The following is a 70,866-nucleotide window of genomic DNA, read 5'->3' on the forward strand; positions in this document are numbered from 1 at the left end:
AATCTTTTGCATTCTTGTCAATACATTTCTAATTCTTAGTCTCGTTTCAAGACTTTTTAGCCTTCTTTTTTTTTGACAATAGCCATTTTAAATTGATTTTGTACCATCTTTGAGTGATTTTTTAGTCTTTTTAGGTGATACAAGAATCTATTGATATTTTAATTCTTTAAAATTCATGTCTTTAAGAATTTGATGAAAGTACTAGTTTTTTATTTTTTTTATTTTAGAAATGAGTGGAATATTTTACTTCTAATATTGTGATTTAAAGGTTGTAAACTATCTACCTTTGAATTAATTTTTAATTTTCTAAATACCGATTTTTTTTCCTAAAAAGAATAGACTATCTCTCTTTCTAGAAATTTTCATTTGATATTAGGAATTTTCAATTATCTTCTTCTAATTTGATTTTTTTATGAAAGAAAAAATTATGGATGATTTTCATGTTTGAAGTGAAAATAGATTTGTAATTATTGCAAATCTTCACAAGTTTATCAACACTCTTAGGATCAAAATTTCATATATTTCTAATGTGAACTATGGAGATATTATTTCTACACCTATGAAAGAAGTCAATAATAAGATTCAAACTCAAGTCCAAAAATTTGTGCAATTGAAAAAAGTAAGTAGATCAAATTCACAATTGAATATGAGAATTTTTGTTTCTATTAGTATGAGGGAGGCAAAGATATGTATATTGGAGAGTTTTAATAGAATAAGATCAATGATTCAAGAATTTTTATAATGGGTGAAGCTTTTTTTAAAGTTACATTCTTTTTAATATCTTGAGGGATTTATTCAAGTTGGATTCATAGATGCACTTTTATTAGGAAGTATTTTCCCTTAGTTTTTTCTTTTGATAAAAATTGATTCATAAGTCTTTCATAATCTATATTCATTCTTACAAGTCTTTATGGCCTTATTTAGAGAAAGTGATTGAAAAAGAATAATAGAGACCAAATTCTTATTTTTACAACAAAGATTATATTTAGCCACCATATATGCTATAAAACTCCAAAACCTTGCTTGCAACATGGATTGAAATTAAAAAAACCTTTATTAGTCAATTGCAATGAAGATTTTAGATTGAAAATCAAGGTTTTATCAAATACTTTAAGACTAGAGTTCAAGTCTATACTTTTTTTTCCTTTTAAAAACACATTGAGCTTCACAAAATATTATAAAAATTAATAATATTATTTAATTTCTATATTTATTTTTATTCAAAATAAAGATTCTATATCTGAAATATGTGAATTCTAAGAGAAGCACAATAGGAAAAACTAAGCAAGGTTTTCAAATAGTTTCTTTAAATTTGCTTATAAGTATAAAAAAATTAAAAAATTAAAAAAAAAAATCTAATAATTTGACATATAAACTAGAAGCCTTTTGCAACTATCTCGAAACTTTATAATTATATATACATATGATATTCTTTGATTATATGCTATTAATGAAAAAAAATAATATATTTGTGTAATTGTATATTCTTAGAAAATACAGCAATAGAATCAAAAATTATTTTATGAAAGATGGTTCTTATAAAGAATCTAAAGTAGCATTCATTGTATTTTTAAGGTATTTTTTTTTAGATTTAGATATTATTGAATAAAGCTAATTATCAAATTTTCATGTTTAAAATATTTTCTTTAGGCCATTACATTGTATTATGTGTTGTCTTATATCACAATGCATTGCATATCTTGCTATAAAAGGTAGAATTGAATTATATAATTATTTTAAAAATCTTAATAAGTTTTAACTAACCAAGAACAATATTATTTGATTCCAACTTAAGATATTTTAATGCCAATACAAAGTATTTAAAAACACTCTTTTTAATAACTACAAGCTTATACAAACTTTAATTGTTTTATTACTATTTTCTTTTGTAACTTCAAAAAAAATTTACAAATCCTATTCTTAGTTAACAAATTTAAGCAAGACATAGCTCTTAATCTAACGGTTTTAATAGTATAAAATTGTATATATTAATACCTCTAAAAGCTATCTATAAGCTTATAAAAATTTAGTCTAATTCAACTAACAAATTCTATGAAAAAACCAAAATAATACATTAATGTCTCTTAGCTGCCAACTTAAAAGTTAATAAAGAATTTCTAACAATGATTACTCTTTTTTTAATAGTTAACTTTACTTCAAAATTATTTTAAAGCTTATTCATTAAGACTTCTAACCGTATTCTAAATTTCATTTCATTCCAATCAATAGATCTTTAAATATTAGAAAAATACTAATCAATAATAAAATATCATAATTTGGTATATTTTTGTACTCATAATTTGATATCTCTTATTTTCAATATCACAATGGCATGAATTTTTAAAGACATCTATTACACTTAATTAATTATATACTTAAGAAATTTATACTATAGATATTATTTAAAATACATAAATTAAAGAAGAATGTTAGAGTTAATGTTATTATATAAAATCCTAATTGCTAATACAAACCTTAATTTTAAATCTTGCATTCAAAGTATTTCCAAAATCAAATGAAATTAGCCAATTATTTTATTTATTTATTTATTTTTATAGAAGCTAAAATTTAGCTTCTAATTCTAAATGCAAATAATCAAATGTCCATGTACTTTGTCCTAAACAACCATTTTAGTAGCTAGGAATTTAATTTGGACCATGATTTACAAACAATTGTCTCACAACTATCAATCCAACCAATCATAAGCTTGTATTAGTGCAATCCTATACTTAGTTTTATCTTAAAGTCAATTGTATCAACTATTTATCTAATCCACATTGCTTTTATTATTTTATGGCTTTTCTAAGGCATTAGAATTATTTTTATAATAAAATATAATCTTGAAGGTAAATTTTTTGACTAAATTTAACTTATTAGGTATTAAAAAAAGCATAATAAATCAGAAAGCTTTCATAAAGCCTTGCTTTAATGTCTTAATTTCTTGTTAAACTAAGATGAAAGAGTATTAATTAAAAAATCTTGTTTTTATCTTTTTACTATATAATTGTATTATAATACAATAATCCACTTTCTTTCAACTTATTGTTATGGTATTATTAGGTATCTTTTGCCTTCTTTGCATTGAATTATTATTTTATATAATAACATTATAAGATACAAATTTATTATGATATAATATTATATTATATAATTTTAGTCTAAAAATACTTTGAGTATTTAATTTTGGAAAGATTAAATTTTTGTAATCAAAAAGAATATATAAAATATTAAAAATATATTTATTAGTAATTGTGATTATTATAAAATATTTTATTTATTAATATATATTATTCAATCAATTAACTAATATTTATAATAGGATTCATTTAAATAAATTTTAAAGTTATTTATAAATCTTGTATTTATTTCTAAGATTGATATGTATATTTAAACTCAAAGATATGTATTTTAATATTATTCTTTAAGTAGTTATCAAATTTGTGATGAAATCCATAGAAACAGAAGACCATGGTTGTTCTGGAATGGATAATGGCTGAAGAAGTCCGTAAGGTCGATGACGAGGAGTTTTTGATCTTGTGCAAACATCACAAGATTACACAAAATTTTTTATTGCCTTCCACATTTGGGGCCACCAAAAATCTCTAAATATGAGTTTGAAAGTTTTATTGTACTCAAAATGTCCTGCTGTTGGAAAGTCATGACAAGCTTGAAGAACACATCATCGAGCTTCATTTTCTAGAACAAATAGGCGTCCCTGAAAATATAGTAGATTATTCTTGAATTCAAACTTGAAAGTATCATGAGACTTTAAAGTATCATGAGACTTTAAAGGGTTTTTCTTAAAATCACAAATAAGCAGATCAGAAGACATACTCCACTAAACTTACTTAATGAAAGTTGAATCAACAGTTAGTGTTGATTTCATTGCTCAAAGATAAAGATGTTCTACCTTCAAGACAATTATCTAGAGCTAATCAAAAGCAACATCTCCTTCCTTTGGTGCAAGATAAGATCGACTAGAAAGTGCATCTGACAAACCTTATTATTTTTTTGGTCGATAAATGATCTTGAATTTGAATCTTGACAAAGACATACTCCAACGGACTTGGCGACGATTCAAAATACGTGCTGACATAAAATATTCAAGGTTTTTGTGATCCGTATATACTATGACTGGGCTAAAAGCACCTTCTAGATGATGGCGCCATTCTTGAAACAAATCCACGATTGCAAGAAGTTCTTTGTCATAGATCTCGTAGTTGATCTTGGCTGCTGAAAAAATTTTGGAATAAAAAGCTTCTAGATGAAGTTTATCATTTGTTCCCATTTCTGACAATATGGCATCCAAAGCAAAGTCTGATGCATCTGTTTCTATAAAAAATGGCTTAGAAAAATCAATGCGATACAAGATTGGCGCAGAAACAAAAGCTATCTTCAAAGCTTCAAATACTACTTCCACTTCTTGATTCCATTGAAGTTTGTCTTTACAAGTCAAACGTGTAAGTAGAGCTGCAACTTGAGAGAAGTCTTTGATGAAGATCCGATAATAGTTGGCAAATCCCAAAAAATATTATACATCTTTTACCGTTTTTGGGATCTTCGAGTCCATAATAGGTTGAACTTTCTTATGATCCATCATAAATCCATCATTTGAAATAATATATCCTAAGAAGTCGACTTGAATGGTGTAAAATATACACTTTTCTATCTTGGCATAGAATCTTGCATCTCTTAGTTTTTGTAACACACAATGAACATGAAGTTCATGTTCTTTTGTGTTCTTAGAATAGATTAAGACAACATTCATTAGATGTTTTTAGATGTCTTCTGAGTAATAGACAATAAAATCATCTAAAAACTCCCGAAAGACATCATTCATTAGATGTTGGAATGCTATTGATGCATTTGTAAGTCCAAAAGGCATGATGTTGTATTCAAAATATCCATACCTTGTTCAAAACATAGTCTTCCATTCATCTCCTTCTTTGATGCATATCAAATTGTATGCTCCTTGTAGATCTATTTTTATATAGATCTTAGCTTGATTCCAGTGATCAAAAAGTTTAAATATCAAAGGTAGCGGATACCTGTTCTTGATGGTGATTTTATTGAATCCTTGATAATCGACACACATCCACAATGATCCATGTTTTTTCTTCACAAATAAAATTGGAGCTCTTGCTAGAGATTTGGAATGGCGAATGAAGTTCTTGGCTAGATTTTCTTCAATATACTCCTTGAGTTTAGCTAATTCATTTTGTGATAAACTGTAGATTGCTCCAAATGGCAATTATGCTTCTTCTTGAGGTCAATTGAGCAGTCATAGGAACGATGTTTTGGAAGAATATTCGATTTTTCTTTTCAAATACATCTTAAAAATCTTGATATTGGCTTGGAATGCCACTTGAAGTCTTTCCACTAGTAGAAATAAGTGTGGCATAAATGACACCAGGTGATCCTTCTTTTGGAACATGCAAGAAAGCTCTTATACCTACAAATATAGGTTTAATTGTACTAGACTTATGACTTTCTACTTGATTAACTACGCTCTTAGTTATACTTTCAAAAAAGTCAAGACTATGAGAAATATAATTTATTCTAGGATTATATTTTTTTAGCCATGATAAACCTAAAATGACTAGATTAGAAGGAGATCTAATGACATTAAATATTACAAAGCTACTATGACCATTAGTTGCTACTTCTATAGGAAGAGTCTCATGAATAACATCTCTTGAAGACAACAAACGACCGTCTATGACTTCCAGATGAATAGGTTTAGTTTTCTTCACTATAAGTATGCTATGTCTTTTAGCAAATTTTTCATCTAAAAAACATAGTGAGGCTCTTGAATCTAATAAGGCAGAGGCTTTGTGATACTTAGGTTCTAAAATAACATTTATCGTAAAACAAAGAGAGGATTCTAAGGAGAAAATAGGACCTTTATTAGGTGTTTTATAAGATTCCATCCGCATAGTTCTTATTGTAGCTAGAAAAACTCGTTTTCCAATATACTATCTTCTTTGATAGCCATACTCCTCATTTTATGATTGCAATGCTTCTTTGGATAATGTTGAGTAGTGTGCTTAGGTTCTCCACAATATAAGCACAATCCTTCCTAACAACAACCAGTCTTTTCTTGCTCAGTAAGAGATTTAAAATATATTGCATCAATTTGCATATCTTCTACTTCCAAATATATGTGTTGAAGAGATGTTGGTATTGCCATTGAATTATAGTAATATTGAGGTCTACTTGTACGGTTCTTAGATTGAAATTCAAAAAGACAATTGTCGCACTTCACAACAAAGTCAATTACTTGACTCAATGTTTGATGATCAAGTAAGTTGAGCATTAACTTTTTTACCTCATATTGTAATCCGTAGAGAAATTGGCTAACAAGTGCAGTATTATCCCACTTGATATGAGTTGCAAGTTATCAAAACTGTGAAGCATACAACGTTACTAATCGATTGCCTTGTCTTAAAATATGGAACTTATTGGTTGCAACACAAATTGCATCATGTTCTCCATACATGGATCAAAACTCCACCAAAAAAGCCTCTAGATTATCCAATATTGGATCTTGTCGTTCAAGAAAAAATTAAAATTATGATAATGCTAAACCCAAAAGAAGCGTACCAATGAATCTAACTTACGATCTTGGAGTTGGATAGCTTTGGAGTTGAAGTTCAATTAAAAATTGTACTTGATTGTTAAAACCTCTAAACTTTGATCTGGTGCCATCAAACTTCTCAAGTAGGGTAATTCTTGATTCTTAAACACTAGAAGGATGTTCCACCATAGGAGAAGGAATATGATTTGGTGTAGATGTTGAAGCAGCTCTAATCATTTCTATATCTTCACTTCCTACCAATCTTGTTGCTCCTTGTGGTGGTAAATTAAGTTGATGCATTGCAAGCATTAATTTTCTCAATTGCTCTTGTATTTGTACCATTGCACTCTTCATTTCATTAAGTTCTATGATAATAACACTTAGAAAAGAGAAGATGTGTAATATCACTCAAGACAAATAGAAGAGAGGACTTGAAAACAAAGAAAATACTAAGAACAATATCAGTTTAGAAGAGGATAATCCGCAACTTCTAATACGCTTATATCTTATGAAGAGAAAGGGATAATCCACTCTTAATCAAGATTAGACAAAGCTCTAATATTATAAGTGCACTCTTGTCAATCTATTAAGGACAAGAATTTTATAAAAATAAATAAAAAAGTGAGACTTTTCTCAAAGAAAGATAAAAAAATAGAAATAACTAAATATATATATATTAAGAAAGAAAGTAGAATGGCTATTGCTAAAAGATAAGAAAACTAGAAACCCTTGAAACTAGAGTAGAAGCAAGAAAGGAGTTGACAAGAGTGAAGAAGGCTTCACTCTTGCCTCTATATATATTATCTACTTAGAAGTTACATGGCAACATTCTATAGGACTTCCAAAAACGTATTGACTTTGCACAACATGTATCTTAACTTGCAAGGTAAGTTTTCTATATGGGCGCCACATAGTTAGCTTGTTCCGCAAGCTACCAACATGTATGGCATGTGATTAACTTGTTGATCAAGTTTCTAACCTACCAATCAAGTATAAACATATATAAAATCAAAGTAATGTCTATGAAGCTTGTCTTGAAGATATTATGAAATTAATCTATTTTTACCTACTTCAATCTATTCATATCACTTAGGTAATAATTACAATAAATATATGTCCATGACACAAGGAGATAATAAAAACTAATAAATACTAATATTGCCATTTTATAAAATATACTTCTACTTACTTTATAGAGCCATAAATAAGACAAAATAAGATAGATTAGCATAACTAATATGATGGACATCTTATAATAAAATTAAGTAGTAGCTTTTAGAAAAATTAAACATTCATACTTAGAGAGGATTAATTATAAATATAAGACAAAATTAGATTCTAAGGCACAAAATTACATTTTTATGGCATATCTATGATTCTTTTGTTCATTAAAAAAACAAAACTTATTAGAATTTTGTTGAGCATTGATTTTAAGTAGTTTGGATTAATATTGAATTTTAATTTTTTTTTTTCAAAACAAGAGGTATTTTAAGTACTTTGAATTTTTCAGAAATAAAAAAGAATTAATGTATTTGAGAATTTTGGGATTTTTCTAGCATAAAAATGGATAAAAATTAGTGAGCTTGTGTATCTACTTGAGTTTTGTAAATTTCCAATTCTTGATACTTTAATCTACTAGCTTACATTATCTTCATATTTTTCATCTTTGAATTTTAAAGTAATTTTTTCTAACTTTTTAATAAAGTATTTTATACTATAAGTCCTTCATGTATTTTTTTACCTTTTAGCCATGTTAAAACATAATAATTATTAGATAAAAGAATATATAAAGACTAATAATTTAAAATAATTTATAAAAAATATTTTTTAAAAAACTATTTTAAATATCATAAATAAAAGATATGAGGTAGTAGAAATTTTAGTATTAATGTTGTATTTTTCTTAAAATATTTGTTTTATAAGACGATAAATATAAAAAATAATAAAAAAAATAATCAATTTTTTAAAAAATTACCATAGACATGTTCAAGTAAAAATAAAAAGATAATTTGTAGCACAAATTATCAAAAAAAATATCTAAATTGATATACAAGCGAGACCATTTGTAATTTAGGATCAAAACCAAATCCCAAGGCTTAAGACTACACACCTTCAACATATTTAGGATTTGTTTGTTGATCATAAAGTAGGTTTAAAATAAAATTATAAAAAAAAAAAAAAAAAAAAAAAAAAAATCTAAGAAAGGACTAATAGACATTAATTTTAGGTAATTTTAAATTGTATGGACTTTGTAAGTGCTATGAAAAAATAGGGTTTAATTTAGAGGACTTTGTTTTTAAAAAATAAATTGAGGTTTAATTTGGACTTTATTTTTAAATATAAAACAGGGTTTAAATTTTTTAATAAATTTTGTGGCAAATCTATCAATGCAATTTTGTAGAATTGTAAACATAGTTGCATTAAATATTTTTTAATGAATTCAAGCTCAATCAAATAAACAAATTCAAAATTATTAAATTTTAGCTATTTAGGATATTAAGGAGTAGAGGTTTGAGGGCTAATAAGGGTTTTTAAGATCTGCAACAATATGTGAAATGGATTGAGATGAAAATTGGTAGACTAGTAGTTGACATAAATACCATCATCTACAAAACTTTTAGAAGAAAATTAAAGATGCAAGAAGAAAATCTTGACTCTAGAAGATTAATATTAAGGTTTGAGAAGAAAGTTGCTTGATACTAGAGCAAATTATTTGTTTTTTCTTTTAATTGGTAAGTGTGATTATTTTGAATTTTCTTATGCTTGTTATTAGTTAAGATATAGAAAAATGTGCAAATTTGAACCTCTACTTAAAATTCCATATTGTTTAAACTGTAGTTGTGCAATAATAAGTCAATGATTGCTCTCCTTCAAGAACAAAAATAAATAAATAAGTACTTTATAACCCTAAGACACATGAAACACAATTGTCAAACTTTTAAAAGTGAAACCATCACCAAAAAGTTCCACGCTTCATCCAAATTCGCCAAATTCCTCACCCTAAAACACCAAGGCGACTTTCAACACTTGGAGGAGCCACTATTCCTGTTGGCAACGTGGCCACCAGGTTACTAAACACGGGAGTAATAGATTCTGCTGACAGTACCCCGCAATGACCGGGTGTCGCCAGTCACATGATGCACCACTGGCGCCACCTAGGCAGTGGTCATCTCCAAGGGCTAAGGTCCGACCCCTGCTCCTCCAGAATTAGGCTTGTCTCATGATTGACGGATCCGGTCGCGGATCCGTCGAGGCCGGCAAGGCCGAGTGAGAGACTTCGACACTCGTTGTTGACTTTCGGGAAATTCCTGGTGCTCTTTACCAGAGCTGGTTGTTGTTGACCGAATCACGCGTGACTCACAATGTGTTAGTCTCTTCGGAAGTGACGCAGCTTTGGAGTTCGTAACGAAGTGTGTGCATAATCGGATCTGCAGCACACACTGTTGTTGAGGTTTTGTTTTGTGGGTGGATTGTTTGGTGAGGTTGGGAGAGTGTGTGTGTTCCCTCTCATGTGTTTCAATTTGCTATTTTCTTTTTTCTTTTCTTTTTCTTTTCTTTTTCTTTTCTTTTTTCTTTTCTTTTGTTTCCGTTTTGTTCAAACTGAACAGGCGTTGGTTCGATCTGTGAATTTCTGGCTGTGATTCACTTCTAGTGTTATTAAGCGTTTTTCAAGTGGAAGCGTTTGAGGCTGTAGAGTGAGCGGCGGCGTTTTGGTGTAGAAGGGAGCGTGTTCTTTTAGCTGTTGATGGCGAGCCTTAGAGTGCAGGGATTGGCTGGCGTAGCTAGTTCATCACATAGTCCATCTCTAGTGTACAAGAAGGTACTCTTAGTGAAGAGCGCGCGCGTTTGTAACGGGTTAAGTTTTACCAAGAATTATGTATCGATCTGCGGGAATAATCAAACAGCGTTGAAGAGGGATTGTTTACGTCTCAAATGCCATGGGAGCAGTTCTGCCTCGGAAGTTGATGATGCAAATTCGCCTAAGAGTGACGATCTTTTCAACATCGTACTGAACTCATCGGATCTTGATCCTTCAACAGTATCACAGGCATCAAATAATTGCAGAAATGAGTTCGCCACTCGTCCACCGAAATTTTCCACTCTTCGGGCGTTCGGTGAGGCGGGAGCCGGTGTAGTAAGTGGTCTTGAAGGTTCCGTGCTTGAGCTTCTTGCTGAAAATATTCAGGCAACTGCTGACCTTAAGAGGTAATGATGCTTTTTTTCTTCCTCGAAGTTTCTTGTCGTATGAACGGAATGTTTATTGTACGCTAAATGCTGTATGGATGTCCCGGGACATGAATCGTCTTAGTCGATATTTAGATCTGCTTATGAATAATAGAGTTGTGTGAGTCATATGATGGAGATTTTTGTGTATTTGGTGTTATGGAGTTCTTTCTAATATTTGAATAGTTTTCTAGTTTTCAGCAGTTTGTGCCTGCCTGTTCGTTCTGTCGCATGTTCAACGAGTCCTTTTTTTTTTTTTTTTTTTTTTTTTTTTTTCCCCCATTGATTATAGTATGTTTTGTTAACGGTGCTTATTGAGCAGGTTTGAGACCCTCTCGGGTCGGATGGCTATGATGTCTTTCTTTGTCGCCATTGGGGTCGAGGTTGTGACTGGAAACAGTGTATTTAAAGGCATCGATATTAAAGAACTCGGGCAATTCGTGGCTCTTACTGGTGTAGCGACGCTTACTGCAGCTGGATTTGCCTTTTCCTGGCGGGCAAGGTCTGATGTTGCTACTTCCCTCTCCAAGGGTGCTCTCAAGCTTGTTGACACTGCAGTTGATAATCTGATTGATTGTCTTTTCTACGACGAGGAAGAACAATTTAAGTAAGAGGAACTGTAGATGGAATTTGGCGAGACTTGCTTGATCTACCACTAGAAATGCCTAGCAGTATGAAGGTACTCGTCAAATTTTCATTTAGCCTTATCTCAGTTGTGAAAGTCTCGTACTTTCTAGAGCATGCTCACTCTTACGGTCATAACGTTGTGTATATAAGTATTGACCAGTTGACGCGGATTCAGTTCGGTACTTTTATCTTTAGCTAGGCCTATGTATAGAAAAAACAATCATTTTTAACTCATGGAACATTCATTTGCATTTTTTATTCTAATTTTTAATTTTCTTACGCATCTGTCAATTAGATCATGGAATCCAACATATGATAGCGCAAAAGCGTATACCGTAGCATATGTATCTTTAAAAAAAGAAGCCTTGGATCAAGGACAAGAAGGCATCCAACTCAAATTTTTGTTAGAATGCATTTTCTGAATACATGGTTATTTTTGAGGTATTTGACATCTTTTTCAGTGATGAGTTTCTTTTTGTGGCTTCTGATTTCAAAAAAATTCAAGGCAGACTCATTTTAAACCTAATGAACTTCCACATTTCTTGCCACGTTTGCTCATGGGTCTGCTGTGTTACATCAAGTATACGACATCGCTTTGGAATTTACCATTTTGACATAAACTGGGTTGAGTTGCCTTAATGCAAACTTTGGAATATTTATTCATCGGTTTGCATTATTAAATCAGTTGGAGTTTTCTATAATAACGCACGATTCAAGATGTTGACACATTGCAACGAAACTCCATCTGTCACAACATTCTCTGACGAAGTTCTATCACAGACCCACCCACCTTGGGTGTGGCATTCTGATGAATGGATTTGACTGCTGTTTCTGGATCAGAGTATCTGAAAACGCATGAGCATCTGCTTACCTCCAATTTACATTTATGTTGCCCTTGTATGTTGGATGGGCGCACTACCTCCTCAATGCCTGCACGCTTATCTTGTGCTATCTGCAGGCAGCTTTTTTATCAGAGAACAGAAGGAACTGGACAGATTCTGACCTCTCAGTACAAAACAGAATTAACTAAAAAATGTACGTTACAGAGAAGTGTAGAATAGCAGTTGATTTCCCAGAGGTTTCCTTTTGCTCAACAATTTGTGAAAAAGGAACTTGCTTGGGACCCTGTAGAAGATGTACGTGTTGCTTTTGAGCTTGTTTTTCAAGTTCATAGGCACGTCGTTCCAGCTCCTCGAGACGATCATTAACTGGAACCCGTGCATCTGAGTCATGACTTTGCAATTGCTTTTCGATATCGCTCGCCCGCTTTTGTAAACTTTGAAGTCGGTGATGAATTGGATCTACCTCAGTCTTCTGGTGACTTTGGTGAATCGTCATAACGGTTTTCCAAAGCTCTTCCCTTTCTTCCTGAGGAACCGGCCACACCCCAGCCCTGATTTGAATCTTTCATTTTGAATGAAAGCACACTACTTTTTCAGGCCAGAATTTTTAGGTGCGCAATTTATTCGTAGCTTTTCAAAGGAATTATATATTTAGTGGTCTGGCTTGAGCTTAAGATCACATGTGTAGAAAGTGAACGACTCATGATGCTGGAAGCATTCCGTAGCAGTTATTACGTTGTTTGAAATATAAATTTTGATCTTAAAGCAATTTCCGGATCGAATTCAGCCGTCTGAAGAAAACATAGACAAAACTCCCTTGGCATGTCGAACCAAAACCAAGAATACAAGGCGAGGCAGGAGTATACCTGCCAACATCGAGCATCTTCTCTAATGCCCTCTGCTCACAGCCACGTAAAAGATTGTAAGATTTCATTTGAAACACATCTTTGCAAAAGCCGTGTTCTATTCTTGATGACACTATCTATTTTTCTGATATTCATGCAAAAAGAAGGTAGGGTTCGAAGTGGACGTGAACCTATCTCAGCTATGACAGCATCCGCCAGAGTCAAGAAACCCTTTTCCAGTCTCTTGACCTGTCACGCGTACCATAAACTCTGACAGATTATTGTCTTACAATAGCAGGAATACTACTGAATAGGGAACATGAGATTTCAAGAATCGAGCATTTTATACACGTATGCATCGAATGACTTGGAACCAGTTAAATTTCAGACCTAGAAAGCTTACAGTTTTCAAAAGCTCATCAACTGAGGGTGAGCCGTTGCTCACTCCCCTTAGCTTGGTTCCAATTTCCCTGTCTTGCTGCTCGCTGGTTGGCTTCTTCTCGCACAACATTTTTGCACACATAAGATATGGATAGCAGTTGCCGAGTTTCATGTAAACCACAGCAGTTCAAATCCTGCTTCTGAAATGCCTACGTAAATACTGACCTGATTCATCAGCATTAACACATCTGTTGCCGTATATTCAAAGGCATCACAAAATCCAATAAATATGCTTATAAATTGAGTTTCCTCGTGTTAGGGAATTTGCGCACGTAGCCTGCATCAGGCATTGAACCAATGCGCGCAGCACTGTGAATTGTGCAAAAACGGTAATGAAATGAAAAAGGAATGGCACGAAAGTATGAGAGTGGTACGATTCCGGAGCTAGGAAGAGCTGAAGCTGTAAATTCCTCCACACTTCCCGATTTCGTCCTCATTCTTCCTCTGCTGCAACATCTTTCTTGGTACACTGTCCTTGCTCCTCTCTCTCCTCTCATGAATTCCCGTTCTGTAGTCATCCCCTCGTCTCTTGCACCTTCCAGAATGCTTCCAGCTATTTCCACACCACCTAAGAAAGTTAGACGTTGTCACTTCTCGTTGCCAACTCGATGATCTCCAGGAAGACTTCCGCAAGAAATAAACGCAATGAAATCGGCAAAAGAAGCTGTAAAATCACACACAATTTAATCCCTCGTGAAATTTATATCTCTCACGGTCGAAGAAATTCCTCCATCCACACCGTCATCGCCACAAAACAAAATGCAGCGCAACAATTACACCACCGCGTCATAGACTGCACTGTGAACGTAGACAGCAGGCAAACTTGTACAGTAATAATCGGAAAAGATCAGGAGGAGCGGTAAGAATCCAGCAATCAGCCACATAATGTGCCAAGATCAGAATGGATCCAACAATGTTGTGGAGGGGGTACAAAGATCGAAGGCCTTCATTAAAATGGCGCTCATGTAGGAGGCGAAGCGAGAAGAAGGGTTACAAAATTCAGTTGGAGCAGGCTCCGTCGACACCGTACGAGATATCGTCCAAAGTCGGACGAGTACAGCTTTCGTTCGCTGCCTCGACCGAAACAGGCCATTCTCCGTCATGACAATGGCTTTTACTTTTTGACGGAAAGTTTTTCAAACCAATATTCTGATATCTAACCGAACCCTAATAATTTTGTGGATCGTTCGTATTAGTAAACATTGTGAGGAGATTTTTAGGGCAAAGTCCTTGTGAAGGATATTTGGGTCATTAATCAAAATTTCATATGTGACATCTCATTCTGTAAATGATTCCAAAGATTAAGATTGTGATTTAATCCATTGTGTGAACTATAAACATTTGAATAACTAAGATATATAAATATTCATTAGAAGGTTTGGTATATCTAGTTAATAAACAATAAAACCTATCATATAGAGATAGTTTTTTTAACCTAATGTAAGGATATAAACTTTTATGAAACTGAATTTGTGGATTATGAAATAGCAGTGTGATTGGTGATTGGAGATTGAATTAATGTGAATTTCACACAATATTGTTGTGTATTATCTCATTTGTGAATGGGTATTTGAAATCTTTGAATGAACGTATGCATTTGTGTAGTTTACTAAAAATTGTGATTTTTCATCTTCTAGTTACCATGTGATACAAAACTTATTTCACTAATATCTTGTAACTATTTTTTATTTGTTTTTGTGTTTATTATTTCCTATAACATGATATTAAATAAAGTTTCTTTGGAGTATTTAATTGCATATGTTGCTAGTATATTTGTGCTGGGGCATAAAAAACCTAGAAAGTCCTTGCTGCTTGTATATCCTTCCGAAAAGTGAATGCAGACTAAACCCATATATTCTCATTGCCTTACAAACCAACATTGCATAAGTAAGTCATAATTGTGATATTTAAAAATAAATTAATCAATAGACCTTAAGTCTAAAGAGGGAGTTTGTAAATTTGTTGTGCAATAAGGAGATTCAGACTTGGCACTTTTGCAAAATCAAATAATTGAATTCAACACATGATATTTCTAGGATCACTTGAAATATCAAATCTAGAATAACACTATTCAAACTTTATTATCATCTTCAAGTTTATGAAGTATCACTTGATATTTTGGTGGTTTGAAAAAGTCAAAGAGTGGTGTGGTATGGAACCAAAGAGAAGAAAGTTAAGGCATGCAATACAGTTTTTGATATTTTATTCACCCCTCTTTTGATATTTAGAGTTCAAAATCACCCACTCCACAAGGTGGGTGATTTGGTGAAGTATCAAGTGATATTCCAAGTATCAAATGATACTTAGAAATCTCATCACAGGTGAAATATTACCCAAATGTGCCAAGTCTGAATCCCTTAATGGACAGGTTTAATAAGAGACCATAAATTCTGCAGTTCTGCTACCTGATTTAGGGTTTAGGATTTCACGGGAGCTTGTTTAGAATGCACATTCCTTGCTTTGGCTGTAACAATTGATGATATGGATTGATCGCTATGCATATCACAAGCTGAATAGAAAAGGAACAATTTTTTTATATATTTAAGGCAATGAAGGTTCAGATTGTTGGTGACAAGTGTGAATTGGACCCAAGACAAATTGCCTAGAAAAAAAAACTTAGTTCCATGAAACACTTCATTGTTTGAGTATTTTAAAATCAACATGTATGATAAAGTTGCTTTTATGAGTGTAAGTACATAACTGAAAACTTTACAAGAATCACAAGTTGTGGGCAAAATGCCAACTTGTGGAGAAAAGCAAAGCTATTAGCAAAAAGAAACAATGAAAAGAAAGTGGAGTTCTGTTTGAACGCTAGTGTTTTATTCAAACGGCTTCTGGTCAAAGACTTGGCAACAGTGAACATAAGTTCAAATTTGTTAAAGCATATATAATTTTATTTATTTATTTATTTATAAATTCTGTGAATCTCTATCTGGTATCTCAATTTTGGAGCCACAATTTAACAAAACAATACATGCCACACAATTTATTATTTAACACTGGTACACAAAATATTACCTTAGGAGTTCATAAATGGTGACCATCAATTTTTAAATAATTAATTGAATACTTCAACAGATTTTAGTATGAACTTATTAGGGAAAATACACTTTAATCTCACAGATTTTCTTTTCTTTTCCATGTATGGACAAATAATTGTTACCAATCTGATTTCCACATGCTATGAATTAATAGTTAAGATATAAATATAACGCACGTATAATCAAAATGAAAGATACCTAATAGTGTTAGAACTAAAAATTAAATGGCTTATTTGCTCTTGATTGCAAATGTGTTCAAGCACTAAACGATGTGTCTTCTTCTCCTGAACCAGTATTCATTTGAGTGAATGGTTTTCCTCAACAAAATTTCTGTTGTAGAAAAATAACTATCTACAAACAGATTCTTCTTAAAATAATTCCATTTGACATCAATTTTCAAATGATCGTATTTGACCTACAACAGCAATGTCGTGCTGAAGCCATGTCTTTCTCAACGAATATGTAAAGAGATTATATTGTTTTCAATCTTTAGGTGAGAAAGCGGAGGGGGAGGGGATCCCGTGTTAAAAAAAACTTTAAAGAATCATACGTGAACTAGGACCACATATGAGAGCAAAAAGATTTTTTCGAAGATGATCTGTTGGGGGAGAGGATTTACTTCACATGGGGAGAGACCATACACTTGCATGAGAGAAGCGTCCCACTAGATTGCATTGTATGTTTTTTTAATGTGGATCAATGCGGCACGGCTAAGCGGGGTAACAGAACCGTGTGAAACCTTCGAATACTCAGTACTATACATACCCCTGTTTTCTCTTCACATGTCTCCATGCAAGCTGTGAGCAACTCTCGTGGCCAGACCTTGAACCTGTCTGACTTGTTAGACAGTAAATTCTATATGTGTTGGCTAATGAAATTACACATTTCCCAGGCGCATTTCGCATGTACAGAATAAATGGAACTTCGTTTGCCTTTCAAATTAGGGGGATATGAATTCAACAACTAATATCATAATCTTTGAGTAAGTTCAGAAATGGAGCCTCGTTCCAAAAGCTCTGTGAGCACCAATCGCATCTTTTCTAACGAAATAGGCTTTGTGACCACTCCGTCCATGCCCAGACGAAGACATTTCTCATGGGTGATACGATCAGTGTTGGCCGTAAGGGCAACAAGAAGCGGCCGATCGCGACGTGTTAATCTTTTTTGAATTTGAGTAGCAACTTCATATCCATCCATCTCCGGCATGCACACATCAAGTAGAAGCACGTTAAATGCCTGGTTTCGCTGTTGGATTAATTGCAGACATTCCCGTCCAGATGCCGCCAAAGTCACTTCACACCCTAGTCTCATTAGCAAGCCTCGCGTTACCATCCTGTTCACACTGCATTCAAAGGTTTGAAATCTGTCAAATTTACGTCGACAACAAACAGATCTCAAGCCAATAAGGGAAGTTGGCAATCAGCTTAAGAATGTCCGTATAAGAAAGAATATCTAAAAACACATGGCAAGAGTGTGATCTCCTAATTCACATTTAGCCATCTATCTCCAAGAACAATCATGCTTTTGAAAAAAATCAGGTGGAAGAAAGGACGAGTACTTACCCATTGTCATCGGTGACCAAGATTCTGACACCAGAAAAGTCTGTCCGAGACTGACTACCACTTGGTTGCGAGGTAGGCGCAATATGAATAGAGAGATGACTTGAAGTCTCGGGAAGATTTAACTTCACAATGAAGGTCACAATCGACCCCCTTCCAACCCCTTCGCTTTCAATCCATATATGCCCATCCATGAGATTAACAAATCTGTCGCTCAACAACCGACTTGTGAGATAGGTGTACATTTCAAACGTTATACAAGATAGTTGAAGATCGAGGTCCAGAAATTTAGAAAAATTCCAAGTGCATTCCAACCTCAACAGCAACCTAAAGACACATCGAGGCTACCCACAAGCAATAATTAAAGATAAAGTATTGAAAAAGAAAGCATAAAAGAAGGCGTATAAGCAATTGCAGTAAGGATCTGAAGCGACCTTTTACAAATAGCTAACCCAAGTCCTGTCCCTCCGTAATTTCTAGTTGTGGTAGAGTCAGCTTGTACAAACTTGTTAAATAGCATAGGGATGTCTTGTGGATTGAGACCTAAACCTGTGTCCCGCACCTACAAAAACGTCCATCATGTCAGTTTCTAGCAAATAATGCAGGTACTTGAACCAGGATAGTGAATCAAACACATCAAAAGGAGATAAAACCCAACCTGGACTCTGAGGTAAAAATGATTGTCTCCTGATAAAGGCCGAAAATCTGGCTGACGAGGGTCACGCGGATATTCAGGTCTTTCTAGACCTACAATTACGTTCACGTGGCCCTCCTTAGTAAACTTCACCGCATTTCCAACAACATTGAGAGCAGTTTGTAAAAGCCGCTTATCATCCCCAACTGCAATTTCAGGGATGTCGGGCCCCATAGTCAAGTTCACTTGTAACCTTTTCACGGACGCTATTGGCTTCACAAGGTTCAAAACCTGCCAAGGCAAAAACAATGCCCCAGAGAGATACTTAGATTAAGAAACATTAAAGATATTGAAGAAACATCAAAGCCCGTAATATGTGGAAAATGATGCCACTGGGTGTTTTAGTGACTTAGTTCAGACTTCCAACGAACCAGGTAAGTAAGCAGAGCATAAGTTGTTACGCTTATAATTGCCTCATTTATCTCGAAGCTAAGCTTTATAAAAAGCTCTTAATCCGCCTACCAAGAATTAAGTCTAAGCTGTACTTCAGCAGCAATAACAGGCATAGAACCTTACGGAAAATCACTAGTTCGTTCTTCGTCAAGCACTTTAGTAGTGGGCCTAAAGGAATACACTTCCACAAGCGACCGTATCAGTCCACATGTCAAAAAATTGACTCCGATAGATTACCTCTTTGAAGACATTAGGAAGGTTGAATGTCTGAATATCGAGCTCCAGACTTCCATCCTCGAGCCGAGAGAGATCAAGCACGTCATTTATCAATGTGGCCAAAAGGTTACTGCTTTTCAAAACAGTTTCCACCATAGACCGCTGCTCAGGGGTTAACTCCGTTTCTTGTAATAAAGAAGAAAGAGCAATGATAGCATGCATGGGCGTGCGCATCTCATGATTCATCACAGCCAGAAAGTCGTTGCGGGCTCGAATAGCTGTCTCTGCTTCCTGTCTAGCATGTTCCAATGCTACGTTTTGTTCCATCAAAAGATCTCGAGCAAGCATTGATTCCTCCAGAATTGTTGCGTGTGATAGAGCCACAGCCACCTGCATTCAGTAGGTGCTATATCCTCTAAGAACACTTTCCTCATAAGCGAACCACGACAACAGAAGACATCACATGAAAATCACGGTGCAAAGGCTCACTATTTCGCAACGCAATTTTGAAGGAGTAAGGATGGCTAAAACTCCGAAGGTTAGAACTGCATCATCTCCTCACCTGATCAGCCACAACTTCCACTAGCTCCAATTCATGAACGTGCCACCTTCGTGCACTGTTTAAAGGCAACATCAGCACCATCAATGCAAAAGGACGTGTTCCGGCATCAGGCCAATCACTGAAGTGGAAGTTTGTGAGATGCAGAAGTGGGACTCGAATTGCCACGACCTCCCCAGTCATGTACTTCGCTCCACGAATTCGAGTAACACAAACTGGGCTGTTAGGAGATATCACCACTGCCCGGGGAGTACTAAACACTTGCTTGATAGTTGGGTGATGTATGGGGACTGTAACATGAAGAGATTCAGCTCGAAGAGCATTTTTGAGTTGTAGCTCTTGACCATCTGGGCTTGGCATCCATAAAGTACACTCCTCAAGCGAAAGCGTTTTTCCGAGTTCTATGAGGGTGGTATTCAAAATTGTATGTCGATCTAGGGTACTTCGTATTTCATGAGTGAGCATCCTAACGTGACGACCTGTTTCCTCCTGTGTACGTATCAATCCCATTTCACGATCAAGTTCTGCAGCCTTCTTCTTCAAGAACAATTCTCGAGTCTTTACACTAAGGAGGTCTGGAATAATGTGCACAAGCATGAGTGCTGTGGCACACGACACAACAGCAGTAAGAACCTTCGCTATTGTAAGAACGACGGCCACTGTTCGAGAATGGCTACTGAACGTCCACAAGGATATTAGATGCGTTGCTCCGCACAGCACAATGAAGGCTCCAAACTGAACAAGAACCCATCGATATGGGAAAATAGACGACTTCTTCACAAAGTAAATAAGCTCCAGCGGAATAGAGAAATATGCCAACGCGATGAAAAAATCCGATATGTACTGGTACCGCATGAGAAGATCGTCTGGAGGCCATTGCGGCTCTACGCAATTGCACGCTTCCATCGCTCCCAGTTCCTCACTCTACTCCACTATCCTTCCTGTGATTTTGAAGACAACCGGAGTGCTGCTCAGCCAATCGCAGAAAGAAAGAAAGAAAGAAAGAAAAAAGAAAAAGAAAAGAAAAAGAAAAAAGTAGAACTATGGTGAATGTGAGCAAAGCTTCAGCATTATCTACGGGTACGTGATGATAGCAAACTACCATATTCAGCCGTCTCCGCCTTAACATATGTACAAGAAATAGTCGCCAGAATGTCTCAATATCAATCGAGCTCGCAGCAACTTAGTCTCCTGCGCAGTGACCACCAAGAATATGACAGGCTTCAGAGTCGGCTCAAGGCTATCTAGTAGAAGAAAATTTCAAGAGAAAAGGGATGATTAAGAACCCAACAACACTAGTAACCAAATAACAAAACCGATTTTAGACCACGAGTGGAGTACTTCTCCTCGAAGATTCAAAACAACAATCGATATAAGTATTTGAAACCCAAAGAGGAGAGACTAGCTACACTATACCGTAACTAGTGTAACGACTAATCATATCTATTCGTTGATTATCTGTGATAAATATAATTTAAATTCTCCACAGAAATCCTACCATTTTCACAATCTAAGAATACATATTTCAGACATATTTCAGTGTCACCCTGAACTATTCCACCCCAGAGGCCAGCTACGTTACGCAACAACTTGTCATATAGCACCGAGAATTTATCCTGATCCAAGAATACTAGACGACCTCAGCCTCTTCAAAAATCGAGCCAGGGGCCACCCAACATATTTGCGCACTTCTCAAAAGTATTTCCACGCGATGCAGGCGTTCCCCATTCCAAAATCGAAAGCCGACTCAAAAAGCCGACTCAAAGATTCCCTTTAGCACGGTACACAAGTAAATCTAAAGTAAAGTCCACCAATACTCGCGCAAAGCATAGACGCTTCGTGAAACTAGCATCAAATATTACGGTCCGCATGTTCCATGCGCCTGCTCGCGAAGCGGCAGCATCGCTTCCAAATCCTTCGCATGCTTCTAAATAGGACCCTTGAACCGCGCAAAGAATCCAATAAAGACCTTCAAATGATACTGCGGATACTCACAATGAACTTTGACATTCACCACCACATCCCCTAGGCATTCAGCATTTCATGCATGAGGCATAATCCAACTGCAACCAGAGGACCATCCACCTCCGCCATTCTACTACCTAGGACAGTCTCCTCAAAGGTGCCATTCAAACCCCACGCAGAGCTAAAACACCGCACCCCCGCATCCGCCCGCCCTCCAACATACAAGAAGCTTCTTTCATGTGACACTTGCTACACCAGCGCACCAGTCGAAATCCGCCCTAGACCAAACGCTTCCCCCGCCTCCCACACACACACACAAGACAAACACAAACACAAAAACCAACAAGTCATCACCCCGTCGCGCCCGTGCACTACCTCAAAAAGCCCGAACGCATTCACTCGCGAAGCACTCTAGATCCTCCTTCAAGCCAACTCCACCGCTTCTCATCAACCAAATCCATGGCCACGACTGCACCTGCAATCCTCGTCAACCATTGCAGCAGCAGCAGTAACAATTGCACTCTACCGCACCAACGTTCTCCTCACATGACTCTCTCTCGCTCTTTCTCCCTCCCTCTCTCCCTCTCTCCCTCTCTTCCTCTCAACGAACCGTCCCAAACCTCGCTCCCTCGCGCAACCCTAGCAAGTTGACCACTGGAGGCATCTTCAATTTTCAACTCCAAGGCGATGTCGACCCCCGGAAAACCGAAACCAAGAGCAAGGTCGAGCTCAGTCCAACACTGGCCCGCATGCAGCAACATGAACCAAAGGACCGCGGAGACGGGAATGTGTCAGAAAGGCAGTGGGGCACCACTATCCTCGTAGGTTCCGTTCTATTCCCTTTTCCATACCCCTTTCCTTTTTGCCCTTCCCTTGCCCTCGTCGCTACTGCTGCAATCACTCTCACACACACTTGCACACACTCCCGGTTACTTCCACAAAAACTTAACACGCAAAATTCCTATTTAACTCATCACATCCGAACACTCTCCCCTGACTCCTTGCAGATTTGGGCCCACGGCAATCGCGGTTACTGAGATGCCTTTGCAGGACGAGCCACCCCAAGGAATCTCCCCCGGGAACCGTCCCCCACCCGCATGGGAACTCCAGTGCGGCGCAGCCTGTGGGGACTTGTGAGGAACGTGGACGATTTCCCCGTCATCGATGACCCCCCGGACAGCGGTCCAGGTTCAAAGGAGGAGTAGCTGCACACGCAGGGGAGGTGCACAGACGTGTCACTGTCCCGACCATGGGCATGAACGTGCACCCACAACCGTATCGTATTCCCGTCCCGTCCGAGGTGGACTTATCTGGTACCATTTACGGCCTTAGGGTAGGGTGGATTCAAGACCACCCTCCCGAAGTCCAGTCTTCCGCTTCACAAGGGGAAGACTCACTCTCTCTGATTTGGGACTCTGCTTGTGTGTCGTCATAGCTCTTGCACGTTCTCGTCCATGTGTTTTATCACCCCCGCAATCCACTATACGAGCTGTGCCGTAATTGACAACGAGGAGAAGTTTGTCAGCAGAGGGGAGGAAGAGGAAGAAGAGGGAGGGTGCTATAATTGTGCGTGGTAATTGTGTGAAGCAGCAGCAGGAGTGCAGGTGCGCGAACCGACGATGGCACTAGGGCCTTGTTGACTGATGCGCTGTGGCAAGTGTGATCGAAACCTTGTAGTAGGCCCACGGGAGCGTGAAAAGGGGGGTTGTCCGTGAATGGAATGAGTTTGCAGGTCTCTCAGAGATGGTGTGTTGTTCCTTTTCCCCCGATATTCTTCCTCCTCAGGACTTGAGCTGAGCTGTCTACCTCCCGCACCCGATGGATTTGTAACACAGTTAGGGTTTGCATGCCTTCCACAATGAACTGGACCTTGTAATGACCCATGTGCTTCTGGATTGTTCGGGGCTTCAATGGATTTGACCCTCGTCATTTTCACCACTGTCTCGTGTGTGTGTAAGTAAGAGTGCATGTATGTTACATTTGATGCTCAATTTTACTCCAACATTTTTGTTACAGATTGAACCACTGTAGTCAAAGGAAGTTTTAATTATATTGACTGTGCTTACCTATTTCTTTTTACTTTAAGGTAAAGAATAAGTATATTTCCAGAATACTATTTAAAACATTTTTACATACAATGTTTACTTACTTACGAATTATGTTTGAATGATGTATCATTCTTATTCATTTTTTTAAAACAATAATAAAGAATTCATACAGAAAAAACTTTAAATAAAAGTAAAAATGTGTTACTATGTATAGTAGATATTAAAACCATCTTATCATTTTTAAATGCATGTCATGGATACATAACAACGATGAATCTTGGACTTTTTATAATAGTTCTAAATCTTTTGCAAAATCTTCTGTAATCTTTTGAATGTTTCCATTAAAATTCCCTAAATCATTTCAAATCTTCTATAGTTCCTTTAAAACTTTCCATGGAAGGATTTATGGAACTTATATTTTAAAGTATAAATAAAACACAAGTTGAGATGCATCACACTCTTAGAAGCATAATGTGCAAAACAACTTGTACTGTTACACCCTTCTGAGTTAATTGTAATTATTCTTACTGTCAATTTAGTTTTCTTTTTTTCTTTTTTTCTTTTTCTAACCATCAATACTATTTTTGTTCAGATTTGGTCTTTTTAGCAAGTTATAATACATGATTTTTTTAAAAAATACTCAATTATATCATTATTATATTATTAAAATACAAATACTATATAAATCCAAAATCATAGTCATTGAATTCTTAATTTATATTTCTGAATCAATTCTTCACTAAAATTTCTATAGCTCTAAATTGTTTGTTTTATAATATCTCTATCACCAAAAACATTATAAAAGAATTAGTATCCTCATGAATATTTTTTGCAATATTAATAAATCATTAATTTTAAAATAAATAAATCATACAATTGAATAAATAAATAAATTTTCTTTTGAGAAATCAACTACTAATGTTTTTTACTTTACTACTAATTACATGTGCAAATTCTGCTTAAAATCAAAAATTAAAACACATTCATTGTATATTAGAAAATGTTTTTAAAAAATTTCTTAAATAGTTTAGTTTAAATAACATGTAATTTTTTTGTAATGAATGTAGTTCCATTTGAACCACTTTATATATGTATATATATAACTCTTTTAAATGTGCAATGGCAACTAAATTTGTATCATTTTGTATTTAGAAAGACAGAATGTTAGGTACATGGATTTTTATTTTATTTTATTTTATTTTTATAATGTGTGTATGTGTATGAATATACATATACACACATAAAACAATGCCACTAAAACTTTTAAGAACAAGTTCAGTACATCTCTTAACAATGTAACATTCATCAAAAGTCAAACAGTTTGTGATATACAGTAACTTTTCACTTGGAGAGAGAACTACATTATTTTCATTTGTCATGTTCTTCATTAACTTTTGTTCTTCAAGCATCTTGTTAATAATTTATCAGCATCAATTATTCCAATGATTGGGTTATATGAGCTAAAAATACAATTGAAGGTTGTTTGTACTAGCAAGTAAATATGTTATTTATGATGTTGAACAACAGATTTCTATTGCGTGTTTGTTCTTGAATCCAAGGGTTAGTTATGCTTTTTTGTGCAAGAAAAATAAACAATTTACTTGTGTAGAGTTTGTGTGATTATTGTGAGAATGTACCTCAAAACTTTTCACTCTAGAAGAATTGTTATTTAATTTCCAGAAAAATACAGAAGTACTGATTGATGCTAAATACAAATATAAATTTATCAATCCATTATCAATCAATATCTTCTAAATATTTTCAAAAACTTTTTATGAGTTGGTGACTTGGAATGATTATATTGAAATTCATAATGTGGGTAATGGTATATCTCCCTAAACCAATCAACATAATAGTGACAAAAAAGTCATATATTCATCAAAAGTGTTACATATATCTATATCTATATATATATAGATATTGGATTTCCTGAGTAAGAAGCAATTAAAATGACTGTATATAAAGTTAGTTAAGATTTATTTATTTATTATTATTATTATTTGTTTTACATTGCTAGCATTTGTTGAAAAATACTTATACCTATGTCATTCACACACATAATTTGTTTTGCTAATAGATCACTATACTTTTAGCGGGGAAGCAAATTTAATTTCAACATATTAGATTACTTTTAAATTGAAGTAAATCATAATAATATTGAACATGCATAATTGCTAAATTACCAAATACCACTGAAGCATTTACAGGATTAAATTATTTTTGCATGAATTATAACAGAAACTAATTAATAAGTCTTGCTTTGATATTGTATGTTGTGGTAGATGTATTTAGACTACAAGGGCTACATTCTGTTTCCTACTTACAATAATACAGCCCTTTATTAATCTGTATTTATCTATCTGTATGTGATTAAAGATTATGCAAAAGATTATCCATTCTACTAATGGAAAGCATCGAATTCTGCAAAGCGGTGGCCTGAACTAGGCCCCAAATCCTATTCCAAAGCTCAAAGAACATCACACTTTGACAACGAGATTGTAGAAAGCAAGTGGGTGTCCAGAGAGACGAATGAAAACGAACAACAAGTTGTAAAAACAACGTTCATCCAAACGGAAGCGCAGCATCGAACCCCCAGTGGCTGTAGCGAGAGGGGGCGGTGTGAACGAGGCCCACCCAGTTCAGGTCACTCGGAGTGGCATGCGGTCAATGATAGGTGCCAACGTGACATAAAGTATTGTGGCAGCTTTGTTTCTAAATCGGGGGATGATTCTCGCAAATCTAAGCGGGGGCCAGTAAGTCGCGAGAAGGGGGGGGGCGATGTGAACAAGGCCCACCCAGTTCAAGTAACTAGGAGTGGCATACGGCCAATGCTAGGAACCCACGGTGGCACAATGTAGAGTTCGAAGTTTCGAAAAACGGGGCTGATTCGCTCTAATCTGAGCAGACCAGTGAATCGCAAGCCGGGGGGCCACTTCGAATCGATATCCAGTTTGGGCGGGCGAACTGTGCAGTCGGCCCTGCCCGAGCTATTGCCCGATGCCGGAATCTCTTCTTATCGGACGTTACTCTCAACTCCCGCCTCCCCGTGATGAGACCTGAATCCTACGCTGCCATAGAGTAAAATAATCGACATGCGCTCGTTCCGTCACTCACCGCGTTGTTTTTTATTGTTTATTTTGTAGTTTCGCGGTTGTGGTGCTCGCTGTTGGATCGAATGTTGCTGGTCGCTTTGGCCGGTTCCATGTGTAGTCTTGTGGGACAGAGGGTTATGAGTTTGGATCTAGCTCTCATGTTGCCGTGCGTGTTGTGAATTTTGTTGACGAACTTCTGTCGTGTAGAGTTTGGTCTGTTCTTGCGTAGGGGTTGGATCATCTGCTTCGTTGCGTGGTTGTTTTGCGGCCGTTCATCGTTTCGGTGAGTGGAAGTGGGCTTTGGGCAATGCACTTGGGATAGTGCATGAATCTCGCGGTGATAGATGGGAGTTTGAAGTTTGTGCCGAGCGTCCTCGCGATGTGACTGGAGATTAGATCGGTCTGCGTAACCTGTTTGGTTTAACTACTCGGCAACTTGTTTCTCCGGCTTGAATTTCGTCAGTAGAAAGCAGATTCATTATCAAACGTGCACTCTTGTTGTCAAACCACGACAGATTGCAGCCAGCGATTGTTCTCTAAGGAAGAGCTTACCAGGAAGTACAAGTTGATTGTCTAGTGTTCGGTGCTCGAAGAACCCCGAGAAGTGATTTTTCGCTTCATCTTGGTATCATCATGCATGCCTTCTGCTCTCCCTCAAACAGTAGACGATAACGTTTTGAAATTTATCCATAAGTCTGCTTCAATCCGCCAGTCGTGCGGGCGCATGGTACTACATGTCGACGTTAATGAAAGTATAATAGACGACGCAGACAACCGAATGCCACTCACCAAGTTCTAACTCTTCTTCGTTGAAATCTACGTCTGCAAATAATTTTTCTCGATTTTCGTGTAGTTTCAAGGTGTGCAATTTATTTTATTGATGCATTCGAAAGTCTGCTCCCAATGCATCGATTACGTCATTCATTCATAATTACTGGATGAATGACCGCATTTTGCACACATCATGAAGTAATTTCTGTATCATCAACTTGAGCTTCGCATGAAACTGCAACGTACACGAAAAGTTAACATTGTCTGCCAGATTTGGTGCTTATTACAATTGTACGCTTTTTGGTTGTCTCTTTCTGCACGTTATTATCTTCTCTTATTTTCGTCAACTATACAAACATGTCAGAATACAAAGCTTATGTAATTACTTCGGAACGAAACTGGCTTGAAGCAACTAGTTGCGCAATTTAATTTGCTTTTTCACCATCTCGTGCAGAACTCTCTTCTCACCGCACGGTTGGATCTGTACAGCACAGTTTGTTGTGGGATCTGGGTCCTGGACTTAGTGTTGGTGAAGATGCTTGGGAATTCCGGTCCTGTTCATGTTCATTTCTGGATCCTTGCACAAGTAGTTTTAGGTCTAGGGGTTTTAATGAGCCTTTTTACCTCGCTGCCTTCTCTATTCTCGTGTTCTAACGATGTATTTAGCCTTTCGTCTGTAGTAATATTTTTGTGACGCGAGATCAGCACCTTTCTGTTTCATCTGTTACAGTACTGCCCAACATTCAATAGTTACTATTTTAGAGTGATAGCATTAGTGTGTGCAATTTAACTTAAGGTTTATTTGTTTGTTCAATTTTGGTTCTATGCCATTGATTTAGAACTTTATTAACAACTCATGCTTTAATGCTTTAAGTGAATCTTACATGCAATTCCATGGAATCAACACTAATGCAAACACTAATGCATGCGTGTTGTACATTCTTTGCTACTTAATTAAATTTTTGAATAACAACATAAATTATCTACTAATTTTGTTTAAATTAGATGAATTATTAAGAAATAGGCTTGGAAGAAATTCAAGGACAACGGCTTTAATTTTGTCTTCGATCAGAAACTGATGCATAACAAGACATGTAACTACAAATCTCCTAACAAAATGCTTGAATTTACTTATTTTGTGCTTAAAATAAGTAAAATTAGTTGATATAAAACTAAATAATGCTTACTGAGATACATGCACAAACAATAAAAAGTAAAAAAAATCTTTAAATAATTGCAAAGACTTATTGCAAAAAATTACATTTTAAAATTTCTAATGTAAAAGAAATTATATGTAATCTGCAACAAATTATTGCTAATTTCTTTTTCAGGCGTTTATCCCTAGTAACAAAAACTGGTTTGGACATGTCTTCACAAACCAAATGATAATAAAAAAAATTGTGATATTTTTACGCACATATCCGACAGAGTGCTTCAAGCTACAAAAAGTAAGATTTACTTGTACACAATGTTATTTTAACCAAACAAAAAAAACTCTTACAAAAGCTCTGAAGAGATGCACAAGCACTTAAAGTTTCAAAATATCTTTATATTATCAATAGTTTGATGGCATCAGTATGTAGAAGTGCCTGAACATGGACTTCCCTAAGAGTAGTTCTGTGGTAAGGAATAGCACATCTTCACACAAACAGTTTTTAAGTCTTGGATTGTGCCCACTTACCTTGCCACCCACTGTTCAAATATTTGTTACATGACAGATTTGCAGCATGATATTTGATACTGTTTGAAGAGATCAGTTTTCACCTACTACTCTGCAATTTTTTTCACACCGGAAGACCTCAATGCTTCTCTAGTGGTGTATGCTTTAGGTTGAAAGCTGACAACAAACAGTGCAGTCGTAATAGTTTATGAGTGTGCACAAGCAGGGTGCAGTTGAGGGGACTGTTTCCACATTTGCAATTTAGATAATATACCAGACTTCTACTGACCAGCATTCGCAACCCATCTGTGGGGTTCTGAAAAGAATAGAATTAAATTGGGTTTCCCATAGTTCACTACGCATGCAAGCGCTTTTTCACTGTACAGTGGGGTACAGAAATAATTCGATTTTTTTTCTAGAGCACCACATTTGCTGAAAAAATCTTGTTGTTCAATTGAATGCTATGATCATGTTGGAAGGAATCTTTCCCCGATACTTAGCCATCTATTTTTGGAGTGCAAGAGGTGTCTAATTACATGTAATTAGCCATGTGTCTTCAAAATCAGATTGCAAATGTGATGATTAATGTGGAAGTGGTTAGGTGAGCTAAAAAATCATAGTTACAATTAGGCATGCATGCAACCAGCAAAATGGAGTGATAGCATAGAATGCTTGGATGGGGTGACTTATATAATCCATTTGAAGATGTGAAGCACATTGCACTGCCACATATTGAGATTGTGAAGCACATACAGATTTTAGAAGTGTTCTTTTTTGGTTTTGGACATCATTAGCTTCAGTGACTCCTCTCTGTTAAACTAGAAGTTGGTTTGTGTTGTTTGAAGGCTTATAGCAAGCACCATGAAGTACAGAACATTGTCCCCTATGCAGAAGAATCAGATTGTGGGGATGAGGAAGGCTGGGATGAAGTGTAAGGACATTGCAGAAGTCTTCAGTGCTCCCTATTCCACCATTTCAACTATCTTGAGTCATTGGAAGGTCCATGGAAGTGTGGAGTCGTTGAAATCACAATGTGGCAGACCCAGGAAGTTGTCTGAGCGGGATTTTCGAGTGTTATGTCATGCTGTCAGTTCAAATAGAAGGCATACTCTGGTAGAACTTGCAAACTTGGTGAGTGTTTCCCGAACTACTGTTCGACTCTACCTCCATGAGCTTGGTTTTAGAAATTGTATAGCACCTAAAAAGCCCTATTTGAATGTCAAACATAAAGCAGATAGGCTTGCATTTGCACGTGCTTATGAGAGTTGGACGTTTGAAGATTGGTGTAATATTATTTGGACGGATGAGTCATCATTCAAAACTGGCAAAAATCCACGGCAAATTAGAGTGTGGCGGAAGGCATACGAAAAATATAATTGGGATTGTATAGCACCAAGTTTTAAGTCTGGGCGTAGTTCAGTGATGGTTTGGGGTGCCTTTACTGGCTTTGATAAGTCTCCATTGGTCACCATTCCTTCAAATAAGAGATCATCAAGTGATTTTGTCACTATTGTTTATGAAGGAGTATTAATTGGCTTTTATTTCTTACATGATGACCCTGAGCAATTGATATTGATGGAGGATGGTGCTCCAGTCCACCGTAACTCATTGCCAGTGCAATGGAGATGTACTCATGGTATAGAAAAGTTGTTTTGGCCTGCCAATTCACCGGACTTGAATCCAATAGAGAACGTTTGGATGGTTGTAAAAGATTTGCTCAAACATCATAGTAGACCTAATAGTAAGCTAGAAATGATAGAAAAAATTCAATCCGTATGGGATACCATATCTATAGAGTGGCTTCGTACATTGATTTCCACTATGCCTTATAGGATGCAAGCGGTGATTGCAGGGGGTGGTAGTACGAGATGGTAGATAGTATGTAACAAAAAGCTCTCTTGATGTATATTTTCACAATTTTATAATGAAAAATTGTTACACCATGAAACTAGATTCTACTATCTTTGCAATGCACTTTACGGCTCAAAAATGCGTTCATTTTTGAAACTGCTGGAGCTTTTTGAAGTTCAGTGATTTCTAACACTGATTCACTTTGGAAAAAAATTCGAATTATTTCTGTACCCCACTGTAGAGTGTACAAGTACATCCTCAGATTCTGCACCCTCTTCTGCCCAGTACATTTCGGGAATTGGCTATTAAATAACTGAGCAGAAATAATCCAGATCACACCGTGCGTAACTTAATCTTGCGATTTTTGTCTCACCGTTTGACTTCTTCATCCAAAGTTGTATCAAATTCTCTGCATCTTTGTATGTATGTAGAAGAATTTAAATGCCAGGGAAGACAGGCTTCACAGTGCTTGCAATGACGTCAGTGCTGTAACTAGAAGCAATCCAGATAAGCCATCCGTGCATCCAGCATTTCCTTTCCACCAAGGTCATTCACATTCAATACAACGCTGACAGCTATTGAAACAGCAGAAAACCAAAGAATAAAGAATGTTGTTATAGAGAAGATTTAATGATTGACCTGTAAAAAGCACTGCAATAATGTCATGAGGTGAAAACAAGCGTTAAAAACCAGCTACCACAGATGAGAACAATTGAAACCTACACAAGAACCAAGAGTGTCATTAACTTGACGAAATTTAAATGTCAACAATTCATGTGAAATTAGAGCAAGGTCGACAGATACGACAAGCACACATCCATAGTTCACGTAAAAACAAGACATCGTTAACATGCGAAACAAGCACTCAAACGTTTTTTTTTTTTTTTGACGGGTCCCAAAACTGCACTGCAATGTTAGGAATATTGGCGGTTATTAGATCGCTCCAATTGAATTCTTAAGTGTGACTTAGAAGATTTCCAAGGCAAATAGCAAACTTATTTTTAGACAAGAATAACCACCTTCGCTTATACTGCAACAGTCTAAAAAGAAATCTTGAAAATGTACCAATAGACTCATTCAGCTAGAAGGAACTCGGGTTTGTTGCACTTGATTCGAATTCTACTTCAAATCCCTCAAGATTATATCAGTCATGGATTTCCATGACTAGTAGCGTTCCACTCCCGCCTGACAGAGTTTAGTGCATGACTTTGGAGTGATCAACCACGCCGTCTCCATGACCTATCGAGTTTTCCTGTTCGCCACACCGTATCTGGTGGGTTTCTTCATCAGGTGCCACACAATTAAACGTGAGATGATTTAACGAGTACATGTGAGAGGGAGCACCATCTAAGCACATTTCAAGATTGTCAAAGCACCCAATTGCTTTCAGTTATTGCACAAATGTTGGACCACACAAGTAAGAAATCTTTCGGAGAAAGCATAATACCTCTTCTGGTATATGGTCACGAGCGCCATGAAGCGAAACGTGGCATTGGGGTGGAACAGCAGAGGTGTTGTATTTCAATTGGTCACCGTTTACCCCCATCTTTACCTTCCTGGAGAGAAACTCATGCAGAGTCAGAAAAATATTACTTTTGATCAATCAAGCGCGCTTCCGCTCCAAATTCATCATGCAATCAAGAACGTGATAGATAAATCAAACCTGGGTAACAGTAAAATTACTTCTTCCCAAAATGAGTATTATCATATTTCTTATAGTTCTTGTTCCGTTGTGTCTTCTGAAAATCAATTTTACATCAAATTCTCTTATCTTGTCATGCCTGCAGACAAAATCGAGTATCGGCGAAACTAGCCCCAACAGTGTTGACTAACTCGTTTGTATTGTTACTAGAGACAATCCTTAACAAAAACAACTCATGCCACGTCTAGCACAAATAGTATGTCGTTTATACTCGGCGTTATTATTGAATGAAATAGTAATAACATAAATTTACAGGCTCCGAAATAAGTATGAAAAGTTTACTTACAGAAAGTTTCCACCCACATGGATTCTGGCATCGCTAAAAAGATTCCACGGAAACGAAATCGACAAAGCATCCATTACGGTAAGTGAATTTAAACGAAGCCCAGAAAACAATAAAAGGTAACATATATTAAAGGAACCCTACCCACTTTAGCCCTGTCAAAATGACCCAATGCATAACACCCATAATCGATGCAAAACCTCACAACCTGCACGGCAACACAAAATCTGACACCATGAGAGCGAGAGAAAGAGAAAAAAGAGGTTTCTGTTTGAAAGCTACTAGTTCCCTTCGACCCAAGTAACGCAGTGAGGAACCTTTTGTAGCGCAATTAGTTAAACGCCTCCTTTCTCTTGTCACGAATTACGAGTAATGCACCATAGCCCCTGCTCCTCTAGACATACCTGCCCAGAGGGCTTTCAAAGTTGAAAAACCTCACAACGGAGCCCGGGCGGTGCGGGGCGGGTGGGCGTAACATCCGTCGGGCCCAGGATGAACACAGCGAGCTATTTGTTTTGGTTTTCATCCGAGTGAATGGAGGGTTCCGAGGCAACCAGCTCTTGGGAAGGTTTTTGGTGGGGGGCTGGATTAGTCTTTTCTTTATTGGGTTCGCTAGCGCTGATATGGTTTGATGATTTTCAAGTGTGTGCATGGAAACGCAAAATTCGAAAGTGACAAGGAGATTGTGTCTGCAGTTTTTAAAAAGCCCAGGGAACCTCGCAGACACAGGATTTGAATCTCGCTGAACGGCCATGCACAACTTGCCCTTAACCTCTCGCGCTCCCGTCTTGTGCCCTCAAGTTTTGCGTCTCGTGGTGTTGCCGATTGGACGGGGTGGTTGCCGATGCGAGAGAAGCCATGGAGAGGAGGAGTGATTGATCGTGGGTGTCGATTTTGTGGAATTGGGATCGGTGGTTGTTGATTGAAATCACAGCATGGGTTCAGGAACAGGGTGTGCGGCATGGTAGGCCAAGGAAAATGCAAGAATTTCGCAGGGCAGGTGAGCTTTCTGTCAGTGCCATGGAGGTGGTCTTTTGTTCCCGCCGCTGTGCTCCTCTGTGTGGAAGATTGCAATTGTCTGCCGGAAAGGATCGGGTAATTGTGCAGTTCATGAAAGAGATTATGCGTCATAGTGGGACAATTGATGCACGATAGGTTGGGAGCTTGGTTATTTGGAACTTCTTCTCTACACCGGAAGTAAGGACATGGTACCCTATGTGTGCTGGGAGGTTTTGTGGGGATAAGAGCAATGCTTTACGAAATCATTATTGGGACAGTGCCGATTGAGTGGGTTTTTGTCTCAAAAAATTAGCGAACTCGTGAAGTGCAGTCGGAGATGGTACAATATGTTTTTCTTTTCAATCTGTAATTTCCGTTTTTGTTTTCGCAACTGGCCTAACAGTGACTTCACACTTTTCTTGTCTTGTTGCTTCTAGTACTCACTTTTATGTGAACGTATTCTGTATTGATCTGGAAAGACGCATAGACCAGTGTGTGGCGATCGATGAGGTCGTGAAAGCGTGCAAGCGTGTGGGAGGCTTGAAGTGTAAGAAATGGAAAGAGGAGGAGGGCTCATGAATGGAAATGTTGAGCATTCTCCTACCGACATGGAAGTTAATAATCATGCTCAGCCTGCCTTCAGCCTTACAACCACCCAGGTGCAGGACATGAAAGTCTTGCTGAGCACTCTCTCTTTGCTTTCCCGAAGCGTGCAAGTTCCAAATAAATTATTCGAGAAAGTCTCTTCGATTGCTCAACGAGGTGGTTCGTACTCTGAAGCGTACAAGGTGAGTTAGATCCTGTGACCTATCATTAAACACGATCAGCATTATGTCACCCTCCTGCGATCACTCTTGGGCCTTGCAATATACTTTGATGAGAAAAACATGAACGTGGGGCTTGGTGATTAATAATTTATGCTTGGCAATGATACATGGGTATTTGAGATTCCTAAAACATGATTATCAATTTTTTGATGGTTTTTCTCGACACTTGTAGGTGCGCAAGTCGAAATTTCCTGCAATTTTCTACATTGATTTTCGCTGACTCTGGTTCTTTAGGGTTCGATGCCTTCCTGGTTACTTTTCATCCTCTTGAAATTGCAGTATCGTTTAAACCTTCTCCGTGGTTGTACAGAGTGACGCTTCAATTGGACACGAAAATAGGGTGAGATCGGGACCTCCCTTGCAACCACACCACTCCAAAAGCCCACAGCCTGAGGTACCTCAGACTGTTACATTTGTCCAAGAGAACGGTGACACCCTGAAAGCTCAAAGCACTGAGTTGAACTCTGAGCTACGAGTTGAGGGCCCCTCAAGTGCTCAGGGGTGCACCAACACAGCCCATGCGCACGTTTCAGAGGGTCGCTTGGTTCAGAACTACAGTACCACCCAATCTGAGCCCTCAGAGAAACCTCTTACTTTTGACGAAGGATTGCAATTACCAAAGTCATTAGAGAAAAGTGAGCAGAGTAAATCTGCTGGTGTGTATCCACAGGAACTTGAACGATCAAAACAGATTTCTTCGGAGGGGGCACAGCCAGGTTCAGCAGAGGATGTCGGTTCACCATATGTTCCAGGTCACTTGCTTGCAGAGCTCGACGCAGCCATGCTCGACAATCAAAGGTTCATGACATCCGCAGAATTACGGAATAAGGAGAAATTTCGCATGGACAGCAAACTTACCCACCGAATTCAAGAGATCAAAGATTTGCCGGCTTTTTCAGAAGAGAAGGTTCGACAAATAAATCTTATTGAACAGTATTCTTTAGACTTGTTGAATTTGCAAAAGAAAGTGAGGGCCGAAGTCTTGCAAGAGCTTCGATTGAAAGAGTTGTGCAATTCACCGGACTCTCGAGTCTTCGACTGGGGTCTCATGCGGATACGACGGAGTGGAACATCCTATTTGAACTACGGTGATATGGGTATATATATTAACTCTATCATTAAGCCTGCTTTTTGAAGCGCTCTGTTGCTCTCGACATCGAATTCCTGCATCATTCGAAATTTTTGACACTTTCGATTAATTATTACCCTGTGACTTGGGCATTGGTGTTTTTCTGTTGTTAAATACTCTCTGTGTTATGTCAGGACATGCCATGGCTCCAGAAGCTGATGAACGTCAGAGAAGAAAACGAGAAGCAGAGAGACAGAGAAGACTGGAGGAGGAAGAGAGGACAAGAGAGACCACTCGAAAGCGGAAGTTTTTCAATGAACTCCTCAATATGTCAAGAGAATACCAGTTGCAAACTCAAGCTGCCATTAAACGGAGGAAGCAACGAAACGACGGTGTTCAGGCTTGGCATGGGAAACAAAGACAGAGAGCAACTAGAGCAGAGAAGCTGCGCTTTCAGGCACTTAAATCTGATGATCAGGAGGCATACATGAGGATGGTCGAAGAGAGCAAGAATGAGCGGCTTACGACGCTCTTGTCTCGAACCGATGATCTCCTCCAACGGTTGGGGGCTATGGTGCAGAAGCAGAAAGACGCTGAACCCGAGGATGCATTCATCGTTAAGAAAGATCACAAACCTCGAGGGCATCCTAAGGATGCAACCAGAGATTTACTCGACAATGAAAGCGTCGACGCTGAGGCGGGGTCCAAGAAGCGGGACCTTCTAGAGGGGCAGCGACAATACAACTCAGCTGTCCATTCCATTGAGGAGAAAGTGACAGTGCAGCCCAAAATGCTCCAAGGCGGACAGCTGCGAGCATACCAGATTGAAGGACTCCAGTGGATGCTATCTTTGTATAACAACAACCTTAATGGGATACTGGCAGATGAAATGGGGTTGGGAAAGACTATTCAAACTATTGCGCTGCTGTCATATCTGCTTGAAAATAAGGGCGTCGTTGGCCCACACATCATAATTGCGCCCAAAGCAGTGTTGCCGAATTGGGCTCATGAGCTGTCGACATGGGCGCCAGGCATTCAAACAGTTTTATACGATGGGCGCGCTGAGGAGCGGAGGCTGTTGCGGGAAGAGTATGGAGGTGAAGGGAAGTTCAATGTGTTGGTCACCCACTATGATCTTATCATGCGGGACAAAGCCTTTTTAAAGAAAGTCAAGTGGAACTATATGATTGTAGACGAAGGTAATTCGCATCCTGCCTTGGATGGTAATTTCTGTGGTCGGTGTGTGAGTTCTGATAGTATGGATATCATTGTTGGTAATCTTTTCAAATTTTTAATAAGTTTCCTGGTTTGTTCACGAGCGTTCTGGTTCTTGTTTGATTATCTTTTTGGGTAGACCTCTTTGTTGTTCTCATGAGGCACTTTGGCTGATGCAGGTCACCGTCTCAAGAACCACGACTGCATGTTGTCCCGAACTCTCACTACTGGGTACCACATCCGGCGAAGGCTGCTCTTGACTGGAACTCCAATTCAGAATAGCTTGCAAGAGCTGTGGTCCCTCCTCAATTTTCTACTCCCAGCAATTTTTAACTCTAGCGAGAATTTTGAGGACTGGTTTAATGCCCCCTTTACAGATCGGTCCGACGTGTCTCTGACAGAGGAGGAACAGCTTCTTGTCATTCGTCGGCTTCACCAAGTCATTCGTCCCTTCTTGCTGCGACGGAAGAAAGCCGAGGTTGAGAAGTTCCTTCCTGGCAAGACGCAAGTTATTCTCAAGTGTGACATGTCCGCATGGCAGCGGTTGTATTACAAGCAGATCATGGAGTCTGGGCGGGTTGGGTTGGATATTGGCACAGGTAAATCACGAGGGTTGCTGAACACTGCCATGCAATTACGAAAGTGCTGCAACCATCCCTACCTTTTCCTCGAGGGCCGAGACTATGAACCTGAAAATCGTGACGAGCTCATACGATCGTCAGGGAAGTTTGAGCTTCTAGACAGGTTGCTACCTAAGCTGGCCAAGACAGGTCACCGTGTGCTCTTGTTTTCCCAAATGACACGATTGATGGACATTCTAGAGGATTATCTGGAGTGGCATGGCTTCAAGTTCCTACGCCTTGACGGAACCACGAAGACAGAGGAGCGGGGCACACTCTTGCAGAAGTTCAACGCACCTGATTCCCCCTACTTCATGTTTCTATTGTCCACCCGAGCTGGTGGCCTTGGGTTGAATCTTCAAACTGCTGATACGGTCATCCTCTTCGATAGCGACTGGAATCCACAGATGGACCAGCAGGCGGAGGATCGCGCTCACCGAATTGGGCAGAAGAAGGAGGTTCGTGTGTTTGTTTTGGTAAGCGTGGGTTCGATTGAGGAGGAGATTCTGGAGCGGGCCAAGTCGAAGATGGGCATTGATGCGAAGGTTATCCAGGCAGGTCTGTTCAACACTACCTCCACTGCACAAGAGAGGAGGGAGATGCTGGAGGAGATAATGAGGCGGGGTTCAGACGTGATAGGCACAGATGTACCAAGCGAGCGCGAGATTAACCGCTTGTCAGCCCGTGGAGACGATGAGTTCGATATCTTTGAAGAGATGGATGAGGAGAGACGGCAAGGGGAGGGCTACAAGACGCGACTGATGGAAGAGCACGAGGTGCCAGAATGGGTGTTTTTAAATGGTCCTAAAGGCGAAGACGGAAATCAGGAGGGTGACACTGACAGGAAGCAGGTCACAGGGAAGCGAGCTCGGAAGGAGGTTATGTATACCGACGTGCTGAGCGATTCTCAATGGATGAAGGCCATCGAGGACGGCGAGGACGTTGGAGCAGCTGTCAAGGTGCAGCTCACGAAGCGGTCCAAGAGACGAGAGCAACAACAAGCTGCTCTTGAGCAGGAAGTAGCTGAAATGCTCGAAGGTGATGAAAACAGTGACGACGCTGAAGATGAAACTGCTGCCGACGCTGAAGATGAGTCAATCACCGAGCACACTGAGCTGCAATATGAAGAAGCAGAAGTCAAGACAACCGAGAACAAGACGCGGATTGTGATCAAGAGGCGGCACCACACAGAGGAAACCAAAACCAAAAGCCCCACAGCTGTTAAAGAGAGTAGTGAGAACCGTTTGCGGCTCGTCCTCGTAACTAACGACAAAGCTACTGCTAACTGGAAGGGTCTGCAGCGCAAGCGATCCAGACACGCAGCCTCCGTTTCGGAGGAGCAACCTAAAGAAAACATTGATCATGAAGGTGATGAGACCGAGGATGAGGACGAGAGCATGTAGCTCAATTGACTGATTTGTACATTGACGTGCGATTGCACTTATGAGCTCCACCTTTTACCTCAGCTGGTTGTCTTAGGAGGGGTTGTAGGATTAGACCCTGAAATTATACTTTTGCGTCATCTCATTTTATATTACCTGAGGCATTTGTCTTTCCTGATCTCATCATTCTTTTGCCCCATTTTTGTGGATTCTTTTGCACTCTCGACAAGACAGGACACGTACATGTTCGAATTCTCCTTTGTGCGACCAAGAAGCATGGAGCACTAGCTTCTGACCTTGTTTTGGCAGGATCATAATTTCTCGTTGTTGCGGACTGAGCGATGATAATTTCTCGTGTTTTCACGAAGGATAATATGGAATTCAGCAACATGATCTGTGTATAAATGAAATGATTCGCACTGCCTGGGTAATGTGCAAATTCGGATTTGAGTCGGCTGAGTGCTGTAGTGAGAAGGTGTCCTCTCGTTGTTTTTCACCACATAATGTGACGTTCTCCTAACAAGATAGAAAAACTCGTTAGAATTATTACAGAGATTAACGTAAACTGCAAAGTGAACTAAGCTTCCTTGAACTTACATGTTTCCATTTCCATGATGTCCTCAATTTGTCGGACTGTCATCAATTTGTCACATTGCCGGACTGTCATCAATTTGTCTAGCATAAACAATGGTCTGCAATGGAACAAACAGTTGCAGAATTTTAGCGGATAAATTAAAGGTTTGAACAATGAAATCCGCAATCTGCCCTCACTAGAGCCTCTCTTTCGTATACCCATATCGAGTTTTTGGGTTACATTGATTAAGAACGAAGATTTCGCTGAGTAGGATTTGCTTGTAGGTGTTACAGAAACTTAGTATAGAAGTCACTGCTGCTCTGACCTTCAGCACTAAGATGTCAATGTAAGCTGACATTCTTACAAGAATCAGCATGCCGTGAGCAAACAAATGCAATATTCTGAAGAGGGATCTCCTTTGTGAAGCTGCTTTCGGTGTCTACATTATAAACAGAAAGGTGATGCACTTTACTGTAAATACTAATCACGACTGTGGATGTGTTTGACTGCTACAAAGACTTGTTCTACGATCGTTAACGAGAAAACTTGTGGTGGTCCTGTTTGTCATGACCACAAAACAAGCAAGAATGATGCCAGAGAACTCCGGCAAACTCTCAGCCTATTCTACCAGAGTTGTCTAGGAGTAACGCCGCTGAAAAGAAAATACCAGCAGACTCAATGCCAAGTTTTCTGCCAATTGAGTATTATTGCCCAAGCTGTGCGCTATTTTGATATTGAACTCTTCTGCATGAAAGCAAATGGGGCACCCAAACAGAGGGATTCACGAAATTGTCGAGAAGAGGGTGATGTGGTGACACCTACGACATCCTTTTGCTATTGCACATTCCTGAACACTGTTGTTGCTGTTGCTTCTAATGCCTATATTCAAATCTTGTTGATATTTGCCAGGATGGGTAAAAATGTACAGTTAGTATAAACCCATGGAGGGCATTATTACAAAGCCAGATAACACCACCTTAAACACTTTGCCATCAGTTGTCAGTGCTCAAGGAGGTTACATTCACGTCTTCAATTTGCCAGAGCTTAGAAGGAACCCTTCCAATGCGTTGGACTAATGACTCTCTGCAGCAATCAAGTTTTAGTTAGTTTTTGGCTTACGTTTTTTCTACAACCCTTGCAGCATTTAGCTCTCTTCAGATCAAAAGCATGAATGTACTCTGAGATAGTAGGTATTGTGGTGCTACTCTTAGAATTACTTGAAGACTTTGGGGGTTGGTGAATCTGTTGTCTTCCTAAGGATCAATTTTTCTCTAGATCTCGGATCCTTTAAGAACAGAATTCGTTCTGTAGTTGATGTCATGGAATACTTTGAAATCTCAGTAATAACTAACACAATCTTCAAAATAGGAATTGCATATTTGGATTCGTCTGGAACTTGCAGAACTTCCTGTGTTAGGGTTAAAGGTTTTGGGAGACCTACGGCGTGGGTTTTGAGCTTCTTGTTTGTGTCCGATTTCTTTCTGAAACCTCCTGATCAGATCTCAGGTCATGCGTGATGAAGTTCACTGTTCTGCCGCGTCGAATGTCAGGGTTTAAGTTTTGATAGGGTTAGCTTTCATGGTTTTCGTGTTGTCCAATTGTGAGAATGGGGTTGGAACTGTCAAAGGTGAATTTGCTGTCACGAGCTCCATTGCCGGATTGCAGGTGTCAACTCCTTTGTATTGTAACCGGATATTTGTTATTTGTTTTGTTTTGCTTCTTATTTCTTTTTTTCGCAACGGGTTTGGCAGGGTGATGGCCCATGAGTAGGGCACGATGACGAGAATCAATGTTTGAATGATGCTTCAAAAGAGCGTGTTCAACGGAGAGAAGCGCGGCAAGTGCCGACTCCATCAAACCAGTTGTAACGAAGGAGGCAGGTAGTGCATACTTAACTTGTAACTCACCTTCTGTCGGCATCCTTTTCGCTTTGTTGTTATTATCCTTCCATGGCGAGTAGTCATTGCGCCCACGAGAGTCTCTGTTCTTGGGTGCCTGGCGATGCCACATGATACTCAACCAGCAATGTGGATACGTAGTTTGAATGAGTCATTGGCTCACACCGTAGTGGGAGCTGGTCCCATTTCCGTTACTGTTTAAGAACGAACTAATTTTTTCTAAAGATTTTATTTCAGGTTTCAAAAACTGTAAGATCACCTGGAAAAAAGGAAAAATCCAAGGGTCTGCATATTCCTGCAGGAGCTGGCACATTTGTGTCTTACAGCGTCCCTCCTTGTAATGAGGAAAATTCACTGTCGCCGAAAACAATCCATGGCTGCTTTGGCAGCTGACCTCGCATATTTCTTTTGTAAGTTTCTTGCCATAAGTTGGACTGTGCCGTACAAATGCGTCGACAAGAATATTTAATTCAACAAGTAGATGGCTTATCAATGTTGTGGTTGTGAGGAGTAACTCACAATGCTCTGTGATATCAAGTACTGAAGTGGACGGCAAATAATGTGTTCTTCGTACAATAGTTGTTCATGAGAGGCATCAGTTATGACCTCTTTAGCTGTCAATGAAGGCAGGCGAACAATCAACACAAGCATAGCTTTTCCTACAGTTGATGTATGTGCGTTGGGTTGCAGGAGAAAAACTGATCACTTATCCAAGGAAGTGTTCTTTAACAGGCCCACCTAGAATGAGAAACAGAGTCGACGTATCCAACAACAGGACCTTGCAAGACGTGTATCAAGCTTATTCCCAGCTACCATTTTCGCAGAAATCAGTACATACTGTGGGACGACAAATCACTATAGTGACAGCACTTACGACGTAGTCTCTCCGTACCTAACCGTGACATTATTAACTGCGGACAAAGCACTATACTATCAGTAAGAGAATTGTAAGATATATTCAAGTAGCGAAGATTTTTAGATAAAGCTTCAAAAAATCATATTAAATCAGCTTTTACTAATGAACATTTTGGGGTCACAAACTGCATGGTCATTATAAGCACTTAAATCGAAAAGAATATATATATATATATATGTGTGTGCCTTTTTAGTGAGCTAGAGTTATACGATTACAGGGCTAGGGATTTAGGGTTAAATCCTACTTGAAAGCACCATGCGTCTCAGACCCCATAAAATAATAGACAAATCGATCACATGTTCATTCCTTATCTGCCTTTCCATACTCCAGATCTGCGTCACTTCTCAAAAGAGGCACATCGTCTTCTCTAAGCGGCTCCTTCACCTTGATGGTTGCCGACTTAGCTGCTTGAGTCTTAGCGTGTTCCACAGCCCAGCTATAGGTGATCATCCCCACAACAGCCATAAACATGCCCATTAGGTTCTTTCCAGTCAATATAGAGTCAAATAGAATCCAGCCCAAAGTCAGGACGCAAACCGTCTTCATATGCCCCAACACCTGTGACAGAAATCAATCAAATGTTTAGTACCTTAATTAGCACGTGCACATGGCGGTAGTAAGAACTCTCCTAATCAGAAAAATCAGAAAAATCACTTATAATACTGGATTCTATTGTTCAAGACCTCGGTTTGATTAAAAGCCATCTCATCAATGATACAGAGCTCTAATATTATACCTTCATGTTTATTAACAAGATTTAGCAGAAGTGCAGTTCCTGGACACTAAATACGAACAACCCACCTGGAATGTGACAGCAGAGAATCGTCCAATACACAAGTATTGGCTTATGTTACAGAACACCGCAAGTGTGCAGGAAAGAAGTATAAAGAACTGCACAGAATACCACAAGAAAATTATTCTTTTGCGCTAAGCAACAATTAAGCACAAATCTACTACCTCCCCCCCCCCCAATCTGTTTCCTGAGAATAAAATGAAAAATGCCAACACCTAAAAATAACAAGCGCTCCGTTATTGCAACGAACTCACTATGGGGTGCCAATACAACCAGTCCAAAATATGGAGAGTAAAACCAGCATGATTGCGCAGCACGCTACGATATCATCAAATCATAGAAAGGATATCCCCTTCTCACGACACATCAACCACTAGCTGCTCTAGTTTTCAGTTGAGTTACTGGCTTACAATGGCTCCTGCGGTGTACGTGTAGTTCAGTAAAACCTCTCCAATCAGAATATAGTCAACAAAGGGACCTATCACAATAAGTGAAGCCGCCTGAATGGGTGCCGTCTTGCTTAGAAGTTCAAATGAACCACAATTGTGTTTCTTTTGTAGCGCACCAATATACTGCAAGTAGCATTGACATAGGCTCGTCTTCAGTACCCTCCAGCCTTACTCAAGGGTCAACTTTTTAAATCTAAAAACAGAAGACGTAATCGATATACAACAGCAATAATAAAACTAAAAAATCAAAAGATGAAAACAATACAATAATTTTAAAAAAACAGAAAATGCAGCCGTATACATCCACAATCCAGCAAGAAACGACATGAAAGCAGCATCACCAAGAAAAGACGTAAAGCTTACAATCTGTTGCAGGGAGGTAGAAATCACTGCCACCACTGCAGCCGTAAATCCTTTGAAGTTGACATTCACATCAGTCACAGTACACACACCCACCCCGATCATGACAACAAAAACGGACATCTTCACTTCCCTAGTGTAAGTCTTGTTATGGAGTATCCATTCCAATATGCAGACAGTAGGTATCATACTCAGCTTCGCAATCTGTAAACAAGCCAACGACATGACCATCAGTCTAATCAAATATCACATAAGTCGAACGACCACCCTGAAAGACTAAAATGTCAATGCATCCTTCATATCATGTACTACGTTATCAAGGGCTTGATCAAAAGGAGTTATTCTTGACCAATAGCGCTTACATCATTGTAGTACTAACAAAACAAGCGTATAAAAATGATATAACTTCATCCTACAAAATTTATATATCCGACTTGATCACTGTATCTGTTCAATGCTCAATGGAAACTGGTAACCTTCCAGAGAAGTTGATAGACTTCAAATCAAATAAAAGAAAATGACGTATTTAAATCTAAATATAATTCAAATTTTAGTAAACACATATACACACACACTGGTTCGCCTAGATCATCCTGCAACTCCCTCTATAGTATTAGGAACCTTCGTTATCGCACACAGCTATTCAGGATCATACACCTACCTGGTAGAAACCCACTGAATTGAGCATGAGACTCAAGTTCATGGAAACAATCGAGGTATTTGACACTAGGGAGAATAGAAACAAATCTCTGAAGGGCAAATGCTTGGAAACGGAGTAGCCTAGAGAAGAAGATATGTAACCCACTGCGGCCGTCACTGTGAAGTGGAACGCCGTTAATGTCGTAGCTGCAGCAAGTACACGTATCAGCAAAACGATCACACAAATTTGACACAAATAATCACTGGTCGAATCGTGGAAAACTCTGCAAAGATCTAGAGCACACTAAACGAATACAAACGAACCTTTAATCTCGTGCTATTTCTTACCAAATCTGTAGTTGTAGCCCCCTACAGACATAACTTGCTTATTCGCCATGATGATCCCCACAGAGCTAATAATGTTCATTGCCCAAGCTCCGACATTTGAGACTCCACCTTTCTTGTCATCTTTCTTGTCATCTTTCCTGTCGGATTTGTCCGACATACTCTTTATTGAATTCATCGTGTCTTATTAGGAGTGACGTCTTACTCCCCCACCCTCCCAACTGAAACAGCTTGTCAACGGCAAAACAATACCTGTCTAGGACCTTCCCTGGGCCCTAGTTAGTTGACAATCAATGCCATGGTCCAGTCAACACTCTCCTCAAGCGAATGGCTTGTAGATCATGCCATGCACTGGCTAGGTGATGTTTCACAATGCCAAATGCGTTGAATGAACTCTCCAACTCAGATAAAGTGACGGCATCAACGAGTCCTACACAAACGGAAACCACCTTTAACATCAATCGTACCACACCCGAGTCTGCATGTGACATTCCTTACTCTACACCACAAGGATCAAGCAGAAACTAAGATTCGTGTTTTGTTCAGTTGACGACTACAACAAACCCCTGTATCTCAGAGAACCTGCTGCTCGGATTAAACTTCGCTAAAAGAAACTACCTTGAACTTCAGGAAACAATTTCTAGGACTTAAGTGGCATTTACGTTGCAAGACTTGAACAAAGTCCGAACTGCTAGCATTAGTGATCGACAGTAGGATCAAATGCTGAAGCAAGCTAATGCGATAGAGCTCAACGCTTCAATGCAATATGCTTGGGCAAGCTTCTTCCTTCATGGTTTCGAGTCCTCATCTAGCAAGGGCCAACAAATCTGGACATTGAAGTTTTAAGTTTAACGTGCAGCTTCACACAATCTGCGACACGGACGAACCATTGGCCCGAGAAGCTCAGCGAAATCGCCCGGAAATATTACTCATACTGCCACAGATGTGTAAGGCCATGTTGACCCAAGACCTACAGGGAAATACTACATACAGAGAGCAACCTAAATAATTACTGAATCGACTGCAGAAGCATTACGACCAAAAAACCAAAAAGAGGCGCACAGCGACTGGAGAAACTATGGATAGCCTTGAGACTGATATTAAAAGCTCAAATGCGCACTGACCACTGAACGACAGGGTAGAGGACATGCTAGATTCGAGGATTATCCATACAGACCAAACCTACCCGAAAACCTGTAAAACAAGCTGCAATCCTCGTCACCTGAGAATATTCTCGGCAGAAATATTCAACATTCACAAAACGAAAAAACAAGACAATATGAGATCTGACCTAAAGAAGCAACAGCACGCCCTCTTTATGAATGGTAAAAGCAGAATGCCATTTCACAACTGCATTGCACTACATTGTGTGAAAAATATATATGCTTAACGACATGCCTGAGAATCCGACAGACTCCACACGCTCTCCTCTGAGAGACTTAATAACCTCAACATCGCTAAAAAATCATACCACAACCTCGACCGCTCTGCCAAGATCTCCTCGTCGCATCCTATACAATCCCATGATCTCGCTTACCTAAGTTGATACTACGGCGATGAATCGGCAAAGCTCCCCAGCGACAAGACTAACAACAAGCACAATTTCTCGCTCGAGCAGAGCAGTAATCCACCGCACTCCAAGCTGCGTCCCGGAGGCAGAAGGACAGAGGAGACGAGACCAGGCATTGCGAAGCAGGACGGTGTGAAAGGAGCTCTCCAGACCTACTTTTGCGACTGGCCTCGGCTTGGAAGGTAGGAAGAGGAAGGTAGCTGGAGGGGGGGGGGGAGCGATTTCAGGCCCTCTATTGACAGTCTCTGACGATCGATGAACTGTGCATGCATCCACACCAAATGCACATCCACGTCCACATCCATCCAACGACGACTATGAAGACAAATAGAACAGCCAATAATATAGGGTTTGTGTTGTACTTAGTGTTTTACTTTGTGTTTAAGATAATGGCTAATTCCTCACCTCATTTCCTCTTTCTTTTTTTTCTAGTGAAACCACAATACTAGTCAAACTACAAAAGGGAATCAAAAGGGTATCACCCAATTTGAGCTGTGTATTGAAAAAGCCATTCTAAAATGTAATAGGAGTGTACATGTGTGTAAATGTATGTATGTATGTATGTATGGAATGTAATATGAAGTGTGGTCAATTTCATATTTTTATTAATTAAAAAACATTATTTTTGTACTAAAATTAAAATCGAAATAAAATCAAGCTATGCATTGCTCTAGATAGTTTGTTTTGGAGGTTTTCGATTAGCTTTTGTCTAGTTGATTGATTTGCAAGTTGGAAACCACTAATGATGTATGTTTATACATGTAATTTTGTATACAGTTTGATTTTTGACAATCCAAAAGTATGAATTCCTTTTGTCTGTATGATTGATCAGTTAATGTCTTTAAAGCTCGTTAATTACTTGTTAAGAGTTCATGTCAATATAAACTGCAATTGTTTTATTTGATATCTTCCAACTTATTGCTCACAAGTATATGCTAAGTATTTGTCCGAGTACTATTTTCATTTCTTTTTTTACATTTTATGTTTCAAAATTTATGTGTATATATATACACACGTACAAAATTTATTTTATTTAATAAATCGAGGGTTTATGTTGTGAATTTATTATAGTTATAAAATAAACATATTACTTAGATCTTACACCTAGACATACATACACATATGCATGTAAATGTGTGTGTATTTATATACACAGGTATTATGGCATTGAATTGTATAAATTCTTTTTAAATTTGAAAATATTTGCATTTGTCAATTGTGTTTTCTTCAACAGAGTTTATTTATCTCAGATATTCTGACAGACCAAAAAATATATATATATTTTTTAAAATCCATTGGTACATGAAAATATAGATCAATGATTTCATTGATTTTCCTTGAGGTAAAGATATTATTTTTTTTAAAAAAATGTATTTGAAATATTTTTCAAATATAATGTTTGGATTTCAATCAAACTATTGGAGCTAAAATTAAAAAAATAAAAAAAAATAAAAAAAAATCCTGTTTCCTTTTCAAATTTGTAGAAAAGCTATAAATAAATAATAATTTTAAGCTTTAAAATCTAGTCTGATATATTTTTGTCAGTCTGTTATCATACAACAATAAATTAAATATGTATTACAAAATATAAACAATTAGACAATCATTTGATATTTAAAATTCTTGAAATTTCTTTAAATTATCTTTAAATTCTAATAACAGATGTTGAAATGTTGTGCTTTATACTACACAAAAAGCATGTAAAAGTTTCAAATATAATCATTTGAAGACTTGGATGAGTTTCATTTCAAGGATGCAGTTAGGTAGTATGTATTTTTATGAGACAATTTAACATACAAACCTGTCACTTATTCATAGAAAATTAAAATATTTGCACAAAGCTCTGGTGTATATATATATATATGTAGAGAGAGAGAGAGAGAGAGAGAGAGAGAGAAAAAAGGAGCCATAAATCTTTTTAATTTTGCAAGAGCAAACACACAAACAGCATGCGCATTGTCCAAGGGCTGCTTCACTTTAAGGCTGCTTTGTTTTTAAACCATAAGATGGCTTGGTCAACTAAGATGGCTATTTGGGACCATCACCAAATTAAAATAATTTCCATGTTACCAATAATAATAAACTCCATATTCATCTCTAAGGGGGAATGGTTGTTGACATCTCTCTCATTCACACACACACACATATATATATATATATATATATATATTGGCAAACATATCTACATTGAATCATGATTGTATTACTGAATTGACATGATCATGTAATATTTTACCATCAAAATTGTATACATGTAGCAAATGATTGAATAGTTTAATGTTGGATTGCCATTGCTTGAGTCCACATGTTGCAAGTTGAAGTTGAGACTGAATACATTTATTGCAATTCAGGAGCAATCCAATCAAGACTAAAACGTGCTTCAAATCAACAGAAACATTATCTAGTGAAAAAATAAGAATTTTCAACACATCCAACATAGAAATAAGCCTATTAACATTTAATTTCAATTCCTTCTATAGCATTGTTACCTTGAAGTTTTGTCAATACATTTCCACACTAAACACATCAACATTCATCCAACACATGTATTGATTTGTGTGCATACCGACATTCATCCCAACAATTCTTAAAACATTAATTTAACTTGCACCCCAAATTAATATTTATTTATGGCATGCAACTCCCATGAAGCAAGATATTGACTAAACCAGCACATGAGAAAGAAAAAATGCAAAAAAGAAAAAAGAAAACATGTTGGGTCAGAGCATGGATTAATTATAGGGGAATGGATGACTACAGATGAATGAAAATGGATGAATGTACGCTCATATATGGATGTATTTTGTCCTGAATGAACGGCCATGCATCCACTTTGAAACCTTATTCTAATATCTCTAGATCTTAATCTATTGTCAATAGGAACTGAAACAAATATCCCAAGTATAAATACACCCCTACAATTGAAGAAACAGCACCTTTCTTGTGGGAATAGTGGAATGTACCGATTTGTTTCTGTTCATGCGAATAAAGGGAACCGTCAGAAACTCATCCCAATAATCATGGGGAACATGGGAACTTGACGATGCAGAAAGAACAGTGTGCAGGGTATTAGTGTGGTGGAGAAGCCACATGGGATGTAATCACGGTGTCAAAGACATATTAAAAAAAAAATATATATATATATATATATTTCAAGTCTCCGAAGCCTGAATAGAATATTCCGAAGCACCTCCAGATCCTCATGGAGAGCGATTCCGTAGTGGAATCGTCGTGGAGACCAACTCGGTGGCTAGTTCCATCTACCTATCTGCCTGTTCAGGGAGGTCGAAAACTAGGGTTGAGGCAGGCTCCTTGTTGGTGGGGGGGGGGGGGGGGATGGAGGGAGTCGCATGATCGCAGCGCTTATGTTGCACGATACAAACATGAGCTTCATGCAATGCGATGCGATGCTCTGTTTCGCCATATTATCGCTGTTCGTAATTGCTCGGCCATGTCGCTAGCATGCGATTGTTCATCACTTCACAGCGCTTTGCAGTGAGACCCTGAGTCGACCTCGTGCACTTTGAACGAGTCTTTTGCGCGCAGCGTAGCACGGATCTTAGCACTTCTAATTATCATTTGAGTCGAGGACGAGTGGTTGCTGCGCCACGGTAAGAGTGTGGAGGATTGTTGTGCGCGGAGAATTTCTGCGCCGTGCTACGATGCTTGTGGATTCGCGTGATGTGTTTACCGCAGGATTCCTTATTTATTTATTTATTTTGTTAATTGTTTGTTTAAAAATAATAATGGATTTGAGGATGAAAAGAGCACTGGGAATTGTGGATTTTGGTTTTGTCTTAATAAATATATAGTGTTTGTATTGACTAGCAGGTAGTTGTTGCATTTGTACCAAATCTAAATGGACTGTCGTTCGGTCTTACCGGTTTCACGAGTTTTTATTTTTATTTTTAAAATTTATTTAAGTAACTTTTTGTACCTAAAGGAATGACTTGTGAGCTTTGCTGTAATCTTTCTCGCGTTTGTTGCCGAGCGCGAATGTAATGTAACCTGATCTCTCAATGCTTGCTTTCATTTATCACTCTCTCTCCGTGTTAGCCATCCTTTTCGTTTTCGCCTCCGAGGTTAGTTGTCTACTGATTTTAATCGGTGATTCATCTATTGATGGTCAGGCTTTGTGTAGATTTTTTGATAAGTATCCTTCATCTGAGCTTTGTAGCCTCCATAGGTATTCGTGAATTGTAGCCTCCACATTGATGTTAACAGGAAAATCTTGCTAAGTCTCACTTCTGCGTTGAAATTGTGTGATCGAAATGTAAGAGCTCTGTGCTGTTGAAACTTGGTTAGTATTCAAGACGTTACTCGTCAGTCTCTGTCTCAGCACAGCTACAGAAATAATTATCTAAAGCCGTGCTCTGTTCTGTCTGTCTCTGATTGGCATATCTCGTGCGCAATAGATCCTCAACAACCAGCGTTGGGATTAATTGGTTCCTGCTGCTTTTGAAAGGATTTGTGGGCTTTCCTGGGTGTTTTTATCACTGCATTGTCACTCGTTAGTGTTTTACTGGAAAGTATTCCACTCTAGCTTGCATGATCTAGGAGCTTATGGCAGTAAGCTCCAGGTGACGGAAGGCGAACGTGAGATCTCTTTCGAGATTTAAGTGCGTCCTACAAACTTTTGCCGGTTTGAAGTTCTTAGCTAACAACAGCCATGATGACCTCAGTGAAGGCCAACATGGAGCTCCCTGTTGAAAAGAAAGAGGAGAAGAAAGCAGTTTCAGATGTTGGAGCCTGGGCTATGAACATTATCAGTTCTGTTGGGATTATCATGGCTAATAAACAGGTCATGTCGAAAGCAGGTTATGACTTCAGATTTGGTGAGGGTTTATATACAATGTATGACGTATGTGTCCTCTGGTCATATTTATTTCCGCCTTCGATCGTCTCTGTGGCTTGCGTTAGAGATCTCGAGGTAGACTCAATTTAGTAATGCACTTGGAGTTGAGGAGCATTGCGTGTTCATCTACGCCAATTCCATCGTATCTAATTAGTGTTTTCTGTCTCTGGATGCAGCAACAACTTTGACAGCGTTTCATTTCGCAGTGACGGCAGGAGTGGGTTATGCATCTGCAGCTATGGGCTATTCCGTCTCAAAGCATGTGCCATTTAAGGATTTATTTTTGTTCTCCCTGGTGTCCAACACATCCATTGTCTCAATGAATCTGAGTCTCATGCTTAATTCTGTCGGTTTCTACCAGGTATATAAACATATCCGAGCACATTGTTTCAGCAACAATTTCGGAAATTACGTTGATTTATTAATTTATCTTCTGCTTTTGGGACGAAATAATTGTCTTCTCCTTGCATTCAAGGTGGATTGTCGATGTTGAAAATGCCGAGATGTTGCCTCGTATAGCAGACGTGTGTTAATCAGATTTCTTCATTCCCTGAAACAGATTGCCAAGTTGAGCATGATACCCACTGTCAGCGTTCTGGAGTGGTTGATTCACAGTAAGACCTACACAAGGGAGGTCAAGACCGCCATATTTGTTGTTATGATAGGAGTAGGTGTCTGCACTGTGACAGACGTTAGTGTTAACCTTAAGGGATTTTTGGCAGCTCTCACTGCTGTGATTTCTACTTCACTCCAACAGATTGTAAGCTTCCTTTTACCCAGTAGCTTTGTCGTCGAGTAATTTAGTTTGTGCATCCTAGTTCAGCTCATGATGACTTGAAGAGAAACTACGAATTTGGTTGAAAAATCTGCTGTGTAGTTGTCTATTTACCGAGGCCTCAGTTTTTCCAATTTTGGGAGGGTTTCCTTCATTTTGTTTTTTCCAGTATGCAGTTTTTGATACGACGTTTCTTTCTAAATAAATATAATGGTTTAAAGAAATCTAAACGCAAATCATGATCTTCTGCAGTATATTGGAGCGCTGCAAAAGAAGCATAGCTGTGGTTCTTTCGAGCTGTTAAGCAAAACTGCACCTATACAAGCTGCATCTTTGATAGTTCTTGGACCATACGTTGACTACTTTCTCAATGGGCGAAACATTTTGGACTACACCTACACCAGTGGAGCCATTGTAAGTTGTAGATACTGCATTTGTGTTGTCATTCAAGATGTAGTGTTTCCAATTGGATGTTACAGATGTCATTCTCTCCTCTCTCGTAGGTGCTATACCAGCTTTATTTTGTATTGACTAGAAATTAGGGACTAACAAAATTTTCTCTCTGCAGCTATTTATAATGCTCTCTTGCTTTCTTGCCGTATTCTGCAACATCAGCCAGTACTTGTGTATTGGAAGATTCTCTGCAGTCACATTCCAGGTTAGTTAACTCGCTTTGTTATTGGTAGCTTCGACTTTCCTGAGTTTATATTAGTTTAGGCTGCAGTACGTCATGTGCATTTGTTATCAGGCCATCACTACCCACAACTGTCTTTGATTAACCGCTTTTGGGTGTGTTTACAATGATGAGAACAAACGACTGACACAGGCACGTTGTGAATGCTGATACCCATACCCTGTTTTTTTTGCTTGTAGGTTCTGGGACACATGAAGACTGTTTGCGTTCTTCTTTTGGGATGGATTCTGTTCGATTCTGTGTTGACCGGAAAGAACTTAATGGGCATGTTTATGGCAGTAGTTGGAATGATCACATACAGTTGGGCCGTGGAACACGCCAAGACACAAGCAGCTAAAACTACAACTGTTAAACACCTTGAGCCGAACGCATCGGAAGAGGAAGTCAGCACACTACTGAAAGGTGACTTGGAATTAGGAAAGACAGTTAAGTACTGAGTACGTTCTTATATTTAACATCTTCTACGGCTTGTACCCTACAAATGCCTTCTCCAGGAGCATTTCTTGCTCGGAGAGCACGTATTGAGTACTAGTGCTGAGGGCCTGACTCAGCTCATAACTGGAAACACATGATTAATGCATTCCTGAAATCATCACAGCAAGCTTGAGAGTGTAAGCTTGAGAGATAAGTTTTTTACTTTTTTTCTTTTTATTTTGCCCCTCTATCTCTGATCAGTTATTAGCGCGGGAACTTTTAGCTCCTTTTTGACCTCGCCTTGGCAATCAATTATTTATTCAATTTTTCCAGTGAAGCTGTTGTTTCTATCTCAGCAATTTTTAAATGACTTGGTTCTTACATCTGCTCCTACGCTGACAAGGAGGTCCGATGTTGGATTTGTACCCAAGTGGGTTCTCTTTCTCTTCTCTACTCCTCATCGTGCACTATGCGATGACCACAATGGTTTAAGCTAATCTATTTGCTTTGAACGGAAATCCTGTAGATCACAACAAGGCCATTCAATTTTGAGTGATGCGTCTATTTGACCACTTGAGAGATGTGACAGCATTTTCTCTCTATAAAATCCTCATAGATAATATATTTTTATTTATTATAATACATTATCAAAAAAAAAAACTATGTATGTATTAATTATGCTTTTAGAGTAAAAAAACATAAGTAAGATTTTTTTATAACAAATAACAATCTTATAATTATATATTAAATTTTAAGAAGATGCTCAACTATTATTTGTTTGTATTTAGATCTAACATTAGTTGGTTGCTTTTTATTTAGAGAATTTAATAATGTAATTATTTTGAAGATACTTAGTTTTCCATAAATTTCTTTTATATTAAAGTTTATATTTCTTTAAGAAAAAAATAATTTTCTCATGCATTGATTCTTATAGATTTTCTAAGTAATAATAGGAAGTTATAAATCTAAATAACTTCTTCTTATAAAACAAATTATTATTCTATTGTATAACAATAAAAGCTATACCACAATATGTTATGTAGATTCTTCTGTTTAGTGGATGTCAACAAAATATATAAGTAAAAGATTTTATTTTAAAAAATATGTAGATATTTTGAATAAATTGTTATGACTTTTGCACTTATAAAATATTTTTTTAGTAAATTTTTATATATTTGATATCTAATTTATTTTCTAACAATATGATTATCTGTAAGATATTTATAAAGCATTTCTCCTAAATTAATCAAATTATGTTTTATGTACATGATGTTTGAAAAGTATATATATATATATATATATATATATATATTATGTATTTATTTAAATTTTAATATTAATAGCAATGAGTTATAGTTTGTTTTTCATAATAATATTAATAATAATAAAAATAAAATCTAGAAACATTTTATCTTAAAGAATATATGATTGTTGAAATTCTTGTTGTTATATGTTTGTTAATATATATATATATATATATATATATATATATATACATACATACATACATACATATTAAATTTATTGATTATACATTAATATCTTATAGATTCTTTGTATCAAGCATTTTATGCACAAATTATGCGATTTTTAAATATACTATATGTACTTATACTTTAGTTATTATATAGCTAATAAAATTTCTTTATAATTTAATTTTAAATAGTTTTCACTCTTATATCTATTTAAAAACAAAGATTATGAAATTTCATTGTAAAGAATTTGTCTTTGATAATTGAAAACGAAAAAGAAAATAAGAAAATAATATTAATAAAAACACATTCTTTCATTAAGAATTTGTTTTATGATAAATACAAATTTTTGTATTTATCTAAAGTACTAAAAGCTGTTAAATTTTATTACATGTAATAAAAATATAGAAAAAATAAATCAAGTGAATTTAAGCATAATAAAGTGCTTAAAATGAAGCATTAATATGCAACATGTAGTTAAGATTTATAAACACCCTTAGAATTGTCTTTAAAATTTTTTACAATAACTATACATTTAAAAAAATCATCATTTATTTTTTTAAATACAAGTATTTTAATACTTTTTTTTTATTTTTTAAAATTTTTTTATAGATATTTTGGTATCTTCTAAGAGTCTTTTCAACTAGGAGGGTTGGAGCTCAACATAGGAACTTAAGAACTTCGAAACTTTTCCCTAGTGGTATTCTCAAGGGCAAAAATCCAAAGAATTTGGAGAGAGGTACCAAAATATTCATGCCATGTATATATCTCTACTACAAAATAAATTATTGTAAATAAAATGCATAATCTTTCATAATTAATTTTTTTTGATATCATAGTTTTTTAAAGTATATTATATAAAATTGATATCTTAAATTTGACATAATTGTTTTAGTTTGAATAAGAATTATTTGTTTATTATTAACATTAAAAATATTTTTATATACAATTTGGTTTTGAAAATGAATAAGTTGATAAAAAATTATACATATGTTTTCTAATATTTAAACTTATTAAAATTAAAAATCATAACAAGTTTGATAACTAAACTAACATGTTATATCATCTATTTAGAGAAGAAAAATATGTAATTCAAGTTTGAAACAAATTTATTTCTTTTGATATAATATAATCAATTATAAAAAAAAATTGAATAGGGAATTAATTTTCTACAATAAAGCAAATAAATTACATAGTCCAATACTTGAATTTATTGACATTAAAAAAGATACAATTTTTTTATGTATTTATTTTTCAGAATCTTCTAAAGTACTAATTATATTTAGAAAAAAATAACAATAATTATCTTTTACTTTGGATTGATAATTGCAAAAAAGTTAAGATAAAAAACATATTTGATTAAAAAATAAAATTTTAATATTTAAATAAAATTTATATAATAACATAATTGTAATATTTGTAAGTAATATAAGAGTTGGTACCAAATTTAATTTTTTATTTCTAATAAATATAATTTTTATTACATAAATAAATTTAAATAAATTAAATATATAAAGGTTTTTAATTTTTTTTGAGTAATTAGATATAAAATCATTTATTTGCAAAACTACATACAAATTATATGGTTATTTTGCTAATATTTGATCTAGAATAAATTTCATATATCTTGAAATATCAAGAATATTCCTATATTTTTAATAATAGAAAATATATTATTATATTTTTAATAAAATATAAAGGATATATTTACTATTATTAAAAATATAAAGATATTTTTGATATTTGAAGGTATTTGAAGAATATACATGAAAGTTTCTCTCTATTTTATGGTTTTTAGTATACAAGTACAACTTTGATCTCTACAATAGAGAGAGCTAATTCAATAGACAAACACACCATTTAGAACATCTAGAACAAAATCTTGTTAAATTGTAGTGACTTTAAAATTTATAGCATGTAATGTAGCTTTGATTATATAAGACTTCAACGAATCTTTTTTTTATAAGCCTCAATCAATATAATGTCTCTATTGCAAAAATTGATTCTTTTCATATATAAGGGACTTATAAAGCAAAAATTTATTTCTAATATCATTATATTGTAACTAACTAATTCCATTCAAAATATATCTTTCATATGTATATATATATATATATATATATATATATATATATATATATATATATATATATATATTTTTAACTAGTTTTCCCATGCATATTTATAGTGATAATGGAATTGATTTATTCTTTAAGGAAGCCAACTTGAGGAGTTATTGACTCCCCAACAATCAAAATATCCCACATGATATTTCATAAAAGAATCTCCGACTACCACTAAGAGCTCTTTCCTTGCTTACCATTCAAACAAACATACAAGCAAGGCAATAATAAGTTGGCGCAACTTATAGAACAATCTATATTTTCGACTCCAACTTTGCCTATGAATAGCTTCCAAATCAATACTCCAATTCCATGAGATGACATCTACATTAATGCACCTTAAAAATAGATAATTATTAGTAATAATTTTGTTACTATTATCAAAGACAAGAATTCAAGGAAGATACATAAACAAGTGAGAGAAATATCAAAGAAAAATAAAAAAATGTTAATAGAAAAGTATGTATATTTAAGAAATAACTAGAATAGCTATTGTTAAAGATTAGAAATTTAGAGATTCTTAAAACTACACTAAAAATAATTTTTTTTGATAATTTAGGCTCTTTTCTTATTTTATATATACTATCTAATTAAGAGCTATATAATGACATCATGTAGGACCTCCGACAAGTGTTCAATTTGTGAGACATATGTCTTAATTTGTAAGACAAGTTTTCTAACCATGTGCCACATGGTTAGCTTGTATCACAAGCTACCAACATGTACAACATATGGTTAATTTGTTGACTAAGTATTCAGCCTATCAATCACCTTTAGACATGTATAAAAATGAAACCACATCTATGAAGCTTTTAGGAAGCTTTTCTATAAGATATATTATCAAACTTATCTATTTTTTATCTATTTCTATTTATTCATATTATCTAAGTAACTATTGGTATAAATATAGATGTCCATGATATCATCTCATCTTCTAAGAATAATTTCCACAAAGAGCAATGATCACATGTTGATGAAGTCTAAAAAGTGATGAATTATATATGCTACTTACTCTTATCTTTATTCACTTTGAAGGTAGTTGATGGGTCCTCTTAACCATTGATAATATCTTATTTCAAAGTAAGAGGTCTACTTTCTTATTTGATCATTATTGAGGCCTTTGTACCTTCCTTCAAACAAAATATTTATAATACTATTAAAAATAGTTTCTACTTCCAATAAAATTATCAAACAACAAAAGTCTCTTTCAAGGTCATGATATCAAACATATTATATCTTGCCATCTATTTGAGGAAGAACATATTATTCTTGAAGGTCTTTGTTTCTATTACATCATCTTGAAGGCTGTGATAATTACAAAATCTTATTTAATAACTCAACAAGTGATATTTTTTGAATTAAATTTATTGGCTATTGATTCTCTATCTCCTTAGCATTACAAATATGTAAAAATTATAAACAAGAATAAAAAGTAGAATGAAAACTTTCTTGAATTATATTCTTTTTATAGCAAAGATTTTTTTTGACTCTTCAACTTGATATTGATGAATTTTATTGATGAAAATCTTTAATCTTTTCTATTATATTTGTAATTTTTTTTGTTGGATTCTATGCAAGTTCATTAATATTGTATTCATGCCAATGAATAAGATATTTCAACCTATTTTGGTTTCACCTTAAGTCTAAGACTTCTTTAATTTCAAATTCTTAGTTATTATCTATTTTTATAAGAGAAGGTGGCATTTATCTTCTGCCTAGGACATTCACTATTTTATATGGCTTAAAAAGAGATAAATGAAATATCGAATGGATCTTCATAGTTTTTGATAGATATAATTAATACGTAATTAGATTGATTTATTTATATATAAAAATGGTCTAAGTCTATAATATTCTAACTTGTTATAAGAAAAAATAGTCTTGATATTATAACAAGGTGACCATATCTTATTGCCAATGTGGAATTAAGGTTATTCTTTGCAATAGGAATTTACATTGATTTTAGGTTGTTTTTGAGCTTCTTTTAGTTGTACCTTGTTATTATATGTAGCTCAAATAAATAATTTATCAAATACTCTGCTGCATGATTATCAACTTTTAAAAAGTCAAAAGTATCAATTGTAGATGATAATCATAATTAGTAAAGAAATATATTTGTTGTATAGAAGAATGTACCTTATAATTATAAGAAAATTTTATCAATTGCAAAAGAATTTTTTAATCATCTTGTATCACGGACATATATATTTATTCCAATAGTTACTTATATGAATAGATAGGAATAAATAAATATAGATGAATTTCATAAAGTATTCTAGAAAAGCTTTTTAGAAGCTTTATAGATGCGGTTTTGACTTTAGATGTATTTGTAGGTTAGAAACTTAATCAACAAGTTAATCATGTAGCTTGTGGATTAAGTTAACTCTGTGTAATAGCTTATGGAATAAGCTTACTATGTGGTGCATACATAGATAATTTGCCTTGCAAGTTAAACCTTTTTAGTCTTCTTATTTTTGGCAATAACCATTCTAGTTTAATATTATATCATCTTTAAGTGACTTTTTAATTATCTTTTGTGATACAAGAGTGTATTGAGAATTTTCTTTCTTCAACATTTATATTCTTGACAATTTGATAAGAGTAATAATATACTATTTTTTTCTTATTTTAGAAATAAATAAATTACTCCACTTCCATTGTTGTATTTTGAAGGTTACAGACTACCTACCTTTAAACATTTTTTTTTTTTTTTTCTAATACTAATATTTTTCTTAAAGAGAGTGGATTATCTCTCTTTGTAGAAATTTTTATTAGAGGTTACCAATTACCTTCCTCCAATTTAATTTTTTGAATTTATTTGAGTTATTTATAGAAGAAAAGATTATGGATGCTATTCTAAGCAAAAAAGAGATTATATTTGTAACTATTGCAGATCTTCATGAGCTTGTCAATACTCTAAGAGTAGAAATCTCATGTATTTTTAATGTGAATTATAGAGGTACTATGCTTAAACGTATGAAAGAAGTTCATGGTCTACAAGAAAAAGTTGTGCAATTGAAGAAAACAAATAGATCAATCTCACAACCAAATCTAGAGAGTTTTGCTTCTACAAGTATGATGGGAATAAGTATTAGTATTCCTGAGAAATTTGATGGAACATGATCAAAATTTTGAGGATTTTGCAACATTCAAGCTCTATCTAAAATTTCATCTTTTCTAATACCTTGATGGATTTACTCAAGTTGAATTCGTAGACACACTTCTATCAAGAAGTGCTCTTGCTTAGTTTGTATCTTTAATGGAAAAAGATTTGTAACTCTTTTATGATTTAAATTGATTTCTAGAAGTGTTTATGGATATATTCAAAGAAAGTGATCAAGAAAGAATAATAGAAACCAAGCTATTATCTTTATAGAAAAATTCACGATGAGCCACAATATTTGTTGCTAGATTTCAAAACCTTGCTTATGACATGGATTAGAATGACAAAGCCCTTATCAATCAATTTTGATATGAGTTGAAGAATAATATCAAAGACTTGTTATTCATAATGTAAAAGGCATAATCTTTGGAACAATTTATTGCTCAAGTCATTGCATATATCAATTAATTATTTAAAATTTATTAAGAATAAAGATATGGATAAAGAAGAAAAAATCAAATAATGATGCCAGCTCTTAAGTTTTCAAAAACTTATTTATCATGGCTAAAACCAATTCAAATTTATATGATAGATTTTAAATCCCTCACAGAGCAAGAAAAGAATTGACAACATCAAGAGGACTTATGCTTATATAATGGAAAAGATAGCTACACAGCTCAACATTATCCAAAGAAACAACGTAATAACAAAATGAGAAGTACAATTGCCAAAAAAGATAATGTGTTAGAAAACAAGTTGTTCCAGCTACAATAGGGACCATACAACTGGAATCATGTGCAACATCCACTAATGGTCCTATTCTCTCCTTCAATCCCTCATCTTGTTTTACAATAGAAGTTTGTTTAGGACCAAAAAATCACAAAGTCTTAGCTTTGTTGGATTTAAGAGCCTTAGCCTATTTTATAGATAAAGATTTTGTCAAAAAATAAAATATATTGTTAGTGAAAGAAATCAAATCTGTACATGTAGAAGTAATAGATGGACATTCATTGTCTTCTGAAAATGTTACATATTAAATTATTCCTGTAGAAGTAGCAACTAGTAGTCACAATAGTTTAATAATATTTAATATGATTAAATCTCTTTTTAATCCAATTATTTTTAGATTGTCATGGTTAGAAAGATATAATTCTTAGATAGGCTAGATTTCTTATAATTTTGATTTTTTTCCAAAGTTTAACCTAAGGTCTTGGTAGGCAAGTAGAAATCTACAAGCCTAATTCATCTAAATCCTTATTGGTAGGTACAAGAGCTTTTTTGCATGCCGCAAATAAAGGGTCATCTTTTGCTATATATGCTATACCAATTACTAATAGTGAGAAGATATCAAGTGATATTTCTAGCCAATATCAAGATTTTTAGGACGTTTTTGAAAAAAAAAATACAAAAATTCTTTCAAAGCATCGTCCTTATGATTGTTCCATTGATCTTCAAGAAATAACTCAACCACCATTTGGACCAATTTATAGCCTATCACAAAATGAATTGGCTACATTCAAAAAATACATGTATAATAACTTGGCTAAGAACTTTATACGTAATTTTAAATCTTTAGTTGGCACTCCTATCTTATTTGTGAAGAAAAAAGATAGATATCTGCAAATATAAGTGGATTATCAAAGACTTAACAAGATCACCATAAAGAATAGATATCCTCTACTTTTGATTTCAGGACTTCTTGATCAATTAAATCACACAAAGATCTATATAAAAATAGATCTATGAAGAGCATATAATTTGATCTGCATCAAAGAAGGAGATGAATAGAAGATTGCTTTCTAAACTAGGTATGGACATTTTGAATATAATATCATGCCTTTTGGACTTTCAAATACACTAGTTGCTTTTCAACATCTAATAAATGATATTTTTTATGAGCTCCTTCATGATTTTATCATTTATTATTTGGATAACATTTTAATCTATTCTAATAATATAGAAGAATATGAAATTCATATTTATCGTGTATTTATCAAGGACATGAATTCTAAAGAAAGATAATCTCAATACACTCTTGTGTCACACGAAAATACTTAGAATGGTTGTTGCCAAAGGCTAGAAAACATGATGACTCTTGAAACTAGACTGGAAATAAGAAAGGAGTTGACAAAAGTGAAGAAGGCTTCATTCTTGTCTCTATATATACTATCTAACTAGGGGCTACGTGGCGACGTTCTATAGGACCTCCAATATGTGTTGACTTTCTAGGACACTTGCCTTGACTTACAAGGCAAGTTTTTCTACGTGTGGGCCACATAGTTAGCTTGGTCTTTAAGCTAACAACATCTGTGGTACATGGCCAACTTATTGACCACGTTTCTAATCCAAAAAGTCAATTAAAGACACCTATGAAGTGAAAGCAATGTCTATGAAGCTTCTAGAAAGCTTCCATACCAAATACTATAGAATTAACTTACTTTTATCTATTTTTACTTACTTTTATTTATTTATATATGTAATTACTAACTTACATGAGTATGTCTGTGATATTACCCCCCCTTCTAGGAACGAGTTCCATGAGGAGTGGTCATCATATGTTGAAGAAATCTATGATGCAACGAATTGTATTCACCACATACTCTGATCTTTATTCTCTTCAAAGATGATTGATAGGGCCCCTCAACCATCGGTAGTATCCTATACTAGAATAGAAAGACCACCCAATTATTTGATCATTATTGAGGCATTCATAACTTCCTTCGAATAAAATATTTGAAACACCATCAAGAGTTGTTCCTACTTCTAATAAAATCACCAAACATCAAGAGTCCCTTCCAAGGTCGTGATACCAAATGCGTTGTATCTTGCCATCTATTCGAGGAAGAACATGTCGTTCTTGAAGATCTTCATCTCGATTACGTTGTCTTGAAGGTTGTGACAATCGTAATGTCTCATCCGATAGGTTAGCAAATGAAGGCTCTTGAGTCAAATCCGCTCGTTGTTGGTTCTCTATTTCTTTACCGTTATAACTACAAAGAAGCTACAAACAAGGATTGAAAGTAGAATGTTATCTTGTCTAGATCTTGTTTTTTTTATAAAGAAGATTTTTATCTTGGTTTTGATTGATGTCGTCGATGAAAAGCCTCCACCGCCTTTGCTACATTTACAAGATTCTTTACTGGCTCCCATGTGCATTGACTAATATCATATCTATGTCAATGGATAAGATATTCCAATTTATTTTGGCATCGCCTTAAATCTAAGACTTCTTCTACTTCAAACTCTTCATTATTGTCTACTTCTATAAGAGGAGGTAGAGCTTGTCTTCTTCTTGGTATGTCCACTGTCTTGTATGGTTCAAGAAGAGACACGTGGAACACTAGATGGATTTTCATTGATTCCGGTAGATGTAAATAATATGCAACTGGATTGGTTTGTACAAAAATAAAAAATGGTCGAAGCCTTCGATAGTTCAACTTGTCACAAGGACAAGTGGTCTTGATATTGCGATGAAATAATCATACCTTATCGCCCATGTGAAATGGTGGTTATTCCTTTCAATAGACATCTGCATTTATCTTTTGTCGTTCTTGAGCTTCTTTTAATTGTGCCTTCATTGTTGCATGTAACTCTGACAACCGATTTGCCATATCTTCTGTCATAGAATTATCAACTTTTGAGAAATCAAACGTATCAAGTCATGGATGATAATCATAATTGGTAAAGAAAGGTGTTTGTTGCGTAGAAGAATGTACTATATTATTGTAAGCAAACTCTGCCAATGGCAGAAGAGTTGTCCAATCATTTTGTTGATAGTTGATGGTACATCTTAAGTATTGCTCCAAGACTTGGTTTACACGCTCTATCTATTCGTCAATTTGAGGATGAAAAGTCGAAGATAGTTTTATATCTACTTGTAAAATTTTAAAAAAGGTTCTCCAAAATCTTGATACAAAGTGAATTCTCCTATCTGATATAATATCCTTTGGTAATCCATGATAGCGATAGATATTGTCAATAAAAAGCTTAGTTGTTTCTTCACCGGTGATGGTTTTTGTACATGGCACAAAATGTGCCATCTTGGTGAAGTAATCTACTATCACAAATATAGAGTCATAAGAACCTGAGCTTGAAAGATCTATGATGAGGTCTATAGAAATAGAAGACCATGGTTGTTCTAGAATGGGTAGTAGTTGAAGAAGTCCAAAAGGTCGATGATGAGGAGTTTTTGATCTTGAGCAAACATCACATGATTGTACAAAATCTTTGACTGCCTTCCACATTTGAGGCCACCAAAAATCCCTAGATATCAGTTCCAAAGTCTTATTGTATCCAAAATGTCCTACTGTTGGAAAGTCATGATGAGCTTGAAGAACACGTAAATGTGTTTCTCCTTCTGGAACATATAGGCGTCCTTTAAAATAAAGTAGGTTGTTCTTGAACTCGAATTTAGAGGAATCATGAGATTTAGAAGAATTATTTTTGATATCGTGAAGAAGAGGGTCTAAAGACATACTTAACTGGACTTGCTTGAGAAAAGTTAAATCAACAGTTAATGTTGATTTTATTGCTCGAAGATGAAATTGCTCTGGCTTCAAGAGAACCATTCTTTATTGCTTAAAATCTGCATCTTCTTCTTTTGGTACAAGATAAGAACATCTAAACAAGGTATCAGATAAATCTTGTTGTTTTTCTAGACGATAAATGATGATGAATTCGAATCTTGATAAAAGCATGCTCCAACAAGCTTGACGACAATTTAATATGCATACTGACATAAAATATTCAAGGTTTTTATGATCCGTGTATACAGTGATTGGACTTGAGGTGCCTTCTAGATAATGACGCCATTCTTGAAATGAATCCACAATTATAAGAAGCTCTTTATCGTGGATTTTATAGTTAATCTCGACTGTTGAAAATTTCCTGGAGTGAAAAGCTACTGGATGGAGCTTGTCATCTACTCTCATTTGAGACAAAATGGCACCCGAGGCAAATTTTGATGTATCTATTTGCATAAAAAATGCCTTGGAGAAGTCGACATGATACAAGATTGATGTAGAAGTAAATTCTTTTTTTAAAGCATCAAATGCTACTTCAGCTTCTTTATTCTACTTAAATTTGTCTTTACAAGTCAAATGCATAAGTGGAGCTGCAACTTGAGAAAAGTTCTTGATGAAGATTTGATAGTAATTTACAATGCCCAAAAAGTATTATACATCTCCTATTGTTCTTAGAATCTTTCAATCTATGATAGTCTGAACATTCTTGGGATCTATCATCAGGCCTTTGTCCAAAATGATGTATCTTAAAAAGTCAACTTGAGTAGTGTGGAATACACACTTTTTTAACTTGGCATATAATCTTGCATCTCTTAGTTTTTGTAATATACAATGAACATGGAGTTCATGTTCTTCTATGTTCTTAGAGTAGATTAGAATGTTGTCTAAATAATAAACGATAAAATTATCTAAAAACTCACAAAAAACATCATTCATAAGATGTTGAAAAGCAGTTGGTACGTTTGTGAGTCTAAAAGGCATGACATTATATTCAAAATGTCCATACTTAGTTCGAAAAGTAGTCTTCAATTCATCTCTTTCTTTGATGTGGAGTAAGTTGTATGCTCCTCATAGATCTATTTTTGTATAGATCTTTGCTTGATTGAGTTGATCAAGAAGTCCTGAAATCAAAGGTAAAGGATACCTATTTTTGATGGTGATCTTGTTAAGGCCCCAATAGTCTACGTACATCCGTAGAGATCCATCTTTTTTCTTCACAAATAAGATCGATGCTCCTATTGGAGATTTTGAATGGCGTATGAAGTTTTTAGCCAAGTTCTTGTCAATATACTCCTTTACTACAACCAACTTGTTTTGTGATAAGCTATAGATTGGTCCAAATGGCGGTTGAGCTCCTTCTTGAAGATCAATTGAACAATCATAAGGTCGATGTTCTAGAAGAATATCTGCATTCTTTTTCTCAAAAATATCTTAGAATTCTTGATATTGACTAGGAATACCACTTGATGTCTTTTCACTATCTAAAATGGGCGTGGCATATATAGCAAACGATGACCCCTTTTTTGCTGCATGCATGAAAGCTCTTGTCCCTACTAGTAAGGACTTAGATGCACTAGACTTATTAATTTCTCTTGATTAATAGAATTACGAAATAAACTACTAGGAAAGTTAAGGTTATTGGAAATCTAATCTATCTAAGGGTTGTACTTTTCTAATCAAGATAGTCCTAAAATGACTGGATTCAAAGGAGTTCATATCACATTAAATATTACTATACTATTATGATCTTTAATTACTACATCTAAAGGAACTATCTCATGGATAATATCACCAGAAGACAACAAACGACCATCTATGACTTCCACATGTATGGATTTGATTTTCTTGACTAACGATATTTCTTGTTTTTTGACAAAGTCTTCGTCTATGAAACAAACTGAGGCTCCTGAATCTAATAATGTAAAGACTTTATGATTTTTGGATCCTAAATACATATCTATTGTAAAACAAGGTAAGGGATCTGAGGAGAGAATAGGAGCTTAACTAGGTATTGCACATGGTTCCAACTGCACAATCCCTATTATAGTTGGATGAACTCGTTTTTCGACACATTATCTTCTTTTGCAATCGTACTCCTTATTTTTTGATTGCGTTGCTTCCTTGGATAATATTGAGCAGTGTGTTTAGCTTCTCCGCAAGATAGACATAAGTCCTCTTGACATTGTCGAGTCTTTTTCTGCTCCGTGAGGGATTTAAAACATAATGTATAAATTTTCATTGGCTCTAGCCTTGATGGAAAGGTTTCCAAAAACTTAGATGGTGTTGCTATGACTTGACTTGTTCCTCTCCAACCATATCTTTGTTCTTGACATCTTTCAAATAAATGATTATCACATGCAATAGCTTGAGCAATGAATTATTCGAAAGAATCTATTTTTGGCATTGTCAATAACAAATCTTTGATATTATCTTTTAATCCATAACAAAATTGATTGATAAGGGCTTTATCATTCCAGTCTACATCACAAGTAAGACTTTGGAATTCAGCAGCATACGTGGTGGCTAAACATGATCCTTGTCGTAGTGATACAAGCTTGGTCTTTGTTACCCTTTTTCGATCACATTCTCCAAATATAGCCATAAATACTTCTTAGAATGAGTTCAAATCATAGAGTAGTCATAAATCTTTTTCTATCAAAGGTGTGAACCAAGAGAGAGTACTTCCAGATAGAAGTGTACCTATGAATCCAACTTGAATAAATCCATCAAGATATTGGAAAGGATGCAACCTTAAGTAGAATTTAACTTATTGTAAAAACCCTCGAAATCTTGATCTTGTTTTGTCAAACTTTTCAGGCATATTAATCCTTGCCTCCCTCGATCTTGTAGAAGTAAAACTTCCAAAATTTGGTTGCGAGGCTAATTGACTTGTTTCCTTCAACTGCACAACTTCTTGGCGTAGACTCTGAACTTCTTCCATAGTAGGTGGAATAGTGCTTCCATGGTTGGTATTGGTGATGCATGAAATTTCGGTCCTAAGAGTGTTGATAAGCTCATAAAGATCTGCAATAGTTACAAATCTATTTTCACTTCCACCAAGTGTAGCATCTATGATTTTTCCTTCCATAGACAATTCAAATGAATTCAAAAGTTAAATAAGAGGAGGATAATCCACAACCTCTAAAAAAAAATTCCACAAAGAGGAGTAATTCACTCTCTTTAAGAAAAAGATCAATGTTAAAAAATAAGATTTTTTATTTAAAGGTGGATAGTCCGCAACCTTTAAAATACAATAATAGAAGTGAGATAATCCACTCACTTCTAAAACAAGATAGAAACAATATGTTAGTAATCTTGTCAAACTATCAAGGACATGAACTCTAAAGAAAGATAATCTCAATACACTCTTGTGTCACTCGAAAATACTTAGAAATCACTCAAAGGTGATAATATATTGAACTAGAATAGCTATAGCTAAAGACTAGAAAACATGATGACTCTTGAAACTAGACTGGAAATAAAAAAGAACTTGACAAGAGTGAAGAAGGCTTCACTCTTGTCTCTATATATACTATCTAACTAGGAGCTATGTGGCGACATTCTATAGGACCTCTAATATGTGTTTACTTTGTAGGACACTTGCCTTGACTTATAAGGCAAGTTTTTTTATGTGTGGGCCTCATAGTTAGCTTGGTCTTTAAGCTAACAACATCTGTGGTACATGGCCAACTTGTTGACCACGTTTCTAATCCAAAAAGTCAATTAAAGATACCTATGAAGTGAAAGCAATGTCTATGAAGCTTCTAGAAAGCTTCCATACCAAATACTATAGAATTAACCTACTTTTATCTACTTTTACTTACTTCTATTTATTTATATATGTAATTACTAGCTTATATGAATATGTCCATGACAGTATTACAAAAATTAAGAGATATAGGATTATATGCAAAGATGAAAAAAATGTATATTTTATATTATTCAAGTTGACTTTTTGGAATACATCATTTCCAATGAAGGCCTTATGATAGATCCAAAGAAGGTCAAAACTATCATTGATTGGAATATCCTAAGAACAATAAGAGATATGCAATACTTTTTAGATTTTGCCAATTATTATTGAATCTTTATCAAATTTTTTTTTCAAGTTGCAGCTCTACTTATTCGTTTGATATGTAAAAAAAAATTTAAGTGAAATAAAGAAGCTGAAGCATTGTTTATTACTTTGAAGAGAGAATTTACTTCTGTACCAACTTCATATTACGTTGATTTTTCTAAGGTATTTTTTTATGAAAAATAGATGCATCAGACTTTACCTTAGATGCAATATTGTCACAAATAGGAATAGATGACAAATTCCATCTACTAGCTTTTTATTCCATGAAATTTTTAGTAGCCCAGATTAACTATGAGATTTACAATAAAGAACTTCTTGCAATTGTAGATTCTTTTCAAAAATGACACCATTATCTAGAAGTTGCTTCAAGTCTAATCATAATATATACAGATTATAAGAACCTCAAGTATTTCATGCTAGCACGTATTTTGAATTGTCACCAAGCCTATTAAAATATGCCATTATCAAGATGTGATTTCAAGATCACATATCAACTTGAAAAATAAAATTTTTTATCAAATGCTCTTTATAGACATTCTTAACTTGCACCAAAAAAAAGAGACGTATCTTTTGATCAGCAAAGAAAAATCTTCTTGAGGCTAGAGTATTTTCATATTTGAGCAATGAAATCAACATTGATTGTTGATTTGACCTTTGTCAAATAAATTCAATAAAGTATGTCCTTTGATCTTCTTATTCATGATATCAAGAATCTTTTTTTTAAGTCTTATGATGTTTCAAAATTCAAGTTCAAGAATAACCTTCTTTATTTTGAAGGATGTCTACATGTTCTAAAAGAAGAAGCAAGTCATGACTTTCCAGCAGTAGGAAATTTTGGATATAATAGGACTTTAGAACTTATATCTAGAGATTTTTGGTGGCCGCAAATTTGTAAGGCAGTAAAAGACTTTGTCTAGTTATGTGACATTTTTTTAAGATAAAAAATTCCTTATCATCAATCCTATGGACTTCTCTAACCATTGCTTATACTTAAATAACTATGGTCTTCTATTTCTATGGATTTTATTATAGATCTTTCAAGTTCAAGTTTATATGATTTTATATTTATAATTGTAGATTGCTTCACCAAAATGGTACATTTTGTACTATGTACAAAATATATTTCATGTAAAGAAATAGCTAAGCTTTTCATTGACAATATCTATTGCTATCATGGATTGCTAAAAGATAATATATTGGATAAGGGGATTCAATTTACATCAAAATTTTGTAGAATCCTATTTAAGATTTGAAAGGTGGATATAAAGCTCTCTTTGGCTTTTCATCTTCAAACTCATGGACAAATGGTATGGGTGTCAAAGATAAGAATTTGATAAAGATAAATAAACTAGTGGGACTTCTCTCATAGATAGATGAAAAAATAGAAATAACTCAATATGTATATTAAGAAAGAAACTGGAATGACTATTGCCAAAAGACAAGAAAATTAGAGATTCTTGAAACTAGACTAGAAGTAAGAAAAAAGTTGATAAGAGTGAAGAGGGCTTCACTCTTGTCTTTATATATACTATCTAATTAGGGAATACATGGCGATGTTCTATAGGACCTCCAATATATGTTGATTTTGTAGGACACTGTCAAGGACCTAAACTAGGAAGTTGTAGAAGTTTCTAGAAAGTTCTAGAGAAGCTTTGAAGTTTGTGGAAATTGCTTGAAAAGCTTCCTAGTTTGTAGAAGCTACTTGAGAAGCTTCTTAGCTTGTAGTATATATAGGAGCTGAGACTGAGGAGATCCTTAGTCTCGACAATACATCTTTTGGAGC

The 70,866-nt window shown here is 35.9% G+C and overlaps 6 protein-coding genes and 1 long non-coding RNA gene across 21 annotated transcripts; 3 read left to right on the forward strand and 4 right to left on the reverse strand.

Moving 5' to 3' along the window:
- The first annotated feature begins 10,274 nt into the window (after positions 1-10,274).
- On the forward strand, positions 10,275-11,679 carry LOC112278527 (stress enhanced protein 2, chloroplastic). Its single transcript, XM_024512140.3, has 2 exons — positions 10,275-10,783; positions 11,124-11,679. Exons 1-2 carry the CDS (start codon positions 10,323-10,325, stop codon positions 11,410-11,412), a joined length of 750 nt encoding a protein of 249 aa, XP_024367908.1. The 5' UTR covers positions 10,275-10,322; the 3' UTR covers positions 11,413-11,679.
- A 370-nt stretch (positions 11,680-12,049) lies between these two features.
- LOC112278526 (uncharacterized) lies at positions 12,050-14,543 on the reverse strand. 5 transcript variants are annotated; one of them, XM_024512136.3, is made up of 7 exons: positions 14,237-14,542; positions 13,931-14,109; positions 13,519-13,611; positions 13,307-13,364; positions 13,137-13,168; positions 12,569-12,796; positions 12,050-12,380 (listed from the first exon to the last, which is right to left on the reverse strand). In XM_024512136.3, exons 2-7 carry the CDS (start codon positions 14,072-14,074, stop codon positions 12,177-12,179), a joined length of 759 nt encoding a protein of 252 aa, XP_024367904.1. In that variant the 5' UTR covers positions 14,075-14,109; positions 14,237-14,542; the 3' UTR covers positions 12,050-12,176. The 5 variants fall into 5 exon arrangements, with proteins under 5 accessions (XP_024367904.1, XP_090103526.1, XP_024367906.1 ...); XM_090247400.1 differs by having other exon boundaries at positions 13,519-13,608; positions 13,931-14,543; XM_024512138.3 differs by having other exon boundaries at positions 13,519-13,721; positions 13,931-14,543.
- A 2,967-nt stretch (positions 14,544-17,510) lies between these two features.
- On the reverse strand, positions 17,511-22,983 carry LOC112278353 (ethylene receptor 2). Its single transcript, XM_024511698.3, has 8 exons — positions 22,359-22,983; positions 21,121-21,209; positions 20,022-20,959; positions 19,481-19,849; positions 18,815-19,081; positions 18,591-18,718; positions 18,160-18,363; positions 17,511-17,939 (listed from the first exon to the last, which is right to left on the reverse strand). Exons 3-8 carry the CDS (start codon positions 20,922-20,924, stop codon positions 17,567-17,569), a joined length of 2,244 nt encoding a protein of 747 aa, XP_024367466.1. The 5' UTR covers positions 20,925-20,959; positions 21,121-21,209; positions 22,359-22,983; the 3' UTR covers positions 17,511-17,566.
- An 8,447-nt stretch (positions 22,984-31,430) lies between these two features.
- On the reverse strand, positions 31,431-33,842 carry LOC149986273 (uncharacterized). Of its 4 annotated transcripts, none has more exons than XR_016501082.1 (4): positions 33,394-33,842; positions 33,069-33,186; positions 32,853-32,961; positions 31,431-32,675 (listed from the first exon to the last, which is right to left on the reverse strand). It is a non-coding gene; the product is annotated as an uncharacterized LOC149986273 (long non-coding RNA). The 4 variants fall into 4 exon arrangements; XR_016501081.1 differs by having other exon boundaries at positions 31,431-32,686; positions 33,394-33,836; XR_016501079.1 differs by lacking the exon at positions 33,069-33,186 and having other exon boundaries at positions 33,394-33,814.
- A 1-nt stretch (position 33,843) lies between these two features.
- Positions 33,844-39,685, forward strand: LOC112278504 (putative ATP-dependent DNA helicase CHR12). The gene is made up of 5 exons (XM_024512086.3): positions 33,844-34,390; positions 34,869-35,177; positions 35,527-36,313; positions 36,480-37,484; positions 37,680-39,685. The coding sequence occupies exons 2-5, from the start codon at positions 34,944-34,946 to the stop codon at positions 39,521-39,523; spliced, it is 3,870 nt and encodes a 1,289-aa protein (XP_024367854.1). The 5' UTR covers positions 33,844-34,390; positions 34,869-34,943; the 3' UTR covers positions 39,524-39,685.
- A 2,979-nt stretch (positions 39,686-42,664) lies between these two features.
- LOC112278506 (UDP-rhamnose/UDP-galactose transporter 3) lies at positions 42,665-47,180 on the reverse strand. Of its 5 annotated transcripts, none has more exons than XM_024512088.3 (7): positions 47,014-47,180; positions 45,480-45,906; positions 45,154-45,338; positions 44,496-44,696; positions 44,094-44,255; positions 43,692-43,781; positions 42,665-43,448 (listed from the first exon to the last, which is right to left on the reverse strand). In XM_024512088.3, exons 2-7 carry the CDS (start codon positions 45,652-45,654, stop codon positions 43,191-43,193), a joined length of 1,071 nt encoding a protein of 356 aa, XP_024367856.1. In that variant the 5' UTR covers positions 45,655-45,906; positions 47,014-47,180; the 3' UTR covers positions 42,665-43,190. The 5 variants fall into 5 exon arrangements, with proteins under 5 accessions (XP_024367856.1, XP_090103917.1, XP_090103918.1 ...); XM_090247791.1 differs by having other exon boundaries at positions 46,948-47,166; XM_090247792.1 differs by having other exon boundaries at positions 46,875-47,166.
- A 3,218-nt stretch (positions 47,181-50,398) lies between these two features.
- Positions 50,399-54,121, forward strand: LOC112278507 (UDP-rhamnose/UDP-galactose transporter 1). Of its 4 annotated transcripts, none has more exons than XM_024512094.3 (7): positions 50,399-50,657; positions 51,729-51,881; positions 52,078-52,262; positions 52,461-52,661; positions 52,929-53,090; positions 53,245-53,334; positions 53,550-54,121. In XM_024512094.3, exons 2-7 carry the CDS (start codon positions 51,740-51,742, stop codon positions 53,805-53,807), a joined length of 1,038 nt encoding a protein of 345 aa, XP_024367862.1. In that variant the 5' UTR covers positions 50,399-50,657; positions 51,729-51,739; the 3' UTR covers positions 53,808-54,121. The 4 variants fall into 4 exon arrangements, with proteins under 4 accessions (XP_024367862.1, XP_090103719.1, XP_024367858.1 ...); XM_090247593.1 differs by having other exon boundaries at positions 50,451-50,657; positions 51,627-51,881; XM_024512090.3 differs by having other exon boundaries at positions 50,458-50,657; positions 51,462-51,881.
- The last annotated feature ends 16,745 nt before the right edge of the window (positions 54,122-70,866 follow it).

Source organism: Physcomitrium patens, chromosome 25, assembly GCF_059467195.1.
Source record: "Physcomitrium patens ecotype Gransden chromosome 25, ASM5946719v1, whole genome shotgun sequence".
NCBI lineage: Eukaryota > Viridiplantae > Streptophyta > Bryopsida > Funariales > Funariaceae > Physcomitrium > Physcomitrium patens.

Coding starts and splice junctions, on each gene's coding strand:
- LOC112278353 (XM_024511698.3), bottom strand. CDS start 20,924: ATGGAAGCGTGCAATTGCGTAGAGCCGCAATGGCCTCCAGACGATCTT. Junction 19,082..19,480: donor TTCCTAATGTCTTCAAAGAG/GTAATCTATCGG, acceptor TTGCCTTGGCAG/GTTTTGAACCTTGTGAAGCC. Junction 18,719..18,814: donor ATTTTTACCTCAGAGTCCAG/GTTGGGTTTTAT, acceptor ACGTTTTTGTAG/GTGCGGGACACAGGTTTAGG.
- LOC112278504 (XM_024512086.3), top strand. CDS start 34,944: ATGGAAAGAGGAGGAGGGCTCATGAATGGAAATGTTGAGCATTCTCCT. Junction 35,178..35,526: donor CGTACTCTGAAGCGTACAAG/GTGAGTTAGATC, acceptor GTGGTTGTACAG/AGTGACGCTTCAATTGGACA. Junction 36,314..36,479: donor TTTGAACTACGGTGATATGG/GTATATATATTA, acceptor GTGTTATGTCAG/GACATGCCATGGCTCCAGAA.
- LOC112278526 (XM_024512136.3), bottom strand. CDS start 14,074: ATGACTACAGAACGGGAATTCATGAGAGGAGAGAGAGGAGCAAGGACA. Junction 13,365..13,518: donor TTGATGAGCTTTTGAAAACT/GTAAGCTTTCTA, acceptor TACGCGTGACAG/GTCAAGAGACTGGAAAAGGG. Junction 13,169..13,306: donor TGCTGTCATAGCTGAGATAG/GTTCACGTCCAC, acceptor GGCTGTGAGCAG/AGGGCATTAGAGAAGATGCT.
- LOC112278527 (XM_024512140.3), top strand. CDS start 10,323: ATGGCGAGCCTTAGAGTGCAGGGATTGGCTGGCGTAGCTAGTTCATCA. Junction 10,784..11,123: donor GCAACTGCTGACCTTAAGAG/GTAATGATGCTT, acceptor CTTATTGAGCAG/GTTTGAGACCCTCTCGGGTC.
- LOC112278506 (XM_024512088.3), bottom strand. CDS start 45,654: ATGAATTCAATAAAGAGTATGTCGGACAAATCCGACAGGAAAGATGAC. Junction 44,697..45,153: donor ATTCAGTGGGTTTCTACCAG/GTAGGTGTATGA, acceptor GCTTGTTTACAG/ATTGCGAAGCTGAGTATGAT. Junction 43,782..44,093: donor CGTACACCGCAGGAGCCATT/GTAAGCCAGTAA, acceptor TATTCTGTGCAG/TTCTTTATACTTCTTTCCTG.
- LOC112278507 (XM_090247593.1), top strand. CDS start 51,716: ATGATGACCTCAGTGAAGGCCAACATGGAGCTCCCTGTTGAAAAGAAA. Junction 52,263..52,460: donor ATTCTGTCGGTTTCTACCAG/GTATATAAACAT, acceptor TCCCTGAAACAG/ATTGCCAAGTTGAGCATGAT. Junction 53,335..53,549: donor TCTCTGCAGTCACATTCCAG/GTTAGTTAACTC, acceptor TTTTGCTTGTAG/GTTCTGGGACACATGAAGAC.